Raw genomic sequence first — 72,089 nt, 5'->3', positions numbered from 1 at the left:
CGCTGACTGTTCACTAAGGGGGATCACTGACTCTTCACTGAGGGAGATCACTGACTGTTCACTGAGGGAGATCACTGACTGTTCACTCAGGGGGATCACTGACTGTTCACTGAGGGAGATTACTGATTGTTTACTGAGGGGGATCACTGTCTTTTCACTGTGGGAGAACAATTACTGATCACTGAGGGGGTTCCCTGACTGTTCACCGAGGGGGATCACTGACTGTTCTCTGATGGAGATCACTGTCTGTTCACTGAGGGGGATCACTTACTGTTCACTGAGTGGGGTCACTGACTCTTCACTTAGGGAGATCACTGATTGTTCACTGAGGGGAATCACTGATGGTTCACTGAGGGGAATCACTGACTGTTCACTGAGGGGGATCACTGACTGTTCACTGAGTGGGGTTACTGACTGTTCACTGAGGGCGGTCGCTGACTGTTCACTGAGGGGTATCACTGACTCTTCACTGAGTAGGGTCACTGAATGTTCACTGAGTAGAGTCAGTGACTGTTCACTGAGGGCGGTCACTGAATATTCACTGAGGGTGATCACTGACTGTTCACTGAGGGAGAACACTGACTGTTCATTGAGGGAGATGACTGAATGTTCACTGAGTGGGGTCACTGACTGTTCACTGAGTGGACTCACTGACTGTTCACTGAGTGGGGTCACTGACTGTTCACTGAGGGGGATCACTGACTCTTCACTGAGTGGGGTCACTGAATGATCACTGAGTGGGGTCATTGACTGTTCACTGAGGACGGCCACTGACTGTTCACTGAGGGGGATCACTGACTCTTCACTGAGGGAGATCACTGACTGTTCACTGAGGGAGATCACTGACTGTTCACTGAGGGAGATCACTGATGGTTCACTGACGTGGATCATTGACTTTTCACTGAGGGAGATCACTGACTGTTCACTGAGGGAGAACACTTACTGATCACTGAGGGGGTTCCCTGACTGTTCACTGAGGTGGATCACAGACTGTTCACTGAGGGGGATCACAGACTGTTCACTGAGGGGTATTACTGAATGCTCAATGACAGAGATCACTGACTGTTCACTGACAGGGATCACTGACTGTTCACTGAGGGAGATCACTGACTGTTCACTGAGGGAGATCACTGACTGTTCACTGAGGAAGAATACTGATTGTTCATTGAGGGGGATCACTGACTCTTCACTGAGTGGGGTCACTGAATGTTCACTGAGTGGGTTCACTGACTGTTCACTGAGGGCGGTCACTGACTGTTCACAAAGGGGGATCACTGACTCTTCACTGTGGGAGATCACTGACTGTTCACTGAGGGAGATCACTGACTGTTCACTAAGGGGGATCACTGACTGTTCACTGAGGGAGATCACTGACTGTTTACTGAGGGGGATCACTGACTGTTCACTGAGGGGAATCAGTGACTGTTCACTGAGGGAGATCACTGACTGTTCACTGATGAGGGTCACTGTTCACTGAGGGAGATCACTGACTGTTCACTGAGTGGGTCACTGACTCTTCACTTCGGGAGATCACTGATTGTTCACTGAGGGAGATCACTGACTGTTCACTGAGGGAGATCACTGACTGTTCACTGAGGGAGATCACTGACTGTTCACTGACGAGGGTCACTGTTCACTGAGGGAGATCACTGACTGTTCACTGAGTGGGTCACTGACTCTTCACTTCGGGAGATCACTGATTGTTCACTGAGGGAGATCACTGACTGTTCACTGAGGGGGATCACTGACTGTTCACTGAGGGGAATCACTGACGGTTCACTGAGGGGAATCACTGACTGTTCACTGAGGGGGATCACTGACTGTTCACTGAGGGGAATCAGTGACTGTTCACTGAGGGGGACCACTGAATGTTCACTGAGGGGGTTCACAGACAGTTCACTGAGGGGTATTACTGAATGTTCAATGACAGATCACTGACTGTTCACTGAGGGAAATCACTGACTGTTCACTGAGGGAGATCACTGAATGTTCACTGAGCGAGAACACTGACTCTTCATTGAGGGAGATCACTGACTGTTCACTGAGTGGGGGTCACTGACTGTTCACTGAGTGGGGACACTGACTGTTCACTGAGTGGGGTCACTGACTGTTCACTGAGGGCGGTCGCTGACTGTTCACTAAGGGGGATCACTGACTCTTCACTGAGGGAGATCACTGACTGTTCACTGAGGGAGATCACTGACTGTTCACTCAGGGGGATCACTGACTGTTCACTCAGGGAGATTACTGACTGTTTACTGAGGGGGATCACTGTCTTTTCACTGTGGGAGAACAATTACTGATCACTGAGGGGGTTCCCTGACTGTTCACCGAGGGGGATCACTGACTGTTCTCTGATGGAGATCACTGTCTGTTCACTGAGGGGGATCACTTACTGTTCACTGAGTGGGGTCACTGACTCTTCACTTAGGGAGATCACTGATTGTTCACTGAGGGGAATCACTGATGGTTCACTGAGGGGAATCACTGACTGTTCACCGAGGGGGATCACTGACTGTTCACTGATGGAGATCACTGTCTGTTCACTGAGGGGGATCACTTACTGTTCACTGAGCGAGATCACTGACGGTTAACTGATGGGGTTCACTGATGGTTCACTGATGGGGATCACTGACTGTTCACTGAGGGAGATCACTGACTGCTCTCTGAGGGGGATCACTGACTGATCACTGAGGGGATCACAGACTGTTCACTGAGGGGGATCACAGACTGTTCACTGAGGGGTATTACTGAATGCTCAATGACAGAGATCACTGACTGTTCACTGACAGGGATCACTGACTGTTCACTGAGGGAGATCACTGACTGTTCACTGAGGGAGATCACTGACTGTTCACTGAGGGAGAATACTGATTATTCATTGAGGGGGATCACTGACTCTTCACTGAGTGGGGTCACTGAATGTTCACTGAGTGGGGTCACTGACTGTTCACTGAGGGCGGTCACTGACTGTTCACTAAGGGGGATCACTGACTCTTCACTGAGGGAGATCACTGACTGTTCACTGAGGGAGATCACTGACTGTTCACTAAGGGGGATCACTGACTGTTCACTGAGGGAGATCACTGACTGTTTACTGAGGGGGATCACTGACTGTTCACTGAGGGAGAACACTGACTGTTCACTGACGAGGGTCACTGTTCACTGAGGGAGATCACTGACTCTTCAGTTAGGGAGATCACTGATTGTTCACTGAGGGAGATCACTGACTGTTCACTGAGGGGGATCACTGACTGTTCACTGAGGGGGATCACTGACTGTTCACTGAGGGGGATCACTGACGGTTCACTGAGGGGAATCACTGACTGTTCACTAAGGGGAAGCAGTGACTGTTCACTCAGGGGGACCACTGAATGTTCACTGAGGGGGTTCACAGACAGTTCACTGAAGGGTATTACTGAATGTTCAATGACAGAGATCACTGATTGTTCACTGAGGGAAATCACTGACTGTTCACTGAGGGAGATCACTGACTGTTCAATGAGGGAGAACACTGACTCTTCATTGAGGGAGATCATGACTGTTCACTGAGTGGGGGTCACTGACTGTTCACTGGGTGGGGTCACTGACTGTTCACTGAGGGCGGTCGCTGACTGTTCACTGAGGGGGATCACTGACTCTTCACTGAGTAGGGTCACTGAATGTTCACTGAGTGGGGTCAGTGACTGTTCACTGAGGGCGGTCACTGAATGTTCACTGAGGGGGATCACTGATTGTTCACTGAGGGAGATCACTGACTGTTCACTGAGGGAGATCACTGACTGTTCCCTGAGGGTGATCACTGACTGTTCACTGAGGGAGAACACTGACTGTTCATTGAGGGAGATGACTGAATGTTCACTGAGTGGGGTCACTGACTGTTCACTGAGTGGGGTCACTGACTGTTCACTGAGTGGGGTCACTGACAGTTCACTGAGGGGGATCACTGACCCTTCACTGAGTGGGGTCACTGAATGATCACTGAGTGGGGTCATTGACTGTTCACTGAGGACGGCCACTGACTGTTCACTGAGGGGGATCACTGACTGTTCACTGAGGGAGATCACTGACTGTTCACTGAGGGAGATCACTGATGGTTCACTGACGGGGATCATTGACTTTTCACTGAGGGAGATCACTGACTGTTCACTGAGAGGCATCACTGAATGTTGACTGAGGGGAATCACTGATGGTTCACTGAGGGGATCACTGACTGTTCACTGAGGGAGATCACTGACTGTTCACTGAGGGAGAACACTTACTGATCACTGAGGGGGTTCCCTGACTGTTCACCGAGGGGGATCACTGACTATTCACTGAGGGAGATCACTGACTATTCACTGCGGGGGATCACTGACTGTTCACTGAGGGGGATCACTGTCTTTTCACTGTGGGAGAACACTTACTGATCACTGAGGTGGTTCCCTGACTGTTCACCGAGGGGGATCACTGACTGTTCACTGATGGAGATCATTGTCTGCTCACTGAGGGGGATCACGTACTGTTCACTGAGCGAGATCACTGAGGGTTCACTGATGGGGTTCACTGACGGTTCACTGATGGCGATCACTGACTGTTCACTGAGGGAGATCACTGACTGCTCTCTGAGGGGGATCACTGACTGTTCACTGAGGGGGATCACAGACTGTTCACTGAGGGGGATCACAGACTGTTCACTGAGGGGTATTACTGAATGCTCAATGACAGAGATCACTGACTGTTCACTGACAGGGATCACTGACTGTTCACTGAGGGAGATCACTGACTGTTCACTGAGGGAGATCACTGACTGTTCACTGAGGAAGAATACTGATTGTTCATTGAGGGGGATCACTGACTCTTCACTGAGTGGGGTCACTGAATGTTCACTGAGTGGGTTCACTGACTGTTCACTGAGGGCGGTCACTGACTGTTCACTAAGGGGGATCACTGACTCTTCACTGAGGGAGATCACTGACTGTTCACTGAGGGAGATCACTGAGTGTTCACTCAGGGGGATCACTGACTGTTCACTGAGGGAGATTACTGACTGTTTACTGAGGGGGATCACTGACTGTTCACTGAGGGGAATCAGTGACTGTTCACTGAGGGAGATCACTGACTGTTCACTGATGAGGGTCACTGTTCACTGAGGGAGATCACTGACTGTTCACTGAGTGGGGTCACTGACTCTTCACTTCGGGAGATCACTGATTGTTCACAGAGGGAGATCACTGACTGTTCACTGAGGGGGATCACTGACTCTTCACTGAGGTGAATCACTGACGGTTCACTGAGGGGAATCACTGACTGTTCACTGAGGGGGATCACTGACTGTTCACTGAGGGGAATCAGTGACTGTTCACTGAGGGGGACCACTGAATGTTCACTAAGTGGTTCACAGACAATTCACTGAGGGGTATTACTGAATGTTCAATGACAGAGATCACTGACTGTTCACTGAGGGAAATCACTGACTGTTCACTGAGGGAGATCACTGACTGTTCACTGAGGGAGAACACTGACGCTTCATTGAGGGAGATCACTGACTGTTCACTGAGTGGGGGTCACTGACTGTTCACTGAGTGGTGTCACTGACTGTTCACTGAGGTCGGTCGCTGACTGTTCACTGAGGGGGATCACTGACTCTTGACTGAGTAGGGTCACTGAATGTTCACTGAGTGGGGTCAGTGACTGTTCACTGAGGGCGGTCACTGAATGTTCACTGAGGGGGATCACTGACTCTTCACTGAGGGAGATCACTGACTGTTCACTGAGGGAGATCACTGATGGTTCACTGAGGGGGATCATTGACTTTTCACTGAGGGAGATCACTGACTGTTCCCTGAGGGAGATGACTGACTGTTCACTGAGGGAGAACACCGACTGTTCATTGATGGAGATGACTGACTGTTCACTGAGTGGGGTCACTGAATGTTCACTGAGTGGGTTCACTGACTGTTCACTGAGTGGGTTCACTGACTGTTCACTGGGTGGGTTCACTGAGTGTTCACTGAGGGAAATCACTGACTTTTCACTGAGGGAGATCACCGACTGTTCACTGAGGGAGAACACTGACTTTTCATTGAGGGAGATCACTGACTGTTCACTGAGTGGGGGTCACTGACTGTTCACTGAGTGGGGTCACTGACTGTTCACTGAGGGCGGTCGCTGACTGTTCACTGAGGGGGATCACTGACTCTTCACTGAGTAGGGTCACTGAATGTTCACTGAGTGGGGTCAGTGACTGTTCACTGAGGGCGGTCACTGAATGTTCACTGAGGGGTATCACTGACTCTTCACTGAGGGAGATCACTGACTGTTCTCTGAGGGAGATCACTGACTGTTCACTGAGGGAGATCACTGACTGTTCACTGAGGAAGATCACTGACTGTTCACTGAGAGGCATCACTGAATGTTCACTGAGGGGAATCACTGACGGTTCACTGAGGGGGATCACTGACTGTTCACTGAGGGAGATCACTGACTGTTCACTGAGGGAGAATACTGATTGTTCATTGAGGGGGATCACTGACTCTTCACTGAGTGGGGTCACTGAATGTTCACTGAGTGGGGTCACTGACTGTTCACTGAGGGCGGTCATTGACTGTTCACTAAGGGGGATCACTGACTCTTCACTGAGGGAGATCACTGACTGTTCACTGAGGGAGATCACTGACTGTTCACTGAGGGAGATCACTGACTGTTCACTGAGGGAGATCACTGACTGTTTACTGAGGGGGATCACTGACTGTTCACTGAGGGGAATCAGTGACTGTTCACTGAGGGAGATCACTGACTGTTCACTGACGAGGGTCACTGTTCACTGAGGGAGATCACTGACTGTTCACTGAGTGGGGTCACTGACTCTTCACTTCGGGAGATCACTGATTGTTCACTGAGGGAGATCACTGACTGTTCACTGAGGGGGATCACTAACTGTTCACTGAGGGGAATCACTGACGGTTCACTGAGGGGAATCACTGACTGTTCACTGAGGGGGTTCACTGACTGTTCACTGAGGGGAATCAGTGACTGTTCACTGAGGGGGACCACTGAATGTTCACTGAGGGGGTTCACAGACAGTTCACTGAGGGGTATTACTGAATGTTCAATGACAGAGATCACTGACTGTTCACTGAGGGAAATCACTGACTGTTCACTGAGGGAGATCACTGACTGTTCACTGAGGGAGAACACTGACTCTTCATTGAGGGAGATCACTGACTGTTCACTGAATGGGGGTCATTGACTGTTCACTGAGGGGGATCACTGACTCTTCACTGAGTAGGGTCACTGAATGTTCACTGAGTGGGGTCAGTGACTGTTCACTGAGGGCGGTCACTGAATGTTCACTGAGGGTGATCACTGACTCTTCACTGTGGGAGATCACTGACTGTTCACTGAGGGAGATCACTGACTGTTCACTGAGGGAGATCACTGACTGTTCACTGAGGGCGGTCACTGAATGTTCACTAAGGGTGATCACTGACTCTTCACTGTGGGAGATCACTGACTGTTCACTGAGGGAGATCACTGACTGTTCACTGAGGGAGATCACTGACTGTTCACTGAGGGAGATCACTGACTGCTCACTGAGAGGCATCACTGAATGTTCACTGAGGGGAATCACTGACGGTTCACTGAGGGGGATCACTGACTGTTCACTGAGGGAGATCACTGACTGCTCACTGAGGGAGAACACTGACTGTTCATTGAGGGAGATGACTGAATGTTCACTGAGGGGGATCACTGACTCTTCACTGAGGGAGATCACTGACTCTTCACTGAGTGGGGTCACTGAATGTTCACTGAGTGGGGTCACTGACTGTTCACTGAGTGCGGTCACTGACTGTTCACTGAGGGAGATCACTGACTGTTCACTGAGGGAGATCACTGACTGTTCACTAAGGGGGATCACTGACTGTTCACTGAGGGAGATCACTGACTGTTTACTGAGGGGGATCACTGACTGTTCACTGAGGGGAATCAGTGACTGTTCACTGAGGGAGATCACTGACTATTCACTGCGTGGGGTCACTGACTCTTCACTTCGGGAGATCACTGATTGTTCACTGAGGGAGATCACTGACTGTTCACTGAGGGGAATCACTGACGGTTCACTGAGGGGAATCACTGATTGTTCACTGAGGGTGATCACTGACTGTTCACTGAGGGGAATCAGTGACTGTTCACTGAGGGGGTTCACAGACAGTTCACTGAGGGGTATTACTGAATGTTCAATGACAGAGATCACTGACTGTTCACTGAGGGAAATCACTGACTGTTCACTGAGGGAGATCACTGACTGTTCACTGAGGGAGAACACTGAATCTTCATTGAGGGAGATCACTGACTGTTCACTGAGTGGGGGTCACTGACTCTTCACTGAGTATGGGTCACTGAATGTTCACTGAGTGGGGTCAGTGACTGTTCACTGAGGGAGATCACTGAATGTTCACTGAGGGGAATCACTGACTCTTCACTGAGGGAGATCACTGACTGTTCACTAAGGGGGATTACTGACTGTTCACTGAGGGGGCTCATTGACTGTTCACTGAGGGAGATCACTGACTGTTCACTGAGGGGAATCACTGACTGTTCACTGAGGGGTGTCACTGACTGTTCACTGAGGGGGATCACTGACTGTTCACTGAGGGGGATCACTGACTGTTCACTGATGGGGGTCTCTGACTGTTCACTGAGGGAGATCACTGACTATTCACTAAGGGGGATTACTGACTGTTCACTGAGGGGGCTCATTGACTGTTCACTGAGGGAGATCACTGACTGTTCACTGAGGGGGATCACTGACTGTTCACTGAGGGGAATCAGTGACTGTTCACTGAGGGAGATCACTGACTATTCACTGACGACGGTCACTGTTCACTGAGGGAGATCACTGACTGTTCACTGAGTGGGGTCACTGACTCTTCACTTCGGGAGATCACTGATTGTTCACTGAGGGAGATCACTGACTGTTCACTGAGGGGGATCACTGACTGTTCACTGAGGGGAATCACTGACGGTTCACTGAGGGGGATCACTGACTGTTCACTGAGGGGAATCAGTGACTGTTCACTGAGGGGAACCACTGAATGTTCACTGAGGGGGTTCACAGACAGTTCACTGAGGGGTATTACTGAATGTTCAATGACAGAGATCACTGAATGTTCACTGAGTGGGGTCAGTGACTGTTCACTGAGGGAGATCACTGAATGTTCACTGAGGGGAATCACTGACTCTTCACTGAGGGAGATCACTGACTGTTCACTGAGGGAGATCACTGATTGTTCACTAAGGGGGATTACTGACTGTTCACTGAGGGGGCTCATTGACTGTTCACTGAGGGAGATCACTGACTGTTCACTGAGGGGAATCACTGACTGTTCACTGAGGGGTGTCACTGACTGTTCACTGAGGGGGATCACTGACTGTTCACTGAGGGGGATCACTGACTGTTCACTGATGGGGGTCCCTGACTGTTCACTGAGGGAGATCACTGACTATTCACTAAGGGGGATTATTGACTGTTCACTGAGGGGGCTCATTGACTGTTCACTGAGGGAGATCACTGACTGTTCACTGAGGGGAATCACTGACTGTTCACTGAGGGGGCTCATTGACTGTTCACTGAGGGAGATCACTGACTGTTCACTGAGGGGAATCACTGACTGTTCACTGAGGGGGCTCATTGACTGTTCTCAGGGAGGGTTTCGGCTGGGCCAGCACCCAGGTACCCTAGAGGGGTGCCAGGCTGCCTGTTGGTGGCCCGGCCGAAAACATGGCCATATGGCAATCAGCCCACAAAAAAAAAATGTCGTCGATGGCAATGCTACCTTCCCTTTACGGGTGACGATGCCGCCATTTGACAGAGAGTGCACCGACAGCAAAAGCTGTTGGGGGCATCGGCCTGTGGCAGCGCCAGTCCGGCAGGGCAATTCAGGTAAGGGGCGATTTTCAGTCATGCAATTTTGCAAGTGGTCCCTGCAGGATGGTTAGGGGTCTGCACATGCACACTGCGGCGGGAAAACAGGCAGAGTGGTCCCAGACATTGCTCCGCTCCTGAAGACGGGCAATTTACAAAATGGTGGCCCCTCCACGGAGAGTCGACGGCCATTCCGCGCCGCAATTTCGGCCCCCTTGTAGTTTGGCTCACATCAAGTGCACAGAATAATTGTGGGATGCTCCACACTGTACAGGAGGAGCTGCAGGAAGCATGAGTCTAGCAGGTGGATGAAAGGGTCTGTTGATAAGCTATAAACGTGCACCTCGTACTCACCCCAAGAATTAAACCTTTTACACCGGAGCTAAATTCTTGGGGTGAGTACAAGGGGTGAGCCCACTCCCATAGGGACCCCGCAAATCCTGGGTTGAAGCAGGCACTGCGCATGTGTTCAAACTCGGTACTTGTGATCTGTCAAGACAGATCGAGGAATCGAACAGAAATGGGCATTTGCTGGTGGAGAGTTGGGCTAATTGCCCAAATTCTGGCCAGCGAATGCCCGTGAAATTCTTACGACTAATGAAAGCAGATGTTAGGCCTGCTTTTCTCGCGTGAGATTTTTAAAGGCGAGAAAATAATTTTTTTCAATAATTTAAACATTTAAAAACCTGTGAAATAAACTAAGTTTATTCTTAGATCCTTTAAAATATGTTAAAAATTTTTTAAAAATTAACATTTTGTTTTAAATAATTAATTAAATATCATTTGGATTTTTAAATATTTGATTTTTTAAATGTATTTTAAGTCTTTGTGTATTTTGGTATATTCCCAGTCATACATATGGTGATTATATACGGAACTCACCACAAGTAGGAATGGAAGTACCCCTACTTTGATTGGTTGGGCCTGCCCATGTGATCCCAGGGACGCTTGCAAAACGCCTCTGTCCCTGAGATATGTGGGCCTCTGACCACAAGTCTGCGAACCTCCCGGATCACCAGGTATGTTCGGAGATTTTGTTCAAGTCGGAGCCATCCACCCGCGGGAAGCCTCCAACTACAATTTCTGCACCACCATCTCCAATAAGAAGGACTCAGTATAGAACATTGTAATCAGATTTTAGACAAGGTATGTGGGTAGTTTGTCATGTATTTCCTTCCTCCTTGCTCTAATTCAAATGCTATTAACTTGGCATAAAAAGCCTCATAGACCGGAAATATCAACGGAGCTCTCCCCCTCCATTGTCGTAATTTCACTGGGGGTTCAGTGGAAACATTTTTGCCCAAACTAATTTCCTGGTGAAGTTACAGCGGCGGAGCAGGAAATTCCCAATCGTATTTTATTGACTCGAGTTTTTAATGTTCAGCATTAAATTTATTTGTATAAGGTGACAGCATTTGTTATCAAATGAAGAGTTGTACCTGTGTCTAATGTATATTCGCGCTCCCAGTGAGGTCTCACTCGACAGAGGTGGGAATTGAAGAATTAGTGCTACGACCTACACCCCTTGCTGGCAAGGGTCTGCTCTGGGAGTGTGGGATTGCAGAACCTACTTTGTGATATATGTTCTGTTTCTCTCTACAAGATCTTCTGCAATACTTTGAAGTGACTGAATTTATGAAGGAGGGAGAGAGGAAGTTTCACCAGAGTTTTCTGTGCACCTGTTTATGATTCTTCTGGCACAATATGAACACCAGGACCCCTGCTGAGCATATTGGAGAAGCAAAAATAATATATGCTGTGTTTAGCAGAGGCACAAAAGAAAGTCACTGCTACCATGAACATATGTGCACAAACTAAGACCAATGTCATCTCCCCCAATGAACAGACTCTCAGCCAATATTAAATACTAATCAATCTACCTCCACAGTACATATAGATTTCCCTCCCATTGAGGGTTGTTGAAATCTCAGAAACAACCCTAACCACTTGAAACTCTACAGGGTAGTGTTTGACCACACTGCTAATGGGGACCTTCACCAACCAGTTATAGAATCACAGAATGGTTACAGCACAGAAGGAGGCCATTCGGCCTGTCGAGCCCATGCCGGCTCTCTGCAAGAGCAGTTCAGCTAGACCCACTCCCCTGCCCTTTCCCCATAGCCCTGCAAATATTTTTTTTTCAGGTACTTATCCAACTCTCTTTTGAAAGCAGTGATTGAGTCTGCCTCCACCATCCTTTCAGGCAGTGCATTCCACATCCTAACCACTCGTTGCATAAAAAGTTTTTTCTTATGTCGCCTTTGGTTCTTTTGCTAATCACCTTAATTCTGTGCCCTCTGGTTCTGAACACTTCTGCCAATGGGAACAGTTTCTCTCTGTCTACTCTGTCCAGACCCCTCGTGATTTTGAACACCTCTATCAAATCTCCTCTCACTCTTCTCTGTTGTAAGGAGAACAACCCCAGCTTCTCCAGTATATCCAGCCTCTTCCCTGGAATCATTCTCGTAAATATTTTCTGTACCCTCTCTAAGGCCTTCATATCCTTCTTAAAGTATAGTGCCCAGAACTGGACACAATACTCCAGTTGGGGTCGAACCAGTGTTTTATACAGATTCATCATAATTTCCACGCTTTTGTACTCTATATCTCTATTCATGAAGCCCAGAATCCCGTAAGCCTTTTGAACTGCTTTCTCAACCTGCCTTGCCACCTTCAATGATTTGTGCACATATACCCCTAGGTCCCTCTGTTCATGCACCCACTTTAGGATTGTCCCTTTAGTTTATATTTCCTCTCCTCATTCTACCAAAATGTATCACTTCTCTCTTTTCTGTGTTAAATTTCATCTGCCACGCGTCTGCCCATTCCACCAGCCTGCCTACTTCCTCTTGAAGTCTATCATTATCCTCCTCACTGCTCATTATACTTCCAAGTTTGTGTCACCTGCAAATTTTGAAATTGTGCCCTGTATATTGTGTTCCTAACACAGATGAGGCTGCACACAGGGAGGTTAAAGTAACAGTGACCTCAGTCTTTATTAAGACACTCCAGAGTGAGGAACAGGCCGATATACAATGCTTCCAAGGGATGCTGGGATCCCTTGGGACTTCAGGGGATGCGCTCCCTGGTGGCGAAACATGGGAGTGCATGCTTTACAGATACACAACATCACTCCCCCACAAAGTCAAAGTGAAAACTTGTTGTAGGCATTAGGCACCTGCTGAATATATCAAAACACTAGGCATTAGGCACCTGCTGAATATATCTAAACTCATATAGGTTTAAAGTGGCCACATATAAAATGGCTGCCCAAGCATGATAGGAACTCAGTTAGTCAAGTAATGAACTGGGGCTGACGGAGCAATGACCGAGCAATGACCCTGTGAGGCCCACTAACGGGAATGCCTTGGCTCATCCACTTGAGACAAGATAACTATAACGAACCATTATAGTACCTGGTGTGGAATGTCCTTGATTAAGGAATTCACACAGCAGAGCCCGACGAACAGAGATAAGGGGGGGGGGGGTCCACCTCACATAACGAGGTCATTAATCAGCCTGAGCTGACAAAAACCAAACATACAGCCCATGAGGTATCAGGGGAATTCTATTGGGTTAAAGAAACCTATATGTAATCTATAATCGTTATGATTGGAGTATGTCCAGCCGAAGTGGGCTGAGTAACTGTAATGAACTATTGTAAAACATATAAATATCGATGAATTTCTTTGTTCAGCGGAGAGAAGTGCCTGGATCCAGTCCTGAGGCTTCCTCTCTGCCGGCGAAATAAAGGCCGCATTGGCGTTGGAACCGACTCTGAGTGTTGAGTGATTCTTCCAAGAAAACATTCACGCTAACAGTGGCATCACGAACAGGATTTCGAGGTCGCTGAACGCTCTTGGAGAAACCGGGTGAGTATACCTTAAACAAAATTTTATAACGGGTGCGGAAGGTGGATGCTGGTTGATCGACACGAGGAGACGGTCCAATATCTCAAACACCTAGCCTGAGCCTGAATTAAGAGGACTTTAGTCCCACATGACGGCCAGGAACTAAGTAGGTGCCGGGAACACACTTGGACCATGGGATCGTGATACCAAAAGACATCTTCCGGACCTAGTAGTGTGATTTGAAATATACCGCGGGGTAGAACCAAGCGGTGTACAGCGACTAACGGAATCCAAACCTGTGAACAGGGTCGGACCAACGGGCAGAGCGGTGGTAGATAGTCGTTAAGGATATGTAGAGCACTGCGGGAATTACTTAAACGCGTTTTAAGAATTGTATAAGTTTGTGTAACAGCAGAACTTGTGACCTGACAGTAGCCAGGAGATGGTCTACTACAAGTTACGCTAGGTAGAAAGCGGACCTCTGAGAGTAGACTCCTAACGGTTCTAGTCCAACCCAGGAATGGCCAATAAAGTAAATAACCTCCTCGAGTAGGGACCAGAAGGGTCCTTTACCCGCCACCTGGCGGAAAAACAAAAGAAACTAATTGAGAAAATGATTAAGTCAGGATGGGACCCTCAAGACCTGCCAGCAAATCAGCGGGAATGGTGGGAGAAGGAAAAGAAAGATAAAAATGAAAAGGCTGTGGTCTTGATACTGCGAGCCCACGTAAAACTAACAGAGGAAGTAAATCAATATGTAAGAAATAAAAAAAAACTTATAGTGATTATCTTAAGTGAAGTATGGATTCAAGAATAGAGCCAGCCAAAAAATTAATAAGCTTTGTTGAGTGAAGAGAGACTTTTGTGAATGTCTGTCGTTGAGAATCCTTGTGTGATTTTTTGACTGCGGAATCAAATTTTTTTATATTTTCATGTTTCCGAAAGCCTGGTTGGAAGAGGAGTGCAGCTGTCTGTTTGTTTTAGCTCCACCACTTTTCCAAACAGAGTGAAAGTTTTTTTTAACCCTTTGTAGTGTTGTCCTGTATTTGGGAAGTTTTAAGACATTTTAAGTTAGAAACGCAGGTGTGGATTTATTCGGATGATAAGTTACGGAGCTAGGAAATGTACAAAGGATAGGTTTGTTGAGCAAAAGATAAAAAATACATGGTCCCGGTGGTTTTTAAAAAAAAAAAAAGAATTTATTTGACACGCTCACTTACTTGTCGAAAGAAAACACGCAATCATTGATTACATTGGGTTGAAAGACATAAATTTAGTCGAGGAATGAGATAAAGAATGCCTTTTTTTTAAAAAAGCTTCTAGCTCAAAAAAAGAGTTTTAAATAAAGATTGAAATTACAAAATTTGAATTGGGATTTTGAGATATTAAGAGAAGGCACAGCAAAATACTAAGATGGATTCAACTAAAAAAAAATTTTAATTATTAAATTAAATCTCTTAAAGAGAAAAGGAGAAATAAAACTAAAAGGTTTGGAAACAATCTAGAAATACCTTCACAGATCAGATCAAACTCCTGGGTGAGTGGCGAGCTATCTGTGAAGGTGTAAAGGGACTTTTGAAAAATGTTGGAACAGCAAGCTTTAGCAGTTTAGAAAAAACATTTGAAGAAAGGTGATCTGATTTAAAAAAAAAGGACGTAACGCACTAATTAGGTGTTGAAAGAAAAGGGGGTGTTTGTGATGGAAAAAGACATAACTTACTAAATACTAGTTGATATTGACTGTGAAAAAGATATTGGTTTAATTGGAAAAAAAAATTTGGAGGAGGTAAAAGACACTCCACATTGATAATGATTTTAAATTACGAGAAAGTTTCACTGCAATTTGAAAAGATTTCCAAAAGATTTCCAAGTGTTTATCAAGAAAAGTCCCGAACAGTCTAAACAAGCAGGAGAGTTTTGAAAATAACGAGGAGAAAAGATCTAAGCTATGCGAATTCAGCACAGAAAGAAAAAACTGGGAATTAGAGAATCTTACTGAATTTTTAAATTCTTATAAAAATGGAACTGGCATCGATGTTTAGATTTTGTGCTGAGAGAGAAATAAAACACAAGATTTGCCCAGTGAATGGGACCGTAAAAAAACCCGAAATGTTGGAATGTATGAAAATAACGAGAAGAAAAGATCTAAGCTATGCGAAAGAAAAAAAGGAACTGGCACAGAAATTTAGATTTTGTGCTGAGAGAGAAATTTAAAAAAAAACAAAATTGAATTTCAGTCAACAAAATAGCTATTATAAATGTGTGGTCTCGTTCTAAATCAATTTTTTAAAAAATTCTTTGGCAAGTACTTGAATTAGAAGTTAAGAAAAAATTGGAGTTTAATCTAAAATGCTGTCTTTCCCGATGAGAAGATTCTTATTATGACCACTTTACTAATGATTTCTGCTGTTTTAACGGATTCCTAATTTCTAAGCAAGTTTTGAAGGCACAAAGATTTGGATGATTACGCAAAGTCACGTAATGACATCAGGCCTTCTTACAAACCTGTAAAGGAGGTAACCCTTTCCATTGACAGCTGTTTTACACTGGACCTTACTAATTTGAATTTCTTACTAAAATAAAGAGGACTCACCTGACAGATAGAGGAAATGGTGGGATATTCAGAATAAAAATAAAACAGAACTAGCTGGTCAAGAGTTTAAAGCTAAGATAAACAGGCTGGAAGAGATGTTTTTAAAAAAAAAAACAAGACCAGACGGATAGTGCAGTGCGCAGTCATAGCACCATCACCTATGGCAATAGAGCCAATCTACCCCATGGTGGGTAGGTGTAGTCCACAAACCCAACCTAACAGTAAAGCAGACTGCGATGTTTGGAGGAATAGTGGTGGCATTGGTGTTGATTGGAGTTTGGATAATATATAGATGGGTCATCATGCAGGCTCGAGCACAGCAGGCTCAAATGCAAAACCGACAACAGCCCAGACAGGGACATGAAGTGATAGAGATGGTACGACTATAAAGAATATGGATAACCTGATCTTTACCTCCGATTCCACAGAGTGACAGCGACACAAGTCGACCAGAACCTAACACCTGGTGACGACCAGGCTATCTGTTTTAAAATTTTCAGATAAAACACTCACCAAGATGGGTCCGCAGTGGTGACTTCGACTCTGAGGACTCATGATACTGGGAACCTCAAGACCCACGCAAACACTGGATGATATCAACGGATTGCAGCACACTCAGGAAATAAACAACTACATGAACTATGGAGTCTTGTTTAATTTAACGGATGGAATGTGCATCCCAGCGACTAAGGATTGGAGCAAGGACAGAACTTATTTTAATGTATGGTTACAAGTGAATCCTAATAAGAACCGGGTATGTGTACAGTGCTCCACGGGTATAAGGAGCAGCTGCATTAAACGGAGGGATGCCAAAGGGCCCGATGAATGTACTTTCAGCATAATTTGCGCGCCTCCGGGACAGTCCCAGCAATCAGTCATTCGCAAAAAGGGAGTGGGGCTGTGTGGGTACTACGAGGAGGTGGGAGCGGCTGCAATATCACTGTATGTGTGCTTCTCACCTTCGCTGACGTCACGCCTCTACGAGCCACTACATTGCCCGAGGAACTGCCTTGTCCCATAACTACTAAGGGACCAGAAAATGGGATTGTAATGTACCATGAAGGGGAATTATTGTATGATAATGTTAAACATGAAATTGTGCCTGTCCTGATCAATATTTCAGGCATCCAGATGGCGGAATACTGTACAGAACAGTCAAGGAAAATGTACAATGTATTAAATAAAGTTGTAATGCAGCAGGCTGCCGATGCAATTGGGTGCCAATAGATTCTGAGGACAGGAGTCAGCATCCAGGATAAAGAGGGGAATAGTTAATGATATTGCTACCGGCTTCAATACAGGGACCTCCATAGTAAACTCGATAGACATACAAGGGTTAAACGAGAGGGTGGAACAGCTTAGAGGGGTGATGAAGGGGTTATTAGAAAGGGTGGAGCAAAACCAGGAAGACCAAGCCAACCTAGGAAAGGAGGGTGCCGAAATCCAGTTGGATGGCATCTCAGTCTGGAAGCTCACGCCAAAACCATCAATCACCTCATTGATAGAGAAAACGAAAGCAAAGACGGGCAACTCTTCATGCTTATGGTCTGTGGATGGTGGGACAGATCCGCCACAATCTCGACCAGATCCCACGCGGGGAAGTACCCGATTGGATAGACAGTTCACATTTGGCTCAGTTGGCTAACCAAAGGGGGACATTGGATAATTGTACTCTGAAGGGACTGACCCGAGTATACCCAGCAATTCCAGATTGCCAGAGGTGACAAAAAACGAACATGAGGTATCGGGAATTCTATTGGGTGAAAGAAACCTATATGTAATCTATAATCGTTATGATTGGAGTATGTCCAGCCGAAGTGGGCTGAGTAACTGTAATGAACTATTGTAAAACATATAAATATCGATGAATTTCTTTGTTCAGCGGAGAGAAGTGTCTGGATCCAGTCCTGAGGCTTCCTCCCCGCCGGAGAAATAAAGGCTGCATTGGCGTTGGAACCGACTCTGAGTGTTGAGTGATTCTTCCGAGAAAACATTCACGCAAACCAAACTATTTACAAGGTGAGGCAATTGAGAGCCTTTCGTTCCCTGGTGGACTGCCTCGGTATAAATGTCTGTTCTGGTGTGTTGGCTGTGCCCTCGCTGGGCTTGCGTGTTGTTGGCCCTGCAGAGCTGCTGGGTGAGCCTGGCCTTGCATGATGGGTTCAATTTCCTGGTCCGGGGTGGTGTCATTGATCTTTTTGGTATGTGTTGTGGGCTCAAAAAAGGTGGTGTCTGCTGTAGGTTGTTCATGGCAGTCTGTGAACCGCAGTCTCGTTTGGTCCAGGTGATTTCTGCAAATTTGTCCATTGTCTAGTTTGACTACAAACACCCTACTCCCTTCTTTAGCTATCACCGTGCCCGTGATCCACTTGGGACCATGTCCATAGTTTAGCACATACACAGGGTCATTCAGATCAATATCCCATGACACAGTGGCGTGACCATCGTTTACATTTTGTTGCTGCCGCCTGCTCTCTACCTGATCATGCAGGTTGCGGTGAACCAGCGAGAGTCCAGTTTTAAGTGTCCTTTTCATGAGTAGCTCAGCCGGGGGATCCCCTGTGAGTGAGTGGGGTCTCGTGCGGTAGCTGAGCAGTACTCGGGACAGGTGGGTTTGGAGTGAGCCTTCTGTGACTCGTTTAAAGCTCTGTTTGATTGTTTGTACTGCCCGCTCTGCCTGCCCATTGGAGGCTGGTTTAAATGGGGTCAAGGTGACATGTTTGAACCCATTGCGGGTCATGAATTCTTTAAATTTGGCACTGGTGATGCATGGCCCGTTGTCACTGACTGGTCTGTCAGGCAGGCCGTGGGTGACAAAATGGCCCTCAGGCTTTCAATGGTGGTGGTGGCTGTGCTTCCCGACATTATTTCACGTTCAATCCATTTTGAAAAAGCATCCACCACCACCAGGAACATTTTACCAAGAAACGGGCCCGCATAGTCGACATGGATCCTCGACCATGGTCTGGAGGGCCAGGACCACAAACTTAGTGGTGCCTCTCTGGGCGTGTTGCCCAACTGAGCACACACGCTGCATTGCCGTACACAGGACTCTTAAGTCAGAGTCGATACCGGGCCACCACACATGGGATCTGGCTATCGCTTTCATCACTACTATACCTGGGTGTGTGTTGTCGAGATCCGAGATGAACGTCTCCCTGCCCTTTTTGGGTAGCACTACGTGGTTACCCCACAACAGGCAGTCTGCCTGAATGGACAGCTCGTCCTTTCGCCGCTGGAACGGCTTGATTAGCTCTTGCATTTCAACGGGGATACTGGCTCAGCTCCCATGCAGTAGACAGTTTTTTACTAGGGACAGCAGAGGAGCTTGGCTGGTCCAAGTCCTAATCTGGCGGGCTGTGGCAAGTGATTTATCATTTTCAAATGCTTCCATGACCATCAACAAGTCTGCGGGCTGCGCCACCATCAACAAGTTTGCAGGCTGCGCCATTTCCACCCTCGTGATGGGCAAGGGTAGCCGACTGAGAGCACCCACACAGTTCTCGGTGCCTGGCCTGTGGCGAATGGTATAGTTATACGCTGATAGCGTGAGTGCCCACCTTTATATGTGGGCTGAGGCAGTAGTATTTATCACCTTGTTTTTAGTGAACAGGGATATGAGGGGCTTGTGATCGGTTTCCAGCTCAAATTTGAGGCCAAACAGGTACTGATGCATTTTTTTTGCCCCGAACACACATGCTAATGCCTCTTTCTCAATCATGCTGTAGGCCCTCTCGGCCTTAGACAAGCTCCTGGAGGCATAGGCGACAGGTTGCAACCTCCCCGCAATGTTAGCTTGTAATAATCACCCGACTCCGTACAACGACTCATCACATGCTAGGACAAGTCTTTTACACGGGTTATACAATACAAGCAGCTTGTTGGAACATAAAATGTTTCTGGCTTTCTCAAAAGCAATTACTTATTTTTTTTCCCCATACCCACATCTCACCTTTACGCAATAACACATGTAGGGGCTCTAAGAGGGTGCTTAACCCTGGTAGGAAGTTACCAAAATAGTTGAGGAGTCCCAGGAACGACCGCAGCTCAATGAAGTTCTGTGGCCTGGGCGCGTTCCTGATAGCCTCTGCCTTGGTGTCTGTGGGCCGAATGCTGTCCGCCGCCATCTTTCTCCCCAAAAACTCCACTTCTGTTGCCATGAAGACGCATTTCGACCTCTTCAGCCACAGCCCTATGCGATCCAGTTGCTGGAGGACCTCCTTCAGGTTTTGTAGGTGCTCGACGGTGTCCCGACCCGTGACCAATATGTTGTCCTGAAAAACCACCGTGCATGGTACCAACTTGCGTAGGCTCTCCATGCTTCTCTGGAAGATCGCTGCAGCCAACTAAATTCCAAACGGGCATCTGTTGTAGATGAACAGTCCCTTGTGCGTGTTGATGCAGGTGAAGCCTTTTGAAGACTCCTCCAACTCCTGTGTCATGTAGGCCGAAGTCAGGTTGAGCTTGGTGAACGTCTTGCCTCCTGCCAGCGTCACAAATAGGTCATCTGCCTTAGGTAGCGGGTATTGGTCCTGTAGCAAGAAACGATTAATAGTTACTTTATAATCGCCGCAAATCCTGACCGTGCCAGCATTTTTGAGTACTATAACAATCGGGCTGGCCCACTCGCTGAATTCCACTGGAGAGATGATGCCCTCGCGTTGCAGCCTGTCCAGCTCAATTTCCACTCTCTCCCTCATCATGTGAGGTACTGCTCGCGCCTTGTGGTGAATGGGTCATGCCTCTGCGACCAAGTGGATCCGCACCTTCGCCCCGGAAATGTTTCCAATGCCTGGCTCAAAAAGGGAAGGAAATTTTTTAAAAATCTGGGTACATGAGGCCTCATCAACATGTGATAGCGCTCGGATATCATCCCAGTTCCAGCGGATTTTGCCCAGCCAACTCCTTCCCGGCAGTGTGGGGGCTTCGCCCGGGACAATCCAGAATGGAAGTTCATGCACCATGCCCTTGTAGGTTACCTTGACCATGGCGCTGCCCAGAACAGTGATGAGCTCTTTGATGTACGTTCTCAGTTTCGTGTGGATGGGGCTCAGGGCTGGTCTGAGTGCCTTGTTGCACCACAGTCTCTCAAACATCTTTTTACTCATGATGGATTGGCTAGCACCAGTGTCCAGTTCCATGGCTATGGGTAAGCCATTCAATTTTACATTTAGCATTATCGGTGGACATTTCATCGAAAATGTGTGCACCCCATGTACTTCAGCATCTGCCTCCTCTTTCTGAGGCTCAAACTTGCTTTGATCCACCATGGACCGATCTTCCTCTGCCACGTGGTGGTTTGCAGGTTTTGCAGAGCTTGCAGCTTGTCTGCAAGCTCGTTGGAGGTGCCCCATTATTCCACAGCTCTTGCAAACATACCCTTTGAAGTGGCATGAATAGGCTGAATGGAAGCCTCCACAATGCCATCAAGGTGTGAATTGCCTTGCATTCATCCTTTGTTGCGGACTCAGTCATCTGGGTCACCTGAGGCCTGCTGGCAGTTGCAGACTCGTGGTTTCTGCCCTGTACATTTTTGCTCACAAACACAGTCCCAGTTAATTTATGAACATTGCTAGCACTTGTATGCTGAGAGATTTGTTTGGTGTTATCACTGGTGGACCTAAACGCCTGTGCTGTCGCAATGGCCTTACTGAGGGTCGGTGTCTCTGCAGTCAAAAGTTTGCATAGGATGGTCTCATGAACAATGCCCAGTACAAAAAAGTCTCTGAGCATCTGCTCCAGGTAGCCATCAAACTCACATTGTCCTGCAAGTTGCCTTAGCTCGGTGACGTAGCTCGCCACGTTCTGACCTTCAGATCGCTGACACGTGTAGAACCGATACCTCGCCATCAGCACGCTCTTCCTCAGGTTAAGATGCTCCCGAACCAGTGTACACAGCTCCTCATATGACTTATCTGTGGGTTTCACTGGAACCAGAAGATTCTTCATGAGGCTGTAGGTCGGTGCCCCGCAGACCGTGAGGAGGACCACTCTCATTTTTGCAGCGCTTCCTGCTCCGTCCAGCTCGTTGGCTACAAAGTACTGGTCTAGCCGTTCAACATAGGCTTCCCAGTCTTCACCCTCCGAGAACTTCTCCAGGATGCCCATAGTTTGCTGCATCTTTGCGTTGGATTCATATACTCATCGCCAGTTATTGTGTTCCTAACACAGGTGAGACTGCACACAGGGAGGTTAAAGTAACAGTGACCTCAGTCTTTATTAAGACACTGCAGAGTGAGGAACAGGCCTTAGGGTCCGGCTTATATGCAGTGCTAGCAAGGGATGCTGGGATCCCTTGGGACTTCAGGGGATGCGCTCCCTGATGGCGGAACATGGGAGTGCATGCTTTACAGACACACAACACTGTACACCCACATCCAAGTCATTAATATATATCAAGAAAATCAGTGGTCCTATAACACCACTGTGTACCTTCCTCCAGTCCAAAAAACAACTGTTCACCACTACTCTCTGTTTCCTGTCACTTAGCCAATTTGTATCCATGTTGCCACTGTCCATTTTATTCCACGGGCTTCAATTTTGCTGGCAAGCCTATTATGTGGCACTTTGTCGAATGCCTTTTGGAAGTCCATGAACACCACGTCAACTGCTTGCCTTCATCACCCCTCATCAAAAAATTCAATCAAGTTTTTTAAACATGATTTGCTGACTCCCTTAATTAATCCACATTTGTCCAAGTGACTGTTAATTTTGTCCCTGATTATCATTTCTAAAAGGTTCCCCCCACCAAGGTAAAACAGATTAGGATGTTGCATTTGCAATTCTCCAGTCCTCTGTTACCACCTCCGTTTCTAAGGATTGGAAGATTGTGGCCAATACTGCTGCGATTTCTTCCTTCACTTCCCTCTGTGTCCTAGGATGCATCCCACCTCGTCCTGGTGACTTATCTATTTTAAATATAGCCAACCTTTCTAGTACTGTCTCTTTATCAATTTTTATCCTCCCATTCACTATGTCTATGGCAGCATCTTCTTCCTTGGTGAAGACAGATGCAAAGTACTCATTTAGTACCTCAGCCATACATAAGAAATAAGAGCAGGAGTAGGCCATTTGGCCCCTCAAGCCAAGCAGGAGTAGGCCCCTCGAAGCTGCTCTGCCATTCAATACTGTTATGTCTCGAATACGGCAATGTAACTGAGTACTGTGGATGTGAGTAAGTGTGACCTTCGTCTCTTTATTCTAACTCCAGAGTGTTGGTACAGTATGGGAGTCCTGCTTATATACCATGCTCCCAAGGGATGCTGGGATCCCTTGGGACACCAACAGATAGCCCTCTGGTAGTGGTAGAATGCTGGTTACATAGCATTACATACATAAAATCACTTCCTCCCAAAGTCAATACTACAGGGTGAGATGATCTGGGGCTTTCCACTCCCTAGTCGATCGTCTTGGTACAAATGCAGGTGCAGATGAGTTGGGCCTTCACTGGGCTGCTGCGCAGCAGTCCTTGCTGCGCTGCTGGGGATGATGAGTTCAGCTTTGTGGTAAACCGTGATGTCGATTGCCACTTGTGTGTGTATCAGAGGGTCGAAGTTGGTGGTGTCCTCTTCAGGTTGCTCGTGGCAATCTGAATCGCAGTTTGGTTTGGTCGAAATGCTTTGTGCAAGTTAGTCCATTTGTGAGTTTGACCTGTAACACTCTACTCCCTTCTTTGGCTATGACAGTGCCAGCAAGCCATTTGGGACCATGTCCACAGTTCTGTACAAATACAGGGTCATTGACTTCAATATCGCGTGACATATTTGCACGATCATGGTACATGCTTTGTTGATGCCGCCTGCCCATGACATGATCCTAGAGATCAGGGTGGACGAGAGAGAACCTTGTTTTGAGCACCCTTTTCATGAGCAGCTCGGCTGGGGGAACCCCGGTGAGCGAGTGGGGTCTGGTGCAGTTGCTGAGCAGTACTCGGGACAGGCGGGCCTTCCGACCCGCGTTTCAAGCTTTGCTTGATGATTTGGACTGCCCGTTCTGCCTGGTCATTAGATGAATGCTTGAATGGGGCAGATGTGACATGCTTGATCCCATTGCGGGTCATGAATTCCTTGAATTCAGCACTGGTGAAACATGGCTCATTGTCACTGACAAGGACATCAGGCAGGCCGTGCGAGGCAAACATGGCTCGTAGGCTTTCGATGGTGGCAGTGGACGTGCTTACAGACATTATTACACACTCAATCCATTTTGAATCAGTATCCGCAACAACCAAGAAGATTTTGCTTCGAAACGGGCCAGCGAAGTAACCATGGATCCTAGACCACGGTTTGGAGGGCCATGACCACAAACTTAGCGGTGCCTCCCTGGGTGGTGTAATGCTCAGTTGAGAGCAAGTGTTGCATTGGTGCACGCAAAACTCCAAATCTGAGTCGATGTTTCACCAGCCGGGCCATCACACATGGGATCTGGCTATAGCTTTCATCATTACTATGCCTGGGTGGGTGCTGTGTAGCTCACGTATGAACGTTTCCCTGCCTTTTTTGGGCAAAACCACGCGATTACCCCACAAAAGACAGTCCACCTGTATGGACATTTCCTCTTCACGCCACTGGAATGACTTGATCTCTTCATGCATCTCTGCTGGGATGTTGGACCAGCTCCCATGGAGGACACAATTTTTTACAAGGGACAGTAAAGGATCCTGGCTGGTCCAGGTCCTGATCTGGCGGGTGACTTTTCGTTTTCAAATGCATCCATCACTAGGAGCAAGTCTGCAGGCTGTGCCATTTCCACCCTGGTGGTGGGCAGTGGTAGACGACTGAGGGCGTCAGTGCAGTTCTCTGTGCCTGGCCTATGTCGAATTATATAGTTATATGCAGACAGCATGAGCGTTCATCTTTGGATGCGAGCAGAGGCATTGGTATTGATACCTTTGTTCCCTGAGAATAGCGATATGAATATCTTGTGGTCAGTTTCTAACTCGAACTTAAGCCCAAACAGATACTGATGCCTTTTTTTTACTCCATATACGCATGCCAGAGCTTCTTTTTCAATCATTCTGTAGGCCCTTTCGGCCTTGGACAAGCTTCTGGACGCATCGTTAGCTTGTTGTAACACATGCCCGACCCCATACGAAGACACACCGCAAGCTAGCACTAAAAGTTTACATGGATCATACAAGACAAGCAGTTTGTTGGAACAAAACAGATTTCTGGCTTTCTCAAAAGCAGCCTCTTGTGATTTCCCCCATACCCAGTCATCTCCCTTGTGTAACAAGGCATGTAGCGGTTCCAGTAAGGTGCTTAACCCGGGTAGGAAATTACCAAAATAATTGAGGAATCCCAAGAACGACCGCAGCTCTGTCACGTTCTGTGGTCTCGGCGCGTTCTTGGCCATTTGGCGTCGGTGGGTCTGATGCAGTCTGCCGCGATTCTTCTCCCAAAGAACTCGACCTCTGGCACCAGGAAAACACACTTCGAACGTTTCAACCTGAGTCCCACACGATCTAGCCGACTTAGAACCTGTTCAAGGTTCTTCAAGTGTTCAATGGTGTCCCGACCTGTGATCAATATGTCATCCTGGAAAACCACGTTGCGCGGAACCGACTTTAGCAGACTCTCTATGTTCCTTTGAAAAATAGCCGCGTCCGATTGAATCCCAAATGGGCATCTATTGTAGATGAACAGACCTTTGTGCGTGTTGATGCAGGTGAGGCCCTTAGATGATTCCGCCAGCTCCTGCGTCATGTAGGCCGAGGTCAGGTCCAATTTGGTGAACGTCTTTCCCTCCTGCCAGCGTTGCAAATAGGTCATCTGCCTTGGGTAGCGGGTACTGGTTCTGCAGTGAAAAACGGTTAATTGTTACTTTATAGTCCGCACAAATTCTGACCGTGCCATCGCCCTTGAGAACCAGAACAATCAGACTGGCCCACTCATTGAACTCCACCAGCGCGATGATGCCCTCTTGTTGCAGCTTGATCTCCACTTTCTCTCGCCTTGTGGTGGATGGGTCATGTACCGGGAACCAAGTGGATCTGCACCTTCGCACCCGAGAAACTTCCGATGCCTGGCTCAAACAACGACTGAAATTTGCTCAGAACCTGGGCACATAATGCGTCGTCGACAGACGAAAGCGCTCAAATGTCGTCCCAGTTCCAGCGGATTTTTCCCAGCCAGCTTCTGCCGAACAGTGTGGGGCCATCTCCTGGTACAATCCATACTGGTAGTTCGTGCAGTTCTCCATTATTGGAGACTTTTACTGCTGCACTGCCAATTACAGGGATTAGCTCTTTAGTGTAAGTTCCCAGCTTGGTATGAATAGGGCTCAGCTTGGGCCTGTGTGCCTTGTTGTACCACAGTCTGTCGAAGGCCTTTTTGCTCATGATGGACTGACTCGCGCCCGTGATCCGTTCCATGGATACTGGAATTCCGTTCAGTTGGACTTTTAACATGATCGGTGGACATTTCGTCGTGAAGCTGTGTACCCCGTACACTTCAGCCTCCTCGGTTTGAGTTTCTAGTTCAGTTTGATCCGCCATGGATCGGTCTTCCTCTGCAATGTGGTGGTTTGCAGGGTTTGCAGCTCATCTGCACATTGCTCCACAGCCTTTGCACGCATAGTGTTTGAAACGGCATTGATGGGCTCGATGATCACCTCTGCAGCGCAAACAGGCCTCGCATTAACGCTTGATGGTGGACTGTGAGTCATCTGAGGTCGAGCAGCTGCAGGCGTGTACGTTCTGCCATATGCATTCCTGCCTGAAAATGACGTTACTTTGTGTACAGTACTTGCCAAGACATCTTTATGCTGCGAAATTTGTTTGGTGTTATCTTTGGTGGATATAAATGCCTGGGCTATCGTTATGGCTTTGCTCAGGTTCGGTGTTTCAACAGTCAATAGTTTGCGAAGGATAGTCTCGTGGCCAATGCCAAGCACAAAAAAGTCTCTGAGCATTTGCTCCAGGAATCCATCAAATTCGCAATGTCCTGCAAGGCGCCTTAGTTCGGCGATGTAGCTCTCCACTTCCTGGCCTTCAGACCATTGACATGTGTAAAATCAAAACTTTGCCATCAGAACGCTCTCCTTCGGATTTAGGTGCTCCCGGTTCTTCATATGATTTGGTGGTTGTTTTCACCAGAGCAAGAAGATTCTTCATGAGGCCACAGGTTGTTGTCCCGCAGACGGTGAGGAGGATCGCCATTCATTTGGCTACGTTCACACTCCCTTCCAGCTCGTTGGCCACGAAGTATTGGTCAAGTCACTCCACGAAGGCCTCCCAGTTGTCCCCTTCTGAGAATTTCTCCAGGATACCAACAGTTCTCTGCATGGTTCGTTATCTCGTCGCCAGTTTTTATGTCTCGAATAAGGCAATGTAACTGAGTATTGTAGACGTAAGTGTGACATAAGAACATAAGAATTAGGAACAGGAGGAGGCCATCTAGCCCCTCGAGCCTGCTCCGCCATTCAACAAGATCATGGCTGATCTGGCCGTGGACTCAGCTCCACTTACTCGCCCGCTCCCCATAACTCTTAATTCCCTTATTGGTGAAAAATCTATCTATCTGTGATTTGAATACATTCAATGAGCTAGCTTCCTTGGGCAGAGAATTCCACAGATTCACAACCCTCTGGGAGAAGAAATTCCTTCTCAACTCGGTTTTAAATTGGCTCCCCCGTATTTTGAAGCTGTGCCCCCTAGTTCTAGTCTGCCCGACCAGTGGAAACAACCTCTCTGCCTCTATCTTGTCTATCCCTTTCATTATTTTAAATGTTTTTAAAAGATCACCCCTCATCCTTCTGAACTCCAACGAGTAAAGACCCAGTCTACTCAATCTATCATCATAAGGTAACCCCCTCATCTCCGGAATCAGCTGAGTGAATCGTCTCTGTACTCCCTCCAAAGCTAGTATATCCTTCCTTAAGTAAGGTGACCAAAACTCCACGCAGTAATCCAGGTGCGGCCTCACCAATACCCTGTACAGTTGCAGCAGGACCTCCCTGCTTTTGTACTCCATCCCTCTCGCAATGAAGGCCAACATTTCATTCGCCTTCCTGATTACCTGTTGCACCTGCAAACTAACTTTTTGGGATTCATGCACAAGGACCCCCAGGTCCCTCTGCACCGCAGCATGTTGTAATTTCTCCCCATTCAAATAATATTCCCTTTTACTGTTTTTTTTCCCAAGGTGGACCTCACATTTGCCGACATTGTATTCCATCTGCCAAACCTTAGCCCATTCGGTTAACCTATCTAAATCACTTTGCAGTCTCTCTGTGTCCTCTACACAACCCGCTTTCCCACTAATCTTTGTGTCATCTGCAAATTTTGTTACACTACACTCTGTTCCCTCTTCCAGGTCATCTATGTATATTGTAAACAGTTGTGGTCCCAGCACCGATCCCTGTGGCACACCACTAACCACCGATTTCCAACCCGAAAAGGACCCATTTATCTCGACTCTCTGCTTTCTGTTAGTCAGCCAATTCTCTATCCATGCTAATACATTTCCTCTGACTCCGCGTATTTGTATCTTCTGCAGTAACCTTTTGTGTGGCACCTTTTTGAAATCTAAATACACCACATCCATCAGTACACCTCTATCCACCATGCTCATTACATCCTCAAAGAATTCCAGTAAATTAGTTAAACATGATTTCCCCTTCATGAATCCATGTTGCGTCTGCATGATTGCACTATTCCTATCTAGATGTCCCGCTATTTCTTTCTTAATGATAGCTTCAAGCATTTTCCCCACTACAGATGTTAAACTAACCTGCCTTTTGTCTGCCCCCTTTTTTAAAACAGAGGCGTTACATTAGCTGCTTTCCAATCCGCTGGTACCTCCCCAGAGTCCAGAGACTTTTGGTAGATTATAACGAATGCATCTGCTATAACTTCCGCCATCTCTTTTAATATCCTGGGATGCATTTCATCAGGACCAGGGGACTTGTCTACCTTGAGTCCCATTAGCCTGTCCAGCACTATGCCTCTAGTGATAGTGATTATCTCAAGGTCCTCCCTTCCCACATTCCCGTGACCAGCAATTTTTTGGCATGGTTTTTGTGTTTTCCACTGTGAAAACCGAAGCAAAATAATTGTTTAAGGTCTCAGCCATTTCCACATTTCCCATTATTAAATCCCCCTTCTCATCTTCGAAGGGACCAACATTTACTTTCGTCACTCTTTTCCATTTTATATATCGGTAAAAGCTTTTACTATCTGTTTTTATGTTTTGCGCAAGTTTACCTTCGTAATCTATCTTTCCTTTCTTTATTGCTTTCTTAGTCATTCTTTGCTGTTGTTTAAAATTTTCCCAATCTTCTAGTTTCCCACTAACCTTGGCCACCTTATACACATTGGTTTTTAATTTGATACTCTCCTTTATTTCCTTGGTTATCCACGGCTGGTTATCCCTTCTCTTACCGCCCTTCTTTTTCACTGGAATATATTTTTGTTGAGCACTATGAAAGAGCTTCTTAAAAGTCCTCCACTGTTCCTCAATTGTGCCACCGTTTAGTCTGTGTTTCCAGTCTACTTTAGCCAACTCTGCCCTCATCCCACTGTAGTCCCCTTTGTTTAAGCATAGTACGCTCGTTTGAGACACTACTTCCTCACCCTCAATCTGTATTACAAATTCAACCATACTATGATCACTCATTCCGAGATCGTTTATTATTCCTGTCTAAGATAGCTTGCTCCCTTGTAGGTTCTGTAACATTTTGTTCTAAGAAACAATCCCATATGCATTCTATGAATTCCTCCTCAAGGCTACCCCGTGCGATTTGATTTGACCAATCGACATGCAGGTTAAAATCCCCCATGATTATTGGCGTTCCTTTTTCACATGCCTCCATTATTCCCTTGATTATTGTCCGCCCCACCGTGAAGTTATTATTTGGGGGCCTATAAACTACGCCCACCAGTGACTTTTCCCCCTTACTATCTCTAATCTCCACCCACAATGATTCAACATTTTGTTCATTAGAGCCAATATCGTCTCTCACAACTGCCCTGATGACATCCTTTATTAACAGAGCTACCCCACCTCCTTTCCCTTCTTGTCTATCTTTCCGAATTGTCAGATACCCCTGTATGTTTAATTCCCAGTCTTGGCCACCCTGCAACCACGTTTCTGTAATGGCCACCAAATCATACCCATTTGTAATGATTTGTGCCGTCAACTCATTTACTTTATTTCGAATGATGCGTGCATTTAGGTAGAGTGTTTTAATACTAGTTTTTAAACCATGATTTTTAGTTTTGACCCCTCCTGCAGCCCCTTTATATTCATACATATTGTCCCTTCCTATCACCTTGTGGTTTACACTTACCCCTGTTGCCTCCTGCCTTTTGCATTATTTCTTGGGGTCCTGTTCATCTGAGCTCTCCCCCACTCTAACTAGCTCAGAGCCCTCTCCTGGGTTCCGAATACATCTCGCATTGAAGCACCGAGTTTTCATGTTTGCCTTTTTATTACACTTTGACCCTTTAGAATTTTGCTGTACAATGGTCCTTTTTGTTTTTTGCCTTGGGTTTCTCTGCCCTCCACTTTTACTCATCTCCTTTCTGTCTTTTGCTTCTGTCTCCATTTTATCTCCCTCTATCTCCCTGCATTGGTTCCCATTCCCCTGCCATATTAGTTTAACTCCTCCCCAACAGCACGAGCAAACACTCTTCCTCGACCATCCGGTTTGTATTGGTCCCAACTCCCCGAGAACCGGTTCCAATGCCCCAGGAATTTGAATCCCTCCCTGCTGCACCACTGCTCAAGCCACGTATTCATCTGAGCTATCCTGCGATTCCTACTTTGACTAGCACGTGGCATTGGTAGCAATCCCGAGATTACTACTTTTGAGGTCCTACGTTTTAATTTAGCTCCTAGCTCCTTAAATTCGTCTCGTAGGACCTCATCCCTTTTTTTACCTATATCGTGCACCACGACAACTGGCTGTTCACCCTCCCTTTTCAGAATGTCCTGCACCCACTCCGAGACATCCTTGACCCTTGCACCAGGGAGGCAACATACCATCCTAGAGTCTCGGTTGCGGCCGCAGAAATGCCTGTCTATTCCCCTTACAATTGAATCCCCTATCACTATCGCTCTCCCACTCTTTTTCCTGCCCTCCTGTGCAGCAGAGCCAGCCACGGTGCCATGAACTTGGCTGCTGCTGCCCTCCTCTGATGAGTCATCCCCCTCAACAGTACTTAAAGCGGTGTATCTGTTTTGCAGGGGGATGACCGCAAGCGAGCCCTGCACTACCTTCCTTGCACTGCTCTTCCTACTGGTCTTCCATTCCCTAGCTGGCTGTGGACCCTTCACCTGCGGTAAGACCAACTCTCTACACGTGCTACTCATGTCATTCTCAGCATCATGGATGCTCCAGAGTGAATCCACCCTCAGCTCCAATTCCGCAACGGAGCTGGAGGCGGATACACTTCCCACACACGTAGTCGTCAGGGACACCGGAAGTATCCCTGAGTACCCACATGGTACAGGAGGAGCATATCACGTGTCCGAGCTCTCCTGCCATGACTTAATCCTTCAATTAACTTAAATTGACAATAACAATGCTAAAAGTTACTTACTGATCTAGAAGAGAAAAAAGAAAAACTACTTACCAGTCACCAGCCAATCACTTACCCCCTTGGCTGTGACGTCACCTTTCTATTTCTTTCTACTTCTTTTTTGCCTTCCTCCTGTAGCTGCACAAGCCTCTCGCCGACGCTGCCCGACTCCTTATCGCAGCCTTTTGTAGGCCACCACGCACCCCGGACTGTCGCCTCTCAGCGGACGCTGCCCGACTCCTTATCTCGCGGCCTTTTGTAGGCCACCACGCACCCCAGACTGTCGCCACTCAGCGGACGCTGCCCGACTCCTTATCTCGCAGCCTTTTGTAGGCCTCCACGCACCCCGGTGACCTTAGTCTCTTTATTCTAACAGCAGTGTTGGTACAGCATGGGAGACCTGCTTATATAGCATGCTCCCAAGGGATGCTGGGATCCCTAGGTACTACAACAGATACGCCCTCTGGTGGCGGTAGAATGCTGGTTACATAGTGTTGCATACATAAAAAATATGATCATGGCTGATCTGATCACTGACTCAGGTCCTCCTCCCTGCCCGCTCCCCATAACCCCTAATTCCCTTATCGTTTAAGAAACTGTCTATTTCTGTCTTAACTTTACTCAATGTCCCAGCTTCCACAGCTCTCTGAGGCAGTGAGTTCCACAGATCCACAACCCTCAGAAGAAATTTCTCCTCATTTCAGTTTTAAATGGGTGGCCCCTTATTCTAAAAATATGCCCTGTAGTTCTCGTCTCTCCTATCAGTGGAAACATACTCTCTGCATCCACCTTATCAAGCCCCCTCATAATCTTATACTTTTCGATAAGATCACCTCTCATTCTTCTGAACGCCAATGAGTAGAGGCCCAACCTACTCAACCTTTCCTCATAAGACAAACCCCTCATCTCCAGAATCAACCTTGTGAACCTTCTCTGAACTGCCTCCAAAGCAAGTATATCGTTTTGTAAATATGGAAACCAAAACTGCACACAGTATTCCAGGTGTGGCCTCACCAATACCCTGTACAAATGTAGCAACACCTCCCTGCCCCTGTACTCAAATCCCCTTGCTATGAAGGCCAACATGCCATTTGCTTTCTTAACCGCCTGCTGCACCTGCATGCCAACCTTCAATGACTGATGTACCATGACACCCAGGTCTCTTTGCACCTCCCCTTTTCCTAATCTGTCACCATTCAGATAATAGTCTGTCTCTCTGTTTTTACCACCAAAGTGGATAACCTCACATTTATCCACATTATACTTCATCTGCCATGCATTTGCCCACTCACCTAACCTATCCAAGTCGCTCTGCAGCCTCACAGCATCCTCCTCACAGCTCACACTGCCACCCAACTTAGTGTCATCCGCAAATTTGGAGATACTACATTTAATCCCCTCATCTAAATCATTAATGTACAGTGTAAACAGCTGGGGCCCCAGCACAGAACCTTGCGGTACCCCACTAGTCACTGCCTGCCATTCTGAAAAGTACCCATTTACTCCTACTCTTTGCTTCCTGTCTGACAACCAGTTCTCAATCCATGTCAGTACACTACCCCCAATCCCATGTGCTCTAACTTTGCACATCAATCTCTTGTGTGGGACCTTGTCGAACGCCTTCTGAAAGTCCAAATATACCACATCAACTGGTTCTCCCTTATCCACTCTACTGGAAACATCCTCAAAAAATTCCAGAAGATTTGTCAAGCATGATTTCCCTTTCACAAATCCATGCTGACTTGGACCTATCATGTCACCTCTTTCCAAATGCACTGCTATGACATCCTTAATAATTGATTCCATCATTTTACCCACTACCGATGTCAGGCTGACCGGTCTATAATTCCCTGTTTTCTCTCTCCCTCCTTTTTTAAAAAGTGGGGTTACATTGGCTACCCTCCACTCCATAGGAACTGATCCAGAGTCAATGGAATGTTGGAAAATGACTGTCAACGCATCCACTATTTCCAAGGCCACCTCCTTAAGTACTCTGGGATGCAGTCCATCAGGCCCTGGGGATTTATCGGCCTTCAATACCATCAATTTCCCCAACACAATTTCCCGGCTAATAAGGATTTCCCTCAGTTCCTCCTCCTTACTAGACCCCCCGACCCCTTTTATAACCGGAAGGTTGTTCGTGTCCTCCTTCGTGAATACCGAACCAAAGTACTTGTTCAATTGGTCCGCCATTTCTTTGTTCCCTGTTATGACTTCCCCTGATTCTGACTGCAGAGGACCTACGTTTGTCTTTACTAACCTTTTTCTCTTTACATATCTATAGAAACTTTTGCAATCCGTCTTAATGTTCCCTGCAAGCTTCTTCTCATACTCCATTTTCCCTGCCCTAATCAAACCCTTTGTCCTCCTCTGCTGAGTTCTAAATTTCTCCCAGTCCCCAGGTTCGCTGCTATTTCTGGCCAATTTGTATGCCACTTCCTTGGCTTTAATACTATCCCTGATTTCCCTTGATAGCCACGGTTGAGCCACCTTCCCTTTTTTATTTTCATGCCAGACAGGAATGTACAATTGTTGTAGTTCATCCATGCGGTCTCTAAATGTCTGCCATTGCCCATCCACAGTCAACCCCTTAAGTATCATTCGCCAATCCATCCCAGCCAATTCACGCCTCATACCTTCAAAGTTAGCCTTCTTTAAGTTCTGGACCATGGTCTCTGAATTAACTGTTTCATTCTCCATCCCAATGCAGAATTCCACCATATTATGGTCACTCTTCCCCAAGGGGCCTCGCACAACGAGATTGCTAATTAATCCTCTCTCATTACATAACACCCAGTCTAAGATGGCCTCCCCCCTAGTTGGTTCCTCGACATATTGGTCTAAAAAACCATCCCTATGATACTCCAGGAAATCCTCCTCCACCGTATTGCTTCCAGTTTGGTTAGCCCAATCTATGTGCATATTAAAGTCACCCATTATAACTGCTGCACCTTTATTGCACGCACCCCTAATTTCATGTTTGATGCCCTCCCCAACATCACTACTACTGTTTGGAGGTCTGTACACAACTCCCACTAACGTTTTTTGCCCTTTGGTGTTCTGCAGCTCTACCCATATAGATTCCACATCATCCAAGCTAATGTCCTTCCTAACTATTGCCTTAATCTCCTCCTTAACCAGCAATGCTACCCCACCTCCTTTTCCTTTTATTCTATCCTTCCTGAATGTTGAATACCCCTGGATGTTGAGTTCCCAGCCCTGATCATCCTGGAGCCACGTCTCCGTAATCCCAATCACATCATATTTGTTAACATCTATTTGCACAATTAATTCATCCACCTTATTGCGGATACTCCTTGCATTAAGACACAAAGCCTTTAGGCTTGTTTTTTTAACACCCTCTGTCCTTTTAGAATTTTGCTGTACAATGGCCCTTTTTGTTCTTTGCCTTGGGTTTCTCTGCCCTCCACTTTTCCTCATCTCCTTTCTGTCTTTTGTTTTTGCCTCCTTTTTGTTTCCCTCTATCTCCCTGCATTGGTTCCCATCCCCCTGCTATATTAGTTTAACTCCTCCCCAACAGCACTAGCAAACACTCCCCCGAGGACATTGGTTCCGATTCTGCCCAGGTGCAGACCGTCCGGATTGTACTGGTCCCACCTCCCCCAGAACCGGTTCCAATGCCCCAGGAATTTGAATCCCTCCCTGCTGCACCATTGCTCAAGCCACGTATTCATCTGAGCTATCCTGCGATTCCTACTCTGACTAGCACGTGGCACTGGTAGCAATCCCGAGATTACTACTTTTGAGGTCCTACTTTTTAATTTAGCTTCTAGCTCCTTAAATTCATTTCGTAGGAACTCATCCCTTTTTTTACCTATGTCATTGGTACCAACGTGCACCACGACAACTGGCTGTTCTCCCTCCCTTTTTAAACAATAACCTGCTCTTTGATTGTTTTCTGGCAAAGTGCATGACCTCACATTTTCCAACATTATACTCCATCTGCCAAATTTTTGCCCACTCACTTAGCCTGTCTATGTCCTTTTGCAGATTTTTTATGCCCTCCTCACACATTGCTTTTCCTCCCATCAGCAAACTTGGCTATGTTACACTCAGTTCCTTCTTCCAAGTCGTTAATATAGATTGTAAATAGTTGGAGTCCCAGCACTGATCCCTGCAGCACACCAGTAGTTACTGATTGCCAACCTGAGAATGAACCATTTATCACGACTATCTGTTTGTTAGCCAATCATCTATCCATTCTAATACATTACCCCCAACCCCGTGAACTTTTTTCTTGTGCAGTAACCTTTTATGTGGCACCTTGTCAAATGCCTTCTGGAAGTCCAAATACACCACATTCACTGGTTCCCCTTTATCCACCCTGCTCATTACATCCTCAAAGAATTCCAGCAAATTTGTCAAACATGACTTCCCCTTCATAAATCCATGCTGACTCTGACTGAATTTTACTTTTCCAAATGTCCTGCTACTGCTTCTTTAATAATGGACTCCAACATTTTCCCAACCACAGATGTTAGGTTAACTGGTCTGTAGTTTCCTGCTTTTTGTCTGCCTCCTTTTTTAAATAGGGGCGATACATTTGCAGTTTTCCAATCTGCTGGGACCTCCCCAGAATCCAGGGAATTTTGGTAAATTACAATCAATGCATCCACAATCCCTGTCGCTACTATTCTTAAGACCCGAGGTTGCAAGCCATCAAGTCCAGGCAATTTATTTGCCTTCAGTCCCATTATCTTACTGAGTACCACCTCCTTAGTGATTGTGATTGTGTTAAGGCTGATCTGATCCTTCACTTCCCCATCCATTCCCCATAACCCTTGACTCCCTTATCTTCCAAAAATCTGTCTATCTCCACCTTAAATATATTCAATGACCCAGACTCCACAGCTCTCTGAGGTGGAGAATTCCAAAGATTCACGACCCTCTGAGAGAAGAAATTCCTCTTAATTTCCGTTTTTAAATGGGCGACCACTTATCCTGAAACTTTGCCTCCATGCGTAGGTCTCCTTTTTATCGACCCCACTACTCCTCTTGCTACCTGCTTCCTATTTATATATAGCTATAGAAGACTTTTGGATTACCCTTCATGTTAGCTGTGATTCTATTCTCATGCCCTCTCTTTGCCCCTCTTATTGGGTTCAATTTTTCCCAGTTATCTGTGCCGTTTTTTTGGCGTGCGTCGCATTTTTTAGCCTAAATTAAAATATCCAAGTTTCTCCAAAGTTTGTGCACCAGCGTAACTCAGTTAGTTACGATTTTTTTTTAGGTGTTTTTATTGTGTCACGGGGGCGTAACTTGGTGTCTGTGCTAGTTTTTCAGATTTATACAACTTACATTTCTCCTAGGACGGCGTATGTGACCATTCCCAATAAAACTTCTGGGCGCTTAAGAAAAACCAGCCGACATTAAAAAATTGGTGCCGAAAGATGCCATTGATTTTATGCAAAGTTTTGGAGGCAGTCAAGGACATATTCAATGTGCATCATGAAGCTTAATGTTTTTCAAACTTAAAACAGAGAAAATAGACGTCTAATGCAATACTTTAATTTTAGATTTTTTTCCCAGTGCCACGCCACCACCCTCACCGGGCTCGAGGGTCAGAGCGTCGGGCGGCAGAATCACTCCCTCGCCCGGAATCAGGGGTTCGGGCTAGGCTTCAAAAGAAGCCCTGGGGGGTGGTGAAAGCCGAACTGAAGGGATGAGCAGCCTTACACTATACAGCAACATCAAAATAAACCCGGGGGAGGGGGGTGGGTGTTTGCCGAGTCCCTCTGTCCAGGTGACGGAGCGAGTCTACCGGCCAACCCTCGAGCCCGGTGACAAGATGTTCGGTCGGTGGTGGGGTGGTACTTTGACAAATACCTAAAATTAAAGAATTACATTCGACTTCGTTGCCCCAAACGTCCTCATTTGAATGAATAGCTTCCCGTTCTAAGCAAATCTATTGTGCATGCGCAGACCAGGGTGTGGTCCATACTAGGGCGTCGACCTGGGCGAGATCGAGGAGAGAAGCTTACAATTTAATTATGGGGGCAATATTGACAATGCCATACTTCGTGCAAGCTTTCTGCATGATGGTGCTGCAGAGGAGACGATTGATTCAACGTCATCACATGAGGAACCTCAGAGCATGTAGGATGATGGACAGGAGGCCTTACGTCGGGTATATCGAGATAGGTGTTCATACCTGCACCTGAATGATGCAGACTGTGTGAGAAGGCTGCATTTCCGCAAAGAAGTTATAACTGAGAAAGGTTGGGAAAAATAATTCCAGAGCCCCCTGGATGTCTAGGGACTTACAGGGGAGGATTAAGAAATAAAGGGACACTTATGTCATATACCAATGGCTAAATACTATTGAATCTTGAGAGGAATATAGAAAGTTAAGAGGCAAAATTAAAAAGGATATTAGGAATGCTAAGAGAGAGAACGAAAAATTCTTGGCCAGTAAAATTAAGGAAAACCCGAAGATGTTGAGTAAGAGGGTAACTAAAGAAAGGGTAGGGCCTATTAGAGACCATGAGGGTAATCTTTGTATGGAGGTGGAAGAGGTTGGTAGGGTTCTTAACGAATACTTTGCATCTGTTTTCTCAAAGGAAAGGGGCAATGCAGATACTGCTATCGAGGAGGAGTATGATATTCTGGATGAAATAAATATAGTGAGAGAGGAAGTATTAAGGGGTTGAGCAGCTTTGAAAGTAGATAAGTCCCCAGGCCCAGATGAAATGCATCCCAGGTTGTTGAGCGAAGTAAAAGAGGAAATAGCAGAGGCCTTGACCATCATTTTCCAGTACTCTTTGGATCTGGGCATGGTGCCAGAGGATTGGAGGACTGCTAATGAAGTACCCTTGTTTAATAAGGGAGGAAGGGATAGGCTGAGTAATTACAGGCCTGTCAGCCTAACCTCAGTGGTGGGAAAATTATTGGAAAAAATCCTGAAAGACAAGATAAATCTGCATTTGGAAAGGCGAGGATTAATTAGGGACAGTCAGCACGGGTTTGTTAAGGGAAGATTGTGTTTGACTAATCTGATTTAATTTTTTGAAGAGGTAACCAAGAGGGTCGATGAGGATAGTGAGTATGATGTAGCATATATGGACTTTAGCAAGGTTTTTGATAAGGTCCCACATGGTAGACTGGTCATGAAGATTAAAGCCCATGGGATACAGGGCAAAGTGTCAAGTTGAATCCAAAATTGGCTTGGAGGTAGGAAGCAAAGGGTAATGATTGATGGATGTTTTTGTGACTGGAAGGATGTTTCCAATGAGGTTCCGCAGGGCTCTGTACTGGGTCCCTTGCTTTTTGTGGTATATATCAACGTCTTAGATTTAAATATAGGGAGTATGATTAAGAAGTTTTCAGATGACACTAAAATTGGCTGTGTGGTTGATAATGAAGAGGAAAGTCATGGGCTGCAGGAGGATATCAATCTACTGGTCAGGTGGGCAGAGCAGTGGCAAATGGAATTTAATTCAGAGAAGTGTGAGGTGATGCACTTTGGGAGAGTTAATAAGGAAAGGGTATACACATTAAGCAGTAGGCCACTTAATAGTGTAGATGAACAAAGGGACCTTGGAGTGCTTGTCCACAAATCTCTGAAAGTAGCAGGCCAGGTGGATAAGGTTGTTAAGAAGGCATAGGAATGCTTGCCTTTATTGGCTGACGCATAAAATATAAGAGCAGGAAGGTTATGCTTAAATTGTATAATACTTTGGTTAGGCCACAGCTGGAGTACTGCATGCAGTTCTGGTCACCGTATTATAGGAATTGCACTTGTGAGGGTGCAGAGGAGATTTACTAGGATGCTGCCTGGAATGGAGAATCTTAGTTATGAGGACAGATTGGATAGGCTGGGTTTGTTCTCAGTGGAACAGAGGAGGTTGAGAAGAGACCTCATTGAGGTGTACAAAATATTGAAGGGCCTGGACATAGTGGATAGTAAGGGCCTATTTCCATTGGTGGAGGGGTCTATTATGAGGGGGCATAGTTTTAAGGTGGTTGGTGGAATATTTAGAGGGGATTTGAGGGGGGTCTCATTTACGCAGAGGGTTGTGGCGATCTGGAACTCACTGCCTGGAAGAGTGGTGGATGCAGAAACACTCACCACTTTTAAGAGATGGTTGGATGGGCACTTAAAGTGCATTAACTTGCAGGGTTATGGATTTAGATCTGGTAATTGGGATTAGACTGGATGACCTTTTGTTGGATGGCGCAGATATGATGGTAATATTGCAGGGAATAGAATACGGCCAGGGTGATCTCCTGGACTAGTTTTGATCACCTGAATGAGTCGGAGAGAAATTTTCCGAGATTTTTTCTCCCTAAATTGGCCTGGATTTTTATCTGGTTTTTGCCTCTCCCAGGATATCACATGGTTCCGGTTGGGGTGGTGTGTAGAATGTTTCATTGTAAGGGGTTTCACAGTTGTGTGAGGCAGACTGGTTGGGCTTGGTGGTTTTTGCCTTTCCGCCATTGTTCATAGGTTTATATGTAACCTTTAGGGCTGCTGACCAAGTGCCGTGTGGCTCTGTTTCGGCCAGCGCGGACACAATGAGCCAAAATGGCCTCCTTCTGCACTGTAAATTTCTGTTTCTATCTGTGAGTTAGTAAAGCAGACCTACAACCTAGAAGCACCAGGGAGACTGGTTTGTCAATTGAAGTGAAGGTTACAGGTATGATTTCATTCCAGGCCACAACAGGGATGTGTGCGCCATTTCTCAAAATGCAACACATGTCTGCATTCGGCAGGTGACTGCTGCACTATATGCCCGGAGGAATGACTACATAAAGTTCCCCATGACTGCCCAGGCAATGCGTGAAAGGGCTGTGGGCTTCTCCAGGATTGCTGGCTTCCCAAAGGTACAGGGCTGCATTGATTATACCCACATCGCCTTTGTAGGATTCCAAAATGGACAGGAACAGAAAAGGCTTCTACTCTGTTAATGTGCAGCTCGTGTGAGACAACATACATCGCATCATGTCAGTTGATGCGAGATATCTTGGGAGCACCCATGATGCGTTCATCCTACGCAAGAGCACTATATCTGCCATGTTAAGCAGCAGCCAGAAGGGCAGAGCTGGCTGCTGGGAGACAAAAGATACGGCCTCGCCACCTGGCTCATGACGCCCCTACGCGTAACCCAGACAGAAGCTGACCGGGAATACCACATGTCGCACATAGCGACGCGCGGCATCATAGAGAGGACCATTGGCATCTTGAAAAAGCGTTTCCGATGCCTGGACCATTCTGGTGGCTACTTGCTGTACTCCCCTGAATTGTCGATCAGTTCACTGTTGTGTGCTGCATAACTTAGCCATCATGAGGCAGCCACCTGGTAGTAGAAGACTCACCTGAGGTGATAGTGGCTGATGATGAGGCGAAAGATGCAGATGACGAGGGGGAGGAAGAGGAGGACGAGGAAGCCATGTAACTACCTGAACCCGGAGCACAACGGTGAAGGAGGGAGGGCCATCGTGCCCCTTTAACGATTGCTGGAGCCTTGCGTCAGCAGTTCATCCATGAACGCTTTGCTGCCGGAAGGCACAGCGGCAAGTTTTCCACATGGACCATGTTTACTGTTTGGACCTATTCCATAATGTGTGTTGTGTTAATGGAACAAATAACGTAAATGATTCTTCTTCAGTTCAAAAAGTTGTGTTAATAATGGAACAAATAATGGAAATGATTCAGTTATCATTTAAAATATATTTTATTCAAAAGTTTAACACTTGTTTGTACTTAACTTTAATAAAGATATTTTCGTATCAAACTTTAAAGTTTTCAGTTAAGATCACTTACAAACTCTAAGATCACTTACAAACTTTTAAACTTGTAAATTTACATAACTTACAAAAAACTTTTAATTTGAGAACTGTTATAACAGTAACAACAATACTGGCCTAGAAATCCCGGTCGAGGCAAACGACTGAAAAAAGGAAAAAAAATGCACACTTACCTGTTCCTGCCACGCCTGCTCGAGATCCCGGTCCTGAGGCCTTCACTCCCAGCATGTGCACGTTAGGACGTCCGTAAGTTGGAGCTGAAGTCACATGGCTCTGGGCAGCCAATCAATGTACAGTATTTTCTCACTGATAATAATGGGAATTCCGTAAGTTGGAGTTCCCATTATTATGAATGAGAAAATCCCCAAAAACCCAAAACACTAACAAAAAATAGAAAATATACACTACATATTTAAGATTCATTTAAATTAAAGTTATTAATGTCTTATAAAAAAAATATCCGATTTCTTTTTAAAGTTCTTTAATTATATTTTAAATAAACTTACCAAAATGGGCAGAGCTTTTAACAATAAAATGTGTTTATTTAATTTCATTTTATTGCATTTATGTATGTTTTAAAACACTTACGCCTGTAAAAGTAGGCTATGCGCCTTGCTTTTATCAGGCGCAAGAATGTTGAGGACATTTGCTGGGCAAGATATGCGTAAATCCCGGAATCTTGCCCAAGCCAATGTCCTCGCTCCCGATCTGCGGATGATCTGGCAAGCTCCAGCTTGACAAATTGGAAAAGCCGGTTTTCAGCATTGCGCGCTGAAAACCGGCTTTTCCGATGCCTTCCCGGGTCTGTAAAAACTCCGTATGGACCCGGGAAGCCTGGATTTCTGCCCCAATAATAACAACAACATCATCATAGGCAGTCCCTCGAAATCGAGGAAAACTTGTTTCCACTCAAAAAGTGAGTTCTTAGGTAACTGATCAGTCCAACACGGGAATTACAGTCCCTGTCAAAGGTGGGACAGACAGTCATTGAAGGGTGGGTGGGGAGCCTGGTTTGCCGCACGCTCCTTCTGCTGCCTATGCTTGGTTTCTGCATGCTATCGGCAACGAGACTCGAGGTGCTCAGCGCCCTCCCGGATGCACTTTCTCCACTTAGGCCAGGGACTCCCAGGTGTCAGTGAGAATGTTGTATTTTATCAGGGAGTCTTTGTAACGTTTCCTCTGCCCAACTGGGGCTCGCCTGTTGCGTAGGAGTTCCAAGTAGAGCACTTGTTTGGGAATCTTGTGTCTGGCATGCAAACAATGTGGCCCGCTGAACGGCGCTGGTCGAGTGTGGTCAGTGCTTCGATGCTGGGGATGTTGGCCTGATCGAGAACACTGCCATTGGTGCGTCTGTCCTCTTAGGAGATGTGCAGGATCTTGCGAGACATGGTTGGTGGTGTTTCTCCAGTGATTTGAGGTGTCTACTGTACATGGTCCATGTCTCTGAGCCATACAGCAGGGCAAGTATTACTACAGCCCTGTAGACCATGAGCTTGATGCCAGATTTGAGGGCCTGATCTTCGAAAACTCTCTTCCTCAGGCGGCCGAAGGCTACGCTGGGGCACTGCAGGCGCTATTGAACCTCGTCGTTGATATCTGTCCTTGCTGATAATAGGCTCCCAAGGTATGGAAAGTTGTCCACATTTTTCAGGGCCGCGCTGTGGATCTTGTTGACTGGGGGGCAGTGCTGTGTGGCAGGATCAGGTTGGTGGAGGACCATCTTACAGATGTTTAGTGCAAGGCGCATGCTTTCGTATGCCTCAGTGAAGATGTTGACTGTGACTTGGAGTTCAGTCTCTGAAGGTGCGCAGATGCAAGCGTCGTATTGTAGCTCGACGACAAAGGATGGGACGGTTTTGGGTCTGGTCTGGAAACGACGAAAATTGAACAGGTTCCCACTGGTTCTGTGGTTTAATTCCAGTCCAGTGGGGAACTTGTTGAACAACAACAACAGCAAAGAAAGGCTGCACCTACCTCTCCTCCATCTTATTCGGGGACCGTTCGCTGCACTTGGTCTTGTTGCCTCCACCCCTGCCCACAGGTGCGCAGTGTTTTTCGGGTTGGTACCAAGCTTATTCTTTCGAACATCTCGGGTAATGCGCACTTCTTGCTGAGGTTGTGGGCAGGTGGCAATGTGGAAGGCCAGGCTTGGGCCTTTTCAGAGGCTGGTCTGTGGATTGGAGTGAGAGTGGCAGTTGATTCTATCAATGGCCATGTGGTCCGGGCGTGTTCCCTTATTGCAGCAGCTAACTCTGACATTCCAAGAACCGTGCGGCTTTTTGTCAGCCGGCATGGACACGATGAGCCGAAATGGCCTCCTTCTGCGTTGTAAATTTCTATGTTTCTATTCCCTCCTTCATGTTCACCAACATCATCTGCCTGCGACATTCCCTCCTTCATGTGCCCGGACAGTGTTCCCATTTGTCATGAGAGTGTTGTTACTTCTCCTGATACCTCATTACCGACCCCACTGATGGTATCCAGTAGTGATCGCGTAAGGTCAATGCTCTCTGCACTCATTGCCATCATCTGAACCACATCTGTTCGATCCTGCACCTCAGGAGAGCACGGTTGAGCTCTCCCTCCCCTCCTCACCCTGGGTGTGCTTTGCTGCATCCCACTGAAACCTGCAGGCTCGGACGGTGGGGCCCTGGGTGTGCCTCGCTGCACCCTACTGCAATCCCCAGCCTTGGACTGTGAGAAATCCTGGAATGTCCCAACACTCATACCGCTCAGGAAAGGGCCAGGCACCTCAATGGGCAGCACCTGCATGTCCTCCAGAGTACAACAGTGTGGGCTTCATCCATCCCCTCCCCCTGCCTCTCCCCCTCACCCCCATGCTCTTGGTCTGGAAGGTGGGATTGGACGATGTTCTCTTCAGGCTCATCCGCGTCTGAATCATCTTCTGCATCGGCTTCAGCCTTGTCAATGTTGGCCTCAAGTTCTGAAAAATAAAACAGAACAGACAAATGGTTAGCAGCAGAGTAGGGGGCAGGGCGGCATGAGTAGGCTCACACAGCGCAGGCAGCAGGCTCATTTGAAGGACCACGATGAATGATAGCACATTGCATCAACCGAAGCGTAGCTGACGGAGACATCCCCATGAACCGAAGCATAGCTAGCTCGCGCAATACTTAATATTTAGCAAAGCCAGACTGTGGAATTTGCAGGACTTACCCTCTCCCTCAAGTGTGGGCCCAGCTTGTGCAGTGGTGGTTGCTTTTCTCCAGGCAGGACCCATCAAAGCAGCGGTCCCCTATTTCAAGGGTGTCAGTGGGTGCAGATTTGCCGGGTGTCCTCCTGTTCGAGTTCTTTCCTTTTTGTTGTGCGCCACCTTCCTCTGCAAAGATGAAAATATAACTTTTTTGAGAGGGTGTCTTTCTGCTGGGTGGGACATATACAGATGGTCACATTTACAGTTGCAATTCCAGTGAATAAATGAAAAAATTACTTACACTAACTACTTGACCAAGGTCCAGCTACTTCTTTTTGCACCGGCCTCCAAACCTCAGGCTAGTCACTTACATAGTAATCTTCTGCAAGTTGGTTGCAGCATTTCTTTTCTTTGGGTGAAACTTTTATGTGACCTCTGTTGGTGTCCAGCTCCTGCCATCTGCCCTCAATCACAGTAACTAGTGCCTCCACTTCATCCTGTGAGAAATTCTTGATCCTTGAGTCGTGTTGCATATGTATTGCAGCTCCGATTTTTCCACTGAGTATGACAGTTCTCACACACAACTGGCTCTTTAAAAATGGCTGAATGCAGACCGGGAGCTGTCCTGGGCACACACGTCCATAGTAGTCACGTCAAAACTTATTTTTTCTTTTTGCGCATGCGCAGAAGGGGAAGCATTGTTTATTCGGCGCAGATATTAGGCTCCACCCCCGAAGCTAAAGTACAGGCCAATTTCAAAAAATAGAACGGGGAAACTTGTGCAAAACATTTTTTTCCATGTGAGGGGAGAACAAGATGGATGTTCGGAAATTTACACGTCTGCATCTTGAATAAAACTTATTTACAGATCGTCAAACTTAAAATCTGCCATGAATCAGTGCAATCCAGCAGCACCTTAGAATGTAATAAAAAAAAGTGCATTAAAAAATATACCTTGATATATTTGAAAACTTGGAGCAGCTTCAATAATGTAGCAAATATAAGCATTTTTAATGAAAGTCCAATCCTGTGAGTAATCGGATTTGAAATAATTGAAAATGACGTTAAACACCCACACTTAACCGATTGCTCATTACGTTGCTGTAGAGGAGTCAGTTCCTTAATTAATATTTTAAAAACAGCTTAATTTAAAGATGCTCTTTGAAGGCCTGCCAGCTGGTGCAATGAGCGGAAACTCGCCATGGTGATTAATTCGATCTGGGAACCTGACGTGGGCAGAGCTAGCTTAAATTGACGCAAAAGATTGCGGAAACTTGATTTACGCTGGATGTAATTTGCGCTTTAAATTCCTCGATCTTTCTTTTGTGCTGGTTTGGTTGGTTGTAACTGAATTAGCAGGAACTCCAGACCATATTGCTTAACTTTCTGCTGCAATACAATTGCGTAGATTTGTTAGTTACAATTAAGATCTGCCTCCCGGGTGGGATCAGAAAGCTGATGTAAATGAGCAGGTAACTTCCTGTTCAAGTGAATGAAGAGGTTTTAAGATTGTCCCTGCAATTAATTTCTGTTTGGGAGGATGGTGACAGCAAAGGCTGTGATTATTGTCGGTGTTTTAAAGCAGAAATTGCAACATTGAGGGCCAGCAAAGACTGCGAGAAGGTTAGAATTCTGGAAAATAATTAAAGTTACGTGGGTTTTCCCACACATCATTCATAACTTTGTTAGAAGAGGGTAGAATTTACAGTTTTGGGATTTCTGTGGCTCCTCTGACAGAAATTACATCGGACAAGTGGGTGATCCGCCACAGGAATTCCCCCCACTTTGTTACAATCATGCAGACAACCCACTGATGTGGAGAAGTGTGGCATGTTCATTATTTTATATTATTACTCAAAGACAAGGGCTGCATTTTCGGCTCATTGCTGCCTCTGTTTTGGCCCCAGCGGGCTGGTAATGGTGGCGGTAAGCACTTAAGGGCGGGCGGTGAGCTTCCAGCATCCCACCGGGACATTCAGTGCCAGACTTGCGGGAGAGCAGAGCATTACTGCCCAGGAGAGGCAAGCCAGTGTGCAATGCCCCTGATTGTGACACAGGCTTAAAATTTGAAACTTGCCCGATCCATAGCACCCCGTCATGCGTCCTCGTGGGACCGCCTGGGAAAGAGGGCGGTCCGAGTTGCAGCAGACGCAGTGAGGGAAGAATGTCTACTTGAGATAAGTATGATTGTTTTATATTTTTTTCTTTTTGTGATTCATGTGGATGTGGTGGCAGTAAAGTATTAAGAATGTTTTTTCTGCAGATTTATTTTTTTCCACGGAAGCCTCTCTTAGGGCTATTTACCTCAGGATTTTATTTGCTCGGCCAGCCTAGAGCCCTAAAAGAGGTGTGGAACACCTCCCTTAGCGTTCCGTTCCACACTCAGAGCCCAGCTGCTGGATTTTGCAGTGGCAGAGGCAAACCATTGGCCGGCATAAAATTTACCGCTCCGTCCGGGTTAATGCCCCAACTGAGGCGCGACTGAATTTCCACCCCAAGGTGTATTGATTCATAACTCTTGTTTTGTACATCCACATCCTATGAAATAAAGCAACTTAACAATTGATATCTGGCCTCATCTCACCAAGTGTTTACTTAGTCCATCTTTGGAAAGATTGAAGAATGATATGTAGATCCTGCTATCGTACAGTTAGATATTGAGCAGTAAAAACACACTGCCACAACATAAGATGCCCAGACCACTTATGAAAGTGACTAGCACCGTTATACTTGAGAGAATATCTACAGCAGGATCTTAAACTTGTAACTTGGTGCAATGCAATTTAAAAGGTTGCCAAGCAATGCGTAGAACTTTTTAATTTGAAATTTGAACCTTTCTTAATGTTGAGAATTGACACTACAATCTGTGTGCTCTCTCCCAACATTGGTCACTGGTCCTCTAGGCACCTCTAGTATAACTACTCTCTTAGTCCTAGAATGGATAGATTTAAAACAGAAATTAAAGTTAATTCTTAATATCTAATATCTAATTTCTAAATAAATAACAGTCACATGAAAATTTAGTAAATTCCCAGTAATAGACAAGAGCACTGACTAATTTCGCCAAACTTTAAACAGGTGTTACCAAGGATTTACTGTGCGTGCTGAAATTAAGTGAACTGGAAAGAAATCCCATCCATCATTCACATTATTTAAGCATCCATTGTACTTATCCATATTTTGCAGGGTCCGTGTGCCGTAGACATTTGGCAGAGAAACACCTGGCTGGGAATTTCCTCAGAGCTGCTCCTGTTCCACCACCTTCAGTGGAAAATCTTCGCCGAGGTTTCCACTGCGCATCCGGTATGTTATGGCGGTGGAGTGGGAGCAGCTCCGAGGAAATTTCCGGCCCTCACTGAGTGCCTCAGCACAATTATTGCAGGTTATGTTCTGACTGGCTCTTTAATTGCACTTGATCCGGCTGAAACTGTACAATTAAACATGTGCATTTCAGAAAGTGTGCTTAAAATATCAGGAGAATAAAGTTAAAACCCATTTCATGTAATTCAGTGTATTTCCCTGTTTTGTATTTCCAGCATTTTCTTTTCAGTTTTGCTCACTCCAGAGGGGAATCCATCAAGGTGGGACTTTGATCCTTTTCCCTGGGACCCTAATCCATATCCTTGTGGTGAGGGTTATTTACGATGCACGGTGGGCTCTCAAAAGGATTTTCACCACCAACGGGTGCTGGGAATGCCCAGCCACAAATTGAAGCTGGAATCTTCTGGTCTGTGTGATTTCATCCTACATTTACCTACTTTGTCATCAGGAAGTTTATAACCCTTTTTTTTTTAAGTCTAACATTTTACATTTTATAATCTTTAGAATCCAGATGGCTTTTCTTGGGCCAGCCCCACATATATATGGGCAGAATATTCATTAGTGATAATGAAGCTAATATGATCACTGTATTCCTGACCCACTGATCAATAAAATCACATCACATTTTATAGCAATGACACCGAACACTCCCCTTGTCAGAGATCAGTGACTATTGCTCAACCCTGCTCAGTAGAAGGGATTTCAATATTTGGATTTGCACAGAGTTGAATAAGTTGTCGTAGGAAATCTTGGTCGCAGAACTTCATCAATTCATCATCAGACCTTACAGAGCCTGCAACGGAGGGTAGCAACAGTCCGATTGCCAGGATGGACACCAAACTTTTCATTTCAGCTCACAAGTGATCAGCTTCCTTTCCTGTCTAAAACTCCTGCTTTACTGGATCTCTCTACTGATTCTGCTATTTCTTCTCTGTCCTGAACTTTACGTTTATCTGTTCCTTCTCCTTTTATAGCAGTTTTGATCCCTTACAGTTTTTTATTAACATTTGTTCATTTTCTAATGACTTTTGAAGTTTTTCCAATACCTCAAATCTGTTATTTCCGCACTGAACATAAGTACAACTCTTTCTTTGATGAATGTTTAGTCTAACCAGTGGGTGTGTGTAATTGATATCTAACAGTTCTTATGTAGACCACCTGTCGGTGAACCTGCTGTAATGCTGCATTATACTGGATTGCTGAAATATCCACAAGTAAATTAGCATAGTATAGTGGCAGTGATCGCCGAGGGGAGAGGGGGGGGGGGGTGCAGCTGTAATTGGTAAGAGTTAGCTGTAAAGCAGAGTAGCGATTTGGGTAAAAATTGGGTCGGAATATCAAGATGTAGAATCAGTTTTGGTGGAGCTTAAAATTAACGAGGGGTGGAAAACACTAGTAGGGGTAGTTTATAGGCCACCAAACAGTAGTTGAGCCTCCACACGCTGCTCCTTTGACCCCGATCTGCTGATGGTCCTTGCAAGGACCGGCATTTGGCCCAGACCTGCAAGGACTATCAGCAGGTTGGGGTCAAAGGAGCATACCACTTCAAGGTACAGCGCGTGCTGGTGCAGGAGATTGACGGCTGTGAAGAGGACGACTGGATTGGATGACACCAAGATCCAAGTTGCTGATTGGCAGGTACAGCAGGAGTGGCGAGGTCGGGGCGAAGGAGAGGCGAGGGCCCAGGGGTAGCATGGGCCAGCTCACGCTGGTCTCCAGTTGTCTTGGTTTATCCTTGCCACTGGAACAAGACCTAGCTCTGTCAAGCCCGTGTGGTGGCTTGTATGCAACAGCCACCACACATTAAAAAAATCCACGCACAGACATCTCCCACCCTTCAACATGCAGTTCGGGACCTGGAATATTCAGTCCTTCATTGAAAGACTTGTGAACTTTTTGGAGTGGAAGCAAGTCATCCTCGATATGAGGGACTGCCTATGATGATGATGATAACAGTAGTTGTGGTGATGGGCAGAGTATGCATCAGGAAATTAGATGTGCATGTAACAAGAATAATATCATAATCATGGGGGACTTTAATCTACTTATAGACTGGGCAAACCAAATTTGCAGTAATAGTGTGAAGGACAGGTTCATGGAATGAATTCAAGATAGTTTTCTAGATCAGTATGTTGAGGAACCAACTCTGGAACAAGTATTTAGATCTATTATTGTGCATTGAAAAAGGGTTAATTAATAGCCTTGTAGTAAAAGGTCCTCTGGGGAACAGTGATCACAATATAATAGAATTGTATATTGAGTTTCAGAATGATTTAGTTAAATCTGAAACTGGGATCTTAAATCTGAACAATGCAAATTATGCTGGTATGAGGGATGAGTTGGCTAAAGTAGATTGGGAAATTAGATTAAAAGATATAATGGTAGATAACCAATGGCAAACATTTAAGGAAAGAATTCATAATTCGCAACAAATATACATTCTCCTAAAGAGGAAAAACTCCACGGGATTAGTAGCTCAACTGAGGCTAACAAGAGAAGTTAAAGATAGTATTAGATTAAAGAAAGAGGCTTATGACATGGCCAAACAGAATAGTAAGCCTGAGGATTGGGAGAATTAGAGAATTCAGCAAAGGTGCTCCAGACATTGATAAAGAACAAGAAAAGAGAATATGAAAGTAACTATCAAGAGACAAAAACAGTTCGTAAAAGCTTTTACAGGTATGTAAAAAGGAAGAGATTAGCAAAAGTAAACTTGGGCCCCTTACAGGCTGAGGCAGGAGAAATTATAATGGGGAATAAGGAAATGGCAGAGATATTAAATGAATACTTTTTATCTGTCTTCAAGGTAGAAGACACTATTCTGGAAATAATGAGTAACCAAGGAATCAGGAACTTAAAGAACTAGTATTAATAAAGAAATAGTACTGGAGAAATTAATGGGCCAAAAAGTCAATAAATCCTCTGGACCTGATGGCCTGTAGAGATAGTAGATGCATTAGTTTTGATCTTCCACAATTCTCTAGATTCTAGAATGGTCCCAGCAGATTGGAAGGCAGCAAACATAACTCTGTTATTCAAGAAAAGAGGGCGAGTGATAACAGGGAATTATAGACCAGTTAGCTGACATCAGTAGTAGGAAAATGCTAGAATGTATTATTAGGGACGTGGTAACAGGGCACTAAGAAAATCATAATATGAAAGGGAAATCGTGTTTGACTAAACTGTTTGAGGTTTTTGAGGTTGTAACTAGCATGGTAGATAAGGTGCAACCAATGGATGTAGTGTATTTGGATTTTCAAAAAGCATTTAATAAGGTGCCACACAGGAGGTTATTACACAAAATTAGGGCTTATGGGATTGGGGTTAATGCATTAGCATGGGTTGAAGATTGGTTACCTGACAGAAAACATAGTAGGAATAAACAAGTCATTTTCGGGTTGTCAGGCTGTAACTAGTGGAGTACTGCAAAGATCAGTGCTTGAGCCTCAGCTACTTACAATCTATATCAATGACTTTGATCAGGGGACTGAGCGTAATGTATTCAAGTTTGCTGACAATATAAAGTTAGGTGGGAAAGGTAGCATAATGGTTATGTTACTGAACTAGTAATGCAGAGGTCTGGACTAATGATCCGGCGACATGAGTTCAAAATTCCACCACAGCAGCTGGGGAATTTAAATCCAATTAAATAAATCTGGAATAAAAAGCTAATATCAATAATGGTGACAATGAAATTACTGGATTGTCATTATAAAAACATCTGGTTCACTAATGCCCTTTAGGGAAGGAAATCTGCCGTCCTTACCCAGTCTGGCCTCTATGTAACTCCAGACCCACAGCAATGTTGTTGACTCTTAACAGCCCTCTGATATGGCCTAACGAGCCACTCAGTTGTATTCAGTAAGGTGGATCATCAATATCTCGAGGGCAATTGAGGTTGGGCAATGAATGCTGGCCTTGCCAGAGACACCCACATTCCATTAACGAATCAAAAAAAATAGCTCTGAGGAGGACTCAAGCAGTAAAGGGATTTTGACAGGTTAAATAAGTGCGCAAGAATATGGTAGGTGGAATATAATGTCAAGAAATGTGAAATTATCCACTTTGGTATGAAAAATAGAAAATCAGAATATTTTTTAAATGCTGAGAGATTGGAAAAGGTTGGTATTCAGAGGGACCCAGGTATCCTTGTACACGAATCACAGCAAGTTAACATGCAGGTTTAGCAAGCAATTAGGAATGCATGTTCATCTTTATTACAAAGGAATTAGAGTATAAGAGCAAAGACATCTTACTACAATTGTACAGGGCCATGCTGAGACCACACCTGGAGTATTGTGGGCAGTCGTGGTCTCCTTACCTGAGGAAGGATATACTTGCCTTAGAGGGAGTGCAACAAAGGTTAACCAGACTGATTCCTGTGATGAGGGGATTGCCCTATGAGGAGAGATTAACTTTCCCTAGAGTTTAGAAGAATGAAAGGTGATCTATTGAAACATATAAAATTCTTAAGGAGATTGAGAAGATGTTTACCCTGGCTGGGGAGTCTAGAACCAGGGGTCACAGTCTCAGAATAAGGGGTCGTCCACTTAGGACTTAGATGAGGACAATTATTTTCACTCAGAGGATTGTGAATCTTAGGAATTCTCTACCCAAGAGGGCTGTGGAGGCTCAGTCGTTGAGTATATTCAAGACAGAGCTTGACAGATTTTTGGATACTAAGGGAATCAAGGGTATTGGAATAATGTGGGAAGGTGGAGTTGAGGTAGAAGATCAATCATGATCTTGAATGGCAGAGCAGGTTCAAAGAGCCGAATAGCCTACTCCTGCTATTTCTTGTGTTCTATGGACAGTGAAGGAGGTAGTGGTGATCGCTGGGGGGTATTGATGATTACTGGAGAGGTACCGGTGAGGAGGTAGTGTGATTTGGTGGGTGGGTAGAGGTGGCAATCGGTGAGGTGGGGTAGTGAAGCTGATTGGCACGGTATCTGTGGTGATCGGTGGAGTGTGGGGGGGGGGCTGGGGGCGGGGGGGTTGGTGTAGCAGCAGCGATGGTGGGGGTAGCTGGGTCGATCAGCAGCAGCCTGTATTTTTTGAATTCGATTGGGAGGACCACACATTTTTAAAACTTACCTTTTTGATTGGGGATTTGGTCTGTAAACCAACCCTACAGTTGGGGCATCAAGTGGGCTCCTTATTTGCATATGCAAAGGTACTAAGGACTGTTCCAAGTGTCGACACTGCACAACATGTTTTTGGCCTTTACCAATCTGATGGATGATGTAGTTCCGTATCATAATGAGTATGTGCTTTCTGCCCATCACATTGGAAACTTAAGCGACTGCTTCGCATCCGAAAAATGGATATTGCATGGCTGAATTTCTGGGCCTATGTTTCTCTGTGCACCACAGCTGCTCATGTGAATTATGCAATAAGGTGCAGTATTTTGGAGTATTAGAGTCAATCAAATGGTTGCTAAATTTGTCTGAATCTCCTAAAATTAAATAGGTATGGCCCATTTTAATGGATAAATTCCAGTTTGAAAGATTTTACTCCTTGTAATGAGCAATTAACAGTAAATATGAAAACTTGCTGAGGAGTTCCTCGATTTACATATGGGATAATTTCCCATGGTTGAGGCTGACGTAAAGGCAGAAAAGGAAGCCGGCAAAGTTTGATAGGTAAGCAAAACAGGAGATAGTGTCTTGAACCAGGACCGTGAGTGTAACAAGACACCAGTTTATGTTAGACATGAAGGGGGAGGAGCAAGAACCACAGGATTAGATGGTTAATTATTTTCAAAGTTATAAGAGGTAAAGCATTAGGACTCACTACTGTCCAACACAGCACATATATATATATAAAAAACCCACCTGAAATTCAGCAAAGAACAATGTGTGTGGAGACTAAATATCACCAGGGATATAGTGAATGTGTTAACTCCTGGGGGCTAAATTTCAGGCCCGCCACGAACCTGGTGCTCCTATGATTATTTATCAGTTTTTACTGCCGTATGGGAAGAGGTTGACTCTTGATCGATATTCAGGTACTACACGATATTCAGTGCATGTCTGCATCACTGGTTAAGGAGGAAATTAAGGCAATAGTTAGGAAAGACATTAGCTTGGATGATGTGGAATCTATATGGGTAGAGCTGCAGAACACCAAAGGGCAAAAAACGTTAGTGGGAGTTGTGTACAGATCTCCAAACAGTAGTAGTGATGTTGGGGAAGGCATCAAACATGAAATTAGGGGTGCATGCAATAAAGGTGCAGCAGTTATAATGGGTGACTTTAATATGCACGTAGATTGGGTTAACCAAACTGGAAGCAATACGGTGAAGGAGGATTTCCTGGAGTGCATAAGGGATGGTTTTTTAGACCAATATGTCGAGGAACCAACTAGGGGGGAGGCCATCTTAGACTGGGTGTTGTGTAATGAGAGAGGATTAATTAGCAATCTCGTTGTGCGAGACCCCTTGGGGAAGAGTGACCATAATATGGTGGAATTCTGCATTAGGATGGAGAATGAAACAGTTAATTCAGAGACCATGGTCCAGAACTTAAAGAAGGGTAACTTTGAAAGTATGAGGCGTGAATTGGCTAGGATAGATTGGCGAATGATACTGAAGGGATTGACTGTGGATGGGCAATGGCAGACATTTAGAGACCGCATGGATGAACTACAACAATTGTACATTCCTGTCTGGCATAAAAATAAAAAAGGGAAGGTGGCTCAACCGTGGCTATCAAGGGAAATCAGGGATAGTATTAAAGCCAAGGAAGTGGCATACAAATTGGCCAGAAATAGCAGCGAACCCGGGGACTGGGAGAAATTTAGAACTCAGCAGAGGAGGACAAAGGGTTTGATTAGGGCAGGGAAAATCGAGTACGAGAAGAAGCTTGCAGGGAACATTAAGACGGATTGCAAAAGTTTCTATAGATATGTAAAGAGAAAAAGGTTAGTAAAGACAAACGTAGGTCCCCTGCAGTCAGAATCAGGGGAAGTCATAACGGGGAACAAAGAAATGGCGGACCAATTGAACAAGTACTTTGGTTCGGTATTCACTGAGGAGGACACAAACAACCTTCCGGATATAAAAGGGGTCGGAGGGTCTAGTAAGGAGGAGGAACTGAGGGAAATCCTTATTAGTCGGGAAATTGTGTTGGGGAAATTGATGGGATTGAAGGCCGATAAATCCCCAGGGCCTGATGGACTGCATCCCAGAGTACTTAAGGAGGTGGCCTTGGAAATAGTGGATGCATTGACAGTCACTTTCCAACATTCCATTGACTCTGGATCAGTTCCTATGGAGTGGAGGGTAGCCAATGTAACCCCACTTTTTAAAAAAGGAGGGAGAGCGATAACAGGGAATTATAGACCGGTCAGCCTGACATTGGTAGTGGGTAAAATGATGGAATCAATTATTAAGGATGTCATAGCAGCTCATTTGGAAAGAGGTGATATGATAGGTCCAAGTCAGCATGGATTTGTGAAAGGGAAATCATGCTTGACAAATCTTCTGGAATTTTTTGAGGATGTTTCCAGTAGAGTGGACAAGGGAGAACCAGTTGATGTGGTATATTTGGACTTTCAGAAGGCTTTCGACAAGATCCCACACAAGAGATTAATGTGCAAAGTTAAAGCACATGGGATTGGGGCTAGTGTGCTGACATGGATTGAGAACTGGTTGTCAGACAGGAAGCAAAGAGTAGGAGTAAATGGGGACTTTTCAGAATGGCAGGCAGTGACTAGTGGGGTACCGCAAGGTTCTGTGCTGTGGTCCCAGCTGTTTACACTGTATATTAATGATTTAGACGAGGGGATTAAATGTAGTATCTCCAAATTTGCGGATGACACTAAGTTGGGTGTAGTGTGAGCTGCGAGGAGGATGCTATGAGGCTGCAGAGCGACTTGGATAGGTTAGGTGAGTGGGCAAATGCATGGCAGATGAAGTATAATGTGGATAAATGTGAGGTTATCCACTGGTGGTAAAAACAGAGAAACAGACTATTATCTGAATGGTGACAGATTAGGAAAAGGGGAGGTGCAACGAGACCTGGGTGTCGTGGTACATCAGTCACTGAAGGTTGGCATGCAGGTACAGCAGCGGTTAAGAAAGCAAATGGCATGTTGGCCTTCATAGCGAGGGGATTTGAGTACAGGGGCAGGGAGGTGTTGCTACACTTGTACAGGGCCTTGGTGAGGCCACACCTGGAGTATTGTGTACAGTTTTGGTCTCCTAACCTGAGGAAGGACATTCTTGCTATTGACAGAGTGCAGCGAAGGTTCACCAGACTGATTCCCGGGATGGCGGGACTGACCTATCAAGAAAGACTGGATCAACTGGGCTTGTATTCACTGGAGTTCAGAAGAATGAGAGGGTACCTCATAGAAACGTTTTAAATTCTGACGGGGTTAGACAGGTTCGATGCAGGAAGAATGTTCCCAATGTTGGGGAAGTCCAGAACCAGGGGACACAGTCTAAGGATAAGGGGTAAGCCATTTAGGACCGAGATGAGGAGGAATTTCTTCACCCAGAGAGTGGTGAACCTGTGGAATTCTCTACCACAGAAAGTTGTTGAGGCCAATTCACTAAATATATTCAAAAAGGAGTTAGATGAAGTCCTTACTACTAGGGGAATCAAGGGGTATGGTGAGAAAGCAGGAATGGGGTACTGAAGTTGCATGTTCAGCCATGAACTCATTGAATGGCGGTGCAGGCTAGAAGGGCCGAATGGCCTACTCCTGCACCTATTTTCTATGTTTCTATGTTTCTATGTCTCTCCCCTCATTTAAAGGGGAGAGAAGCAGTGATTTTTATAGGTTCGGCAACTGGGCCACCAGGGAGGGTTTCGACTTGGCTAGTGGCCTGGAACCCAAAAGGGGGTGCCAGGCTGCCTGTTGGCGGCCTGGCCAAAACCGGGGCAGTAATTTTACGGCCTATCAGGAAGTTGGCCGACAAAAAAAAACATGGCGGCCGTGGCAGTGTGCCCTCCCCTTGAAGGGCTGCTGTGCTACCTTGCCGGACACACACAAATCAAGGTGCCCCGACAGAAAAAGCTGTCGGGGACACCGTACAGCAGATGAAAGATGTTGGCAGGTAAATTTCATGTGGAGTGGGATGTCAGTGTGGGAGATTGACAGTATGTGCTTTGATGACGTGCTTGTGGCGGTCGCAACAGCGGGATGTAAGTGGGAACGGGCAAAAAAATCCCTGCAGTAAATTTGGATTGTGGTGGCCAATCGACTGGAACGCGGCGACCACTCGATTCTGCCACATGGTCGCCGTAAAATGGCGGTAACGGGCCGTATCTGGATCCTGAATTTCGGCCCCTTATAATCAGATCTGGAGTCAAGGAGTGACAGTTGGACAACAGGAACAGTGGAAGTAAAAATCACAACTTCTATGTAACTAGATCCTTCTGGACACCAGCAGGAGACACAAATAGGCTCAGACAGTATGCAGTTCACCACTACAGCTCAATGATAACTGGTGCCCTTTTTTGATATACATACGGTGAAGCACGAACTGGAGAGGTAATTTCCTATGTAACATTCCCATGTTCCAGGCACAACTGATTACTCGCATTGCCCTTTGTGCTCCTGTAGTCTTTCTTTCATCAACAGATTCACTTTGTCAGGGTGATGAATACCAAGAGCACAGGGACTCACCGATAGAACCCAAGTGGTTACAAAGGCTCTGTTTATGAATGGTACAATAGTTATGAATAGTATAGGGGCCATCCAATTAGCGTACACGTTGTATGACCATTGACACCAGGTGAATGCCGAAGCCTGAAAATGGCACAGCACATTGATTCTACGGCAGCTAATGGTGCAACAGAAGGCATTTCTCCACTTTTGAAGGACCAGTGACCAATTATGACCTGCCCCTTTTCAATGACCAATCAATACCGGCCCCTATTCAATGACCAATCACGACCGGCCCCTATTCAATGACCAATCACAACCAGCCCCCCCTATTCAATGGCCAGGCCGTACAGTTTCAGGGCTGTGAACGGCAGCTCAGCGTTTGCACCACACTGCTGCTTCTTTTACTCTCCTTCCTAGAGACCCACAAGCAATGCCACACAAGCTGCGATGCATCACTTTTACCGTACTAGCTGACTGGAGAAGACAGTTATCCAGTAAGTTCTTCTGAAGACAGTTGTGGAGTCTGTTGTGTATCTGTAAAGCATGCACTCTCATGTTCCACCACCAGGGAGCACATCCCCTGAAGTCCCAAGGGATCCCAGCATCCCTTGGGAGCACTGTATATAAGCCGGCCCCCAAGACCTGTTCCTCACTCTGGAGTGTCTTAATAAAGACTGAGGTCACTGTTACTTTAACCTCCATGTGTTATTGCGTAAAGGTGAGAACTGGGTATGGGGAAAAAAACCAAGTAATTGCTTTTGAGAAAGCCAGAAACATTTTATGCTCCAACAAGCTGCTTGTATTGTATAACCTGTGTAAAAGACTTGTGCTAGCATGTGATGCGTTGTCGTACGGAGTCGGGTTTGTATTGCAACGAGCTAATGTTGCGGGGAAGTTGCAACCTGTCGCCGACACTTCCAGGAGCTTGTCTAAGGCCGAGAGGGCCTACAGCATGATTGAGAAAGAAGCATTAGCGTGTGTGTTCGGGGTAAAGAAAATGCATCAGTACCTGTTTCATCTCAAATTTGAGCTGGAAACCGATCACAAGCCCCTCATATCCCTGTTCGCTGAAAACAAGGGGATAAATACTAATGCCTCAGCCCGCATACAAAGGTGGGCACTCGCGCTATCAGCATATAACTATACCATCCGGCACAAACCAGGCACCGAGAACTGTGCGGAAACATAGAAACATAGAAAATAGGTGCAGGAGTAGGCCATTCGGCCCTTCGAGCCTGCACCGCCATTCAATGAGTTCATGGCTGAACATTCAACTTCAGTACCCCATTCCTGCTTTCTCGCCATACCCCTTGATCCCCCTAGTAGTAAGGACTACATCTAACTCCTTTTTGAATATATTTAGTGAATTGGCCTCAACAACTTTCTGTGGTAGAGAGTTTCTCCTCATCTCGGTCCTAAATGGCTTACCCCTTATCCCTAGACTGTGACCCCTGGTTCTTGACTTCCCCAACATTGGGAACATTCTTCCTGCATCTAACTTGTCTAAACCCGTCAGAATTTTAAACGTTTCTATGAGATCCCCTCTCATTCTTCTGAACTCCAGTGAATACAAGCCCAGTTGATCCAGTCTTTCTTGATAGGTCAGTCCCGCCATCTCGGGAATCAGTCTGGTGAACCTTCACTGCACTCCCTCAATAGCAAGAATGTCCTTCCTCAGGTTAGGAGACCAAAACTGTACACAATACTCCAGGTGTGGCCTCACCAAGGCCCTGTACAACTGTAGCAACACCTCCCTGCCCCTGTACTCAAATCCCCTCGCTATGAAGGCCAACATGCCATTTGCTTTCTTAACCGCCTGCTGTACCTGCATGCCAACCTTCAATGACTGATGTACCATGACAGCCAGGTCTCGTTGCACCTCCCCTTTTCCTAATCTGTCACCATTCAGATAATAGTCTGTCTCTCTGTTTTTACCACCAAAGTGGATAACCTCACATTTATCCACATTATACTTCATTTGCCCACTCACCTAACCTATCCAAGTCACTCTGCAGCCACATAGCATCCTCCTCGCAGCTCATGCTCTCAGTCAGCTACCATTGCCCACCACGGGAGTGGAAATGGCGCAGCCTGCAAACTTGTTGATGGTGGTGCAGCCCGCAGACTTGTTGATGGTGGTGCAGCCCGCAGACTTGTTGATGGTCATGGAAGCGTTTGAAAATGATAAATCACGTGTCACGGCCCGCCAGATTAGGACTTGGACCAGCCAAGATCCTCTGCTGTCCCTAGTAAAAAAACTGTGTACTGCATTGGAGCTGGGCCGGCATCCCCGTTGAAATGCAAGAGCTAATCAAGCCGTTCCAGTGGCGAAAGGACAAGCTGTCCATTCAGACAGACTGCCTGTTGTGGGGTAACCACGTAGTGCTACCCAAAAAGGGCAGGGAGACGTTCATCTCGGATCTCCACAGCACACACCCAGGTACAGTAATGATGAAAGCGATAGCCAGATCCCACGTGTGATGGCCCGGTATCGACTCTGACTTAGAGTCCTGTCAGTTGAGCAACGCGCCCAGAGAGGCACCACTAAATTTGTTGTCCTGGCCCTCCAGATCATGATCGAGGATCCATGTCGACTATGCGGGCCCGTTTCTCAGTAAAATGTTCCTGGTGATGGTGGATGCTTTTTCAAAATGGATTGAATGTGAAATAATGTCGGGAAGCACAGCCACCACCACCATTGAAAGCCTGAGGGCCATGTTTGCCACCCACGGCCTGCCTGACATACTGGTCAGTGACAACGGGCCATGTTTCACCAGTGCCGAATTTAAAGAATTCATGACTCGCAATGGGTTCAAACATGTCACCTCGGCCCCGTTTAAACCAGCCTCCAATGGGCAGGCAGAGCGGGCAGTACAAACAATCAAACAGAGCCTTAAACGAGTCACAGAAGGCTCACTCCAAACCCGCCTGTCCCGAGTACTGCTCAGGTACCACACGAGACCCCACTCGCTCACAGTGGTGCCCCCGGCTGAGCTACTCATGAAAAGGACACTTAAAACCAGACTCTCGCTGGTTCACCCCAACCTGCATGTTCAGGTAGAGAGCAGGTGGCAGCAACAAAATGTAAACGATGGTCGCGCCACTGTGTCATGGGAAATTGATCTGAATGACCCTGTGTATGTGCTAAACTATGGACATGGTCCCAAGTGGATCACGGGCACGGTGATAGCTAAAGAAGGGAGTCGGGTGGTTGTAGTCAAACTAGACAATGGACAAATTTGCAGAAAGCACCTGGACCAAATGAGGTTGCGGTTCAGACTGCCCTGAACAACTCACAGCAGACACCACCTTTTCCGAGCCCACAACACACACCCAAAGGATCAACGATCAGGACCAGGAAATTGAACCCATCACGCCCAACAGCCCAGCAAGACCAAGCTCACCCAGCAGCCCTGCAGGGCCAACAACACGCCAGCCCAGCGAGGACACAGCCAACACACCAGAACAGACATTTGTACCGAGGCAGTCCACCAGGGAAAGAAAGGCTCCCGACTGCCTCACCTTGTAAATAGTTTTCACTTTGACTTTGGGGGGGGGGGGGGGGGGAGTGATGTTGTGTATCTGTAAAGCATGCACTCCCATGTTCTGCCACCAGGGAGTGCATCCCCTGAAGTCCCAAGTGATCCTTGCATGCCTTGGGAGCACTGTATATAAACTGGCCCCTATGGCCTGTTCCTCACTGGAGTGTCTTAATAAAGACTGAGGTCACTGTTACTTTAACCTCCCTGTGTGCAGCCTCATCTGTGTTAGGAACATAATAGAGTCTTTGGGGATCTAGTACTTTTCAAAACATGGAGGGTCTCTTATTGACGTTCAGCTCATAGCCACCTGACCATCCCCGCCATGGGGATTTCACCAACAAGAAGCTCCAGATTAGTTAAGAGAGCACAACCTGCCCCCACGGACAGGAAGGGAAACCATCCTGGGAGCAGAGACCCGGTTCAGGGACACCCCTGTGGCCGTTGAACAATCTATAATAACAATAGTCACTTTTTGTCTGTCCGGGGGCAGGGGGCTGGTAGCACATGGTCTGGACTGAGTGACAACTGCATCGACCAATGGGCGATCAGGGCCCGCCTGGCCTCACAACTGATCAGGGCGCTGAGCGATGGCGCGAATTTTTAAAGTTTGATTGACGCTGGGTCTGCTCCAATGAAGAGGTGGCAGTGGGTGCGGTGGGGCCAATGGGCGCGGGGACGGGGCCAATGGGCGCTGGACATAGGTACGGAGGGTGTGGCCAATGGACGCTGGCCGTGGGCACGGGGCAGTGGACACAGGGGGCGTGGCCAGTGGCCGCGGGCATGAGTGGGTGAGCCAATGGGTGGGGGGGCAGGGCCTGCTCGGGCGTTGTTGCGGAGCGGAGAGGAGCGCGTAACGGGAGTGTCGGGTGAGAAATAGAAAGAGGGAGAGCGGGAGGTTTGTGATAGAGGGGGAGTGAGTGGGAGAGAGAGAGAGAGGAGGGAGGGAGGACATCAGTGTTGATTCTATAGACAAAGGAGATAACAGTCCAAAAATGTACTGTTGCAATAAAGTTACAACTTTGACTGCAAATATTTTGCGGCTCTCTGCTAGTAAGAATTTAATGCATGGCATTGTCTGCTGGGAGCCACTTTCATTCGTTAATGTGTAATCGCGTTGGGCAGACAGATGCTACTCCCAGGCAGAAGTGATTTGTTCTGCGTGACATGATTGCTAATGTTTTATTTCATGGGTCAGAGATGATGGTGGGAGGAATGTGGTTGTGGTAATGGATCAGGTACTTTAAGGAGAACGTTTTGTTTTTCATGATTGTTGAATTACTCCAGCTTCTGCCAACAAGATGGCTGGTGATGGCTGCTCATCTTCTCCTGGGCCCTCACGCCCCTCCTGCCCTTTCTCTTCTGATCAGCCTTACTGCTGTGTCTCCAGGTCCCAGCCTCCGGCAGTTGTGGCACCAACGCTAATCCAGAGGAGCTTCCGACTTGTTATCATCATCAAAAATAAGGGAATTCCCAAAGAATCCTTAGGGAAAGAAGACCAGAAAAACTTTGCAGCGCTTGCGCGAAATGGGAAACAATTAGATTTCCCTTCAACTGCAGGTAAACTTAATGGTGGAGAAATTTGGGTTGAGCATGCCTCCTATTAGCGTCCCATTGGGGCGCAAACGACTTTTTACCCGGGCGTGGTGTTGCTTCCGCGGGAGTTTAGCGGCGGCGGTAACCAGTAGTGCCCTGTTCCACTGTGCCGGCATTGACGACCTGGAGCAAAAATTTGCAAGCGCCCCCTGAAGCTGCACCAGGCGACGCCAACGACAGCTTCAGTGGGCATGTACCGAGCTGTAGGTCGTTCGCGGGACGCTAGTTAAAGGGGAGGTAGCATTCGGAGGAAAAAAAATCAGCCGACTTACCAATCGTGACCCGTTGCATGGTGGATCGCGAGGTTCATGCTGTGATGTGTCAGCCCAGCACTCCGCTTGAGTGCTGGGCTGGTGCAATGGCTCCCTGGTGGTCCAGGTAGGGACCCGCAGAGTAGGCAGCTTGGCCCTCCCCTTTAATGACCCCCACGTAGCGCTGCGCCCCTCTCAGATTCCTTCCACCCCACTCGCGCCCCACAGAGGAAGTAGAGCACATTATTTTGCGCACCACTTGCTCTTGGGGGCGGTAACCCCAATATGGCGAGTGGGTGGGACTTCCACGTTTGGCGCAGGAACTCCCACCTCGCGACTGTTACTGCCCCTAAACGTGACACTACGCAATTTCCCCCCCCGCATTGTACCTGGTTCCTAAAAGCTCATAAAGATTGCTGTTAAATTGCCTGCTGTCAGCTCCTTTAAACTACGGGGCATCCCAGATGCAGCCTTTCTCCCCTCGATGCCTACTTAATTGGGATAGCCTGCACTTGTGACCAACAGAAAGCTATTCGCAAGACTTGACATCAGTTGGCCTCAATTCTTGTTTCAGTCACACTGAGGTGGTTACAGGAAGGATCCAGGCCGTTCAATGGAGGCAGATTCTGGAATAATGGATGTTATGTTTTTGGTATGACCTTACAAACACACAGGCTCTAAGATGGCTGATAACTTTAGGAAGTCCTGTCAGGTGACCTGAACTGTCTCTTTTTGTAAACAACAATGCCTGCAATGCCACAGTGGTCCACTGGGTGGAGCTATATATAATTAAACTTCTCCCTCTTTAAATGAAGAAGTAATTATAACAAACAATCATCATACAGTCGGGAGGCGGGAGTTTGTGAGGCGAGCGGCCTATAAAGGCCCAACAGTTTGAGGAGAACGGCGGGAGGCGGGAGTTTGTGAGGCAAGAGGCCTATAAAGGCCCAACAGTTCGAGGAGAGTGGCAGCATTCGGGGGGCGGGAGTTTGAGAGGCGAGAGGCTTATAAAGGCACAACAGTTCGAGGAGAGCGGCGACAGTCGGGAGGCAGGAGTTTGTGAGGCGAGAGGCCAGCTGCAGCAGGGAGAGAAGGCAAAAAAGAAGTAGAAATAAATCGAAAGGTGGCGTCACAGCCAAGAGGGTAAGTGATTGGCTGGTGATTGCTGAGTAGCTTTTCTTTTTTTTTCTTTATCAGTAAGTAACATTTAGCATTGTTGCCAAATTAAGTTAATCTAAGGCTTAAGTCATGGCAGGAGAGCTCGGACATGTGTTATGCTCCTCCTGTACTATGTGGGAAGTCAGGGAACGCTTCCAGTGTCCCTGACGACTACATGTGCGGGAAGTGTATCCACCTGCAGCTCCTGACGGACCGCATTGTGTCACTGGAGCTGCAGGTGGATGAACTCTGGAGCATCCACGATGCTGAGAATGACATGAATAGCACATTTAGCGAGTTGGTCTTACCGCAGGTAAAGAGTACACAGCCAGATAGTAAATGGGTGACCAACAGGAAGAGCAGTGCAAGGAAGGTAGCGCGGTCATCCCCCTGCAAAACAGATACACCGCTTTGGCTACTGTTGAGGGGGATCACTCATCAGGGGGCAGCAGCAGCAGCCAAGCTCATGGCACCGTGGGTGGCTCTGCTGCACAGGAGGGCAGGAAAAATAGTGGGAAAGCTATAGTGATAGGGGATTCGATTGTAAGGAGAATAGATAGGCATTTCAGAGGCCGCAACCGAGACTCCAGGATGGTATCTTACCTCCCTGGTGCAAGGGTCAAGGATGTCTCGGAGCGGGTGCAGGACATTCTGAAAAGGGAGGGTGAACAGCCAGTTGCCGTGGTGCATATAGGTACCAATGATATAGGTAAAAAACGTGATGAGGTCCTACGAGACGAATTTAGGGAACTAAATTAAAAAGTAGGACCTCAAAGGTAGTAATCTCAGGATTGCTACCAGTGCCACGTGCTAGTCAGAGTAGGAATCACAGGATAGCTCAGATGAATACGTGGCTTGATGAGTGGTGCAAAAGGCAGGATTCAAATTCCTGGGACATTGGAACCAGTTCTGGGGGAGGTGGGACCAGTACAAACTGGACGGTCTGCACCTGGACAGGACTGGAACCAATGTCCTAGGGGGAGTGTTTGCTCATGCTGTTGGGGAAGAGTTAAACGAACATGGTAGGGGGATGGGAACCTCTGCAGGGAGACAAAGGGAAATAAAATGGAGGCAGAAGCAAAAGACAGAAGGAAGAATAGTAAAAGTGGAGGGCAGAGAAACCCAAGGCAAAAAACAAAGAGGACCACATTACAGCAAAATTATAAAAAGACAAGCCTCAAGGCTCTGTGCCTCAATGCGAGGAGTATTCGGAATAAGGTGGACGAATTAAATGCGCAGACAGCAGTTAATGGGTATGATGTAATTGGCATCACAGAGACATGGCTCCAGGGTGACTAAGGCTGGGAACGCAACATTTAGGAAGGATAGGCAGAGAGGAAAAGGAGACGGGGTGGCATTGCTGTTTAAAGAGGAAATTAATGCAATAGTAAGGAGGGATATTAGCCTGGACAATGTAGAATCGGTATGGGTGGAGCTGCGGAATACCAAAGGACAGAAAACGCTAGTGGTAATTGTGTACAGACCACCAAACAGTAGTAGTTGGGGACAGCATCAAACAAGAAATAAGGGAAGTGTGCAATAAAGGTACAACAGTTAATCTACATATTGATTGGGCTAACCAAACTGGTAGCAATGCAGTGGAGGAGGATTTCCTGGAGTGTATTAGGGATAGTTTTCTGGACCAATATGTCGAGGAACCAACTAGAGAGCTGGCCATCCTGGACTGGGTGATGTGTAATGAGATCTTATTTTGCGAGGCCCCTTGGGGAAGAGTGACCATAATATGGTAGAATTCTTTATTAAGGTGGAGAGTGACACAGTTAATTGGGAAACTAGGGTCCTGAATTTAAAGAAAGGTAACTTCAACAGTATGAGGCGTGAATTGGCTAGAATAGACTGGCAAAGGACACTTAAAGAGTTGACAGTGGATAGGCAATGGCAAGCATTTAAAGATCACATGAATGAACTTCAGCAATTGTACATCCCTGTCTGGAGTAAAAATAAAACGGAGAAGGTGGCTCAACTGTGGCTAACAAGGGAAATTAAGGATAGTGTTAAAACCAAGGAAGAGGCAAATAAATTGGCTAGAAAAAGCAACAAACCTGAGGACTGGGAGAAATTTAGAATTCAACAGAGGAGGATTAAGGGTTTAATTAAGAGGGGGAAAATAGAGTACGAGAGGAAGCTTGCAGGGAACATAAAAACTGACTGCAAAAACTTCTATAAATATGTGAAGAGAAAAGGATTGGTGAAGACAAACGTAGGTCCCTTGCAGTCGGATTCAGGTGAATTTATAATGGGGAACAAAGAAATGGCGGACCAATTGAACAAATACTTTGGTTCTGTCTTCACGAAGGAAGACACAAATAACCTTCTGAATGTACTAGGGGACAGTGGGTCGAGTGACAAGAAGGAACTGAAGGATATCCTTATTAGGCGGGAAATTGTGTTGGGGAAATTGATGGGATTGAAGGCCGATAAATCCCTGGGGCCTGATAGTCTGCATCCCAGAGTACTTAAGGAAGTGGCCCTCAAAATAGTGGATGCATTGGTGATCATTTTCCAACAGTCTATCGACTTTGGACCAGTTCTTATGGACTAAAGGGTAGCTAATGTAACATTACTTTTTAAAAATGGAGGGAGAGAGAAAACGGGTAATTATAGATCGGTTAGCCTGACATCAGTAGTGGGGAAAATGTTGGAATCAGTCATTAAGGATGAAATAGCAGCGCATTTGGAAAGCAGTGACCGGATGGATTTATGAAAGGGAAATCATGCTTGACAAATCTTCTGGAATTTTTTGAGGTTGTAACTAGCAGAATGGACAAGGGAGAACCAGTGGACGTGGTGTATTTGGACTTTCAAAAGGCTTTTGACAAGGTCCCACACAAGAAATTGGTGTACAAAATCAAAGCGCATGGTATTGGGGGTAATGTGGATAGAGAACTGGTTGGCAGACAGGAAGCAGAGAGTTGGGATAAATGGGTCCTTTTCAGAATGGCAGGCAGTGACTAGTGGAGTGTCGCAGGGTTCAGTGCTGGGACCCCAGCTCTTTACAATATGAAGGAATTGAGTGTAATATCTCCAAGTTTGCAGATCACACTAAACTGGATGGTGGTGTGAGCTGTGAGGAGGACACTAATAGGCTGCAGGGTGACTTGGACAGGTTAGGTGAGTGGGAAAATGCATGGCAGATGCAGTATAATGTGGATAAATGTGAGGTTATCCATTTTGGGGCAAAAACACAAAGGCAGAATATTATCTGAATGGTGGCAGATTAGGAAAAGGCGAGGTGCAATGAGACCTGGGTGTCATGGTTCATCACTCACTGAAAGTTGGCATGCAGGTACAGCAGGCGGTGAAGAAGGCAAATGGTATATTGGCCTTCATAGCTAGGGGATTTGAGTATAGGAGCAGGGAGGTCTTACTGCAGTTGTACAGGGCTTTAGTGAGGCCTCACCTGGAATATTGTGTTCAGTTTGAGTGCAGCGAAGGTCCATCATACTGATTCCCGGGATGGCTGGACTGTCATATGAGGAGAGACTGGATCAACTGGGCCTTTATTCACTGGAGTTTAGAAGCAACGAGGACAATCCACAACATGCACAGTCCCCGCGGCCAGCCCGGACAGGCTGGAATCACCTCAGGTGGCAGAGACGCATGCCAAGGCTCAGCCACCAGAGCCACAACTGCGGCGCTCCACGAGAGAGCGTCGACCACCTGAAAGACTTAACCTTTGCCACAGAGAGACATAAGGGGGGAGGTGATGTCATGTATGTAACCATCATGCAACGGTAATCTTCATGCAACGGTAATCTTCATGCAACTCCTGTACACTGTATTATACCCTAGAAATGCACACCTTGACCACAGGGGGGGGAACTTGTGGGAGACACTCCTCACCTGTGTTTCCAGGTATAAAAGGGGAGGTCCCACCCAGGGTCAGCACTCCTTGGTCCTGGGAATAAAGGTTAAGGTCACGTAGTGACTATGTCTGCAGTACATGCCTCGTGTGAATTTGTAGTAAGGTGCAGGGACACCATAATAACAAATACAAAAAGGTATGAGTGAGTGTGCAGCTCATCGTGTGCCACATGTGCCTTCCATAGTGGAAAATCTCATTCTGTATGGAAGTGTGCAGATTTCCATTTACATCTCTGTGGCTGTGAAGAGTGGCTGTGTGAATGGTGGGATTAGGTGACAACCACCTAAGATAAAGGATGAGGCAGAAGTGTTGCAAATTCATATATAGAGTGAAACGGATGTTCGTGGAGGGGTGAGGCTGTGTAGGGAAGAAGGTCAGCGTTGCTTGACTGGTCAGGGCATGGCTGCTAAACCACGCCTGAATTTTTATGGTGTCTTCACCAATGAAGACTATGGCCTGGTAGACATAGTGAAGGAGCAGGCACTGCGAAGACTTGATATTTTGTGAGACAGTGAGGTTCACATTATAGCATTGCAACATTAATAGAAATGGTACTCACCCTCATGACCCCAGTAAGGTTGTTGAACTTCTTGCGACATTGTTTCACATTTCTGGTCACCGTTTTCCTGTCAGACACATGCTGGGCCACCTCCCTCCTTAGCCTCCTGAAGATTCTAGGAGCGGACCTCCTTCCAGTGGAAGGTTGGAGGCACCTCTCCACTGCCTCCATTAATGGGGTGGGCATGATGGCAACCTCCTTCCTCCTCCATTTTCTCACTCTGAACAGACTGAGAAGTTGGAACTGCACATGCGCATACTTATCTTATCAGACCTTGAATAATCTGCTGTCCACGGGATGCGCAGCGGCTTTTGCAGCAAGCGCATTCCTTCTAGAGATTTTTGGTCCCACTGCCCTCAGAGAATTGTGCAATGATTGATTTAGTGCTCCCTTTCCCTCTTGGGGGGCTGACACCTAATTTTGCGGTAGGCGGCACAAACTTTCAGGGGACAGTATTGTTATTGCCCCGACAGGATTAACGCCTCAAAATGGGCATGGCCGAATTTCTAGCCATGTATAGTCACACTAACATGTACCAGCGTGGCAAAACTTCATAGCCAGAGTACATCTCTGATTTTGTTGTTTACATTTCATACAGTCTGCTGAAAAGAGGCTAGGACTAGCTTCTCTACTAACTGATAGTGCAGGAATAACTAAGATAAGTATAAATTGAGAATACCAGGGCCCCAAATTGCATGGGTCTGTTTCATGGCACAAACACGGTTGAGTTGAACTCCTGTCTGTCTTAATCCAAAGCCAGAACCCCAGCTCCAGAATTTGGGTCAGGGTCAGAATTGATATGAACAGGGCGGGTGACTCACAGCCTGTTCGGAAGCTTCAGCATCCACCCTGATCCATCAAGGCAGAGTGACCCACATTGGTGCTCCAGGTCCCTTCTGGGACAAGCAGAAACAAAGGACATTCAAGCCCTCAGGTCCCAGCAGAGCCATTGTTCCTGCAGACTGAGGTCATTGACCCTGTCGGATCTTAGTCTGGGAATGATCCACCACTCATGCTACAGCTTCATCAACTCCATTGACATCTTCCCTGCCCCAGCACCAGTCTGGATGCACCCAGTCAGGATGGAGCACTTACTGAGTCACAATGATTTTCTCTGGGTGCAGCACTCAGCACCAGTGGGCATGGACACCTGAGAGCAGAAGAGGGAGGGATGTCCCATTCTTCCATGGATGGTGAACATGGCCTCGGATGAAGATTAGGGAGGATAAATTCGGGACATTTGTGCCATCCGTTCCCAAACGACCTTTCGCTCGGGCACGGTGCCACAACCGCCTCCAGTGAAATTCCACTGGAGTTTAGCGGCGGCGGCAACCATAGCGCCTGCACCAACCGGTAGTGCCTCGCTCCGCCGGCTTTGATGACATCATCATATTGCGCAATGACCCGTTTTTGTCCCGGAGCGAAAATTCGGTAGCGCCCCGTGAAGCAATGCCTGCAACAACTTCATGGGATGCGTACACGGTGTAGGCCGCTTGCGAGATGATAATTAAAGGGGAGGTGGGGAATGTAAAAATAAATGCTGACTTACCGGTTCCGGTGATCTTGCAGCCCGACATTCCGCTTGTGTGCTGGTCTGCTGCCACGGCACCCCGCTCCCTGGTGGTCCAGAGAGGGCCACGTTTCCCGCTCACAGAGTCGACAGCTTGGCCCTCCCCTTTAATGGAAGGGGAGGATCTTATCTACACGGTAACGCTGCGTCCCACAGCGTAGCTGAGTCCTTGCACCCCGCTCGCGCCCCACTGAGCGAGTGATGCAAGATATTTTGCGTTCCACTTGCTCTCAGGGGTGGTAAGCCGAATATAGGTCATAGGTCGGGACTTCCGCGCCTCGCGCAGGAACTTCCGCATCACGGCTGTTACTGGCCCCGAACTGGGTGTTACTCAATTTCGGCCCCTAGGGATCCATATCTTAGCAGTTCAGTCTGAAAAGAATAATGATTCTAGATATATATCTATATATATATATATTATATACACGATCATAGATATCATGTACAAGGATTGGAGATGGTTTGTATGCATATGGTTGAGATGATGAAGTGGGAAAAATCCACTGCTGACATGCAGAACATCCAGGAGCAAGTGACAATCCAGGAGAATTAGCCATCAACAAAATACCATGATGAGGTTCCAAGGACATGATGGACATTCATGTGCACTCTTGAAACTTTAACTTCATAAGACTACAAAGATAATTATATAACTTCTCACTCCCACCAGCAACCCTCAGAAAATTGAAGGATAAGAGGGAACGTAACATACCTGACCTTTTAAATCATCTATTGTACTCCATTTCTGCCTGGTCCAGGGGAGATGCTGCACTGCATTACTGCAAATGGATATCATGTCATCCACCTCCATCAGTCTGCCCGATTTACCTGGTGAGATTATCTGGTGCCTCCTGGTTGCTGTCATCATCAATTGCTTGTTGTTTGATGTGGAATATGAAAGAGACACTCAACACAGGCATGTTGTCGAGAAAAGAATTGTTTAATTGCTTGATCAAGGGAGACACGGTCTACACCAGTTCCTTAACTGGATGCCTTCCCAACCGTTCTCGCTGAACACTTAAGGAGCTGCTTCTTTTATACAGAATTCTTTGCAAAGTCATCATTTACATTATCATTGATTGGTTAGATTTAGAAATATCGTGATTATCTTCTGGTGTTCTCCAACGTGTATCTTTTCCTTTGTCATCTTTATCACCAGCCTTCCACTTGATCCTTCCTCTGTTTGAGGACAATCTGGTGATGTGGAATTCGGAGTTTCTGGCGTGGGTGTCGGCGTTATTTCTGAGCTCCAACATCAAAGCGCTGCGCGATCTGCTATGGCCCTATTATTCAGGCACACGAGGTCTTTATAGGTGGTCTGTCCACCCCCGCCCAACTTTCGGTCTTGGTTATCCAAGGACAATCTGGCAACTTATGTCACGGATCACACCCTACCTTCCAGCACCCTGGGGCTGGTGGACTAACGCATTGATCGCCATTCTCACCCTCTTCCTTTATAGACGGGGTGAGAATTAGGTTGACACTCTCAACATTGTTTCTTCTGGTTCTTGAGTAGTATGTGATCCCCTTTTCATCCTAGGGGATCATACCCTCGCTATCGTATCTGTTGGACAGCGTCATTATGTATTCTGTTCCTCTGGCCAGTCCCAGCAGGTGCAACAAGGGCAATAACCGCATCCTTTCGAATCACCTGTTTGGTGGAACACAATCTGGACAGCCCATACAGGGGTCAGAGCCTTACCATCTCCACTTGGCCATTCCTATTCCTCTCGTGGGTCCTCTCCCACAGCCAGATTATCACAACGACTATGTTTAACATTACAAATATGATACA

At 46.5% G+C, this 72,089-nt stretch overlaps 1 long non-coding RNA gene across 1 annotated transcript; it reads right to left on the bottom strand.

Annotated features, from left to right (window-relative positions):
- Positions 1-44,533: 44,533 nt before the first annotated feature.
- On the bottom strand, positions 44,534-70,479 carry LOC139247610 (uncharacterized). Its single transcript, XR_011590938.1, has 3 exons — positions 70,274-70,479; positions 44,820-44,982; positions 44,534-44,586 (listed from the first exon to the last, which is right to left on the bottom strand). It is a non-coding gene; the product is annotated as an uncharacterized lncRNA (long non-coding RNA).
- Positions 70,480-72,089: the final 1,610 nt, after the last annotated feature.

Source organism: Pristiophorus japonicus, chromosome 1 (assembly GCF_044704955.1).
Source record: "Pristiophorus japonicus isolate sPriJap1 chromosome 1, sPriJap1.hap1, whole genome shotgun sequence".
NCBI lineage: Eukaryota > Metazoa > Chordata > Chondrichthyes > Pristiophoridae > Pristiophorus > Pristiophorus japonicus.
The sequence above is the reverse complement of the archived record's forward strand: the minus strand, read 5'-3'. Positions and strand labels throughout refer to the sequence as shown.